The following is a 72,089-nucleotide window of genomic DNA, read 5'->3' on the forward strand; positions in this document are numbered from 1 at the left end:
TCAGAGAAACAACTCCTGAAGAAGCGTGAATGGGTTGCGTCAACTTTTACGAGTGGTGCTCATAGATATGTCTAAAGTTCGTAAAATTCTCAATCCACTGGACGTTCCAAAACCACCGTTTGACATGCTGTCCCCACATCCTCCACTGACATCGAAAAAATTGCTTTCCTCCCTCAGTGACATTTCACGTCACATGAACTCTTCTGTTCGAATTTTTCATTCATTTTCAGATCGAATGCAGTCATCGGAGCAGATTAGTTTCTTAAACCCTTTAATAGCCAGAATTTCTTCAATACAATTGCGGTACGAGTTAATATATATATTTAAAGTAGTCGTATTTAGCATGTTATAAGAACAACGCCATCTATTGGTCAACCTTTGAATTATTATTATTTTTTCCCCCTTCCTAAAGCAAATTCCCACTGCTTCACTTATACTCAAATATTTAGATACATGAGTATAGGTAAGTATATTCAAATCATTCTGACCAGCTGTTTTTTGTTGTTGTTGTTGTTTTTGTTTATTTGCAGCCTTTTGAAAGTATTATGAAAGTAAGTAATGACCTTATATTTAACTGTAAATGTAATTTAAGTATGTTAATGAATGATTAATATTTAAATTAGGAGTTAATAAAAATAATTAAAAATCTTTTTCACTATTTCATACAGTTTAAACATTGTTCTGTTAATTATAAAGATATTCAATTTTTTAATATATTTTTTTTTTATTTGACCATGCATGCGAGCACCGATATCGATTTGTGGCTTTATTTACCTCGACCTTGCACCAGTTCTGAACAAATACCATTGACTAGTTAATTTTGAAATAAATTGCTCTGTGTTGCTTGCTAAGAGATAATCGGCATTTTCAGTTGTAATACCCATACAAAACGATAGAATAGACTCGAAATCTCTCTTGAGATGTAATTTATAATGAAAAAAGGATAGCAGATTACAGGCAGAAATAGGGAAATATTTATATACCCTAGACTAGGAGAAATGCTCAGAAAAAAATGCAATGCCCACGCTATATTTGTGGGAACTTTGAAGGAAAGTGCATTTATGGAAATTGAAATGTGATAGAGACAGACCTTTCCCATTTTTAACACTCTTTCAAACTTATCAGATACAATCTCTAACGACGTTATTAATATTTTTATAAAAAGGTGGTTCATTTTTAGTTTGGGTAAGTTCACCTTATTATGTTAGAATATTACAAAAGGAATAGTTCTTCCGTTTAAGTATAGTAAAAATCAAACTCGACCCCCCACCCTCCAAAAAAACGGCTATTTCATACTTGAATGCTTCATGAGTTAATGATATTCACAATTTTATCTTATTTTGCTCATACCACAATTTTAAAATCATTCTAAATATATGATATAGCTTCATAATAAACATAAAAATATTAACACATTGGCTGCCGCTGAGTCCATTTGACTCACTCCTGTAATTCTTACCTTCTACCTAATTAAATGACTTCTTCTCTACTACAATAATAAAAAAAAAAAAAAAAAAAAGCAGAAAATGGGTCATCTCAATAAATTCAAAACGTGAATCAGAAGAGTGAGTCATGGTAGCTATCACATTAAGTAAAACATTTGGAATATGTTTAAGTGTCATCTTACGCTCTCTGGGGCATTTATTAAAATATCATAAATAATTTTCAAATAAAGGATTAACATTAATTTTGCTTAAATTTTCTATAGGAGACTCGTGAAAAAATCGAGGCAGCTTAAATCGCAACGATTACACGAGATACTCGATACAAAAGCTTAAAAAAAAATTCTGTTGGTACTGGGCACTCTATTCAAAACTTGTTCATGTGAACCCTCTTTTAAGACGCAAGCTCTGATTTCTTTACGGCAATGTGTTTTTTCATTTCTAAAAAAAGGCGTCTGCTTTGTGAATGGCTTACTCTTTCCTTTGTGTTTATTTGTAATCTTCAATACCATGCTGAAGATTTTTTTTTTATAATGAAACAAAGCAGCGCGTGTTGCATAGAGAATCCCTCCGGTTTTGTTTTTCGCTCAATCAAAAGGCGTCTTAGTTTTGAATTGACCCTTCATTTTATAACAATATGTCCTTTTAAAAAGTATCAAACTCTCCTCAGAGCGATCTATTTTCTGAAGGATGAATGAATAAAGAAAAGATTTCTGTACAAAAGATCGTAAATTCTATTTCAGTTAATCAAGCATTTTTTTTTTTTTTTTTTTTTTTTTTTTTTTTTTTTTTTTTTACGATTTCTAAACTGTAAATCCTGATCCCTTAAAAGCTTCGTAAATAGAATCCTTTCATTTATTCTTAAAATCTAGCAATCTAAAACACCTCAAAAACACCTTTTCGTAAATACTTTTAGAAAAATTTATTATTATTATTTTTTTAAGTATATCATTAAGTAATTCGGTTTTTTTTTCTTCTTTTTTTTCTTTCTGATGCTTAGAGTCAGGAGATATATTTTTTTTTTTATCAAAAAATTGAACATTTTCAGAACATAAAAATACCTCCTCAGCTACTTTTTTTTTTTTTTTCAATAAACCGAAGAACATTTTAAAAAGGGGGAGGGGGGGTGAAATGAAAAGAAAGTAATTCCTTTTACAAAATGTTCCTGTTTGAAGAGACCTCTCCTTTATGACAAAAAAGGAGCCCCTGTTTTCAAAACTTTAATACCTCCAAGGATTTTTGCTGATCTATTTAATGTGCACCTAACCAATAATGACGATGGATCTTCGATGGAATCGAAGTTATACATTATGTAAGGCACATTAAGATCGAAAATTAGTTGCTGCAATATATTAATGTGATTTTAGAAAATATTTTGAAAAACAGAGATGGCGAATTAAAGATTTCAAATGAGAAGGCAATTGAAAAAAATATTTCATTTTAACGATTACAACATAAAAGACATTCTCCCTCGTCGACACGAAAGCTAAACATTTTCAAGGACGTGAGAAAATTTCGGTCAGAAATAAAAGAAGAACGAGAAAAATAATCTACGGCTGAAGTAATGTTTAGATTAATTTCTGATGTCCACTGCCTAATGCATAATTCAAATTAAGATTGAATGACAATACATGTAAAAGTACCCCATATTTTTATTTATTTATTTTTTTTACAAACCAACTTATCTGACGTGTGGTGAACATCGGTAACTTTATCTTCCCACCCATGAATATTCAATTTGTTTATCCTCTCTTAACCAAGAAAAGCTTTTTTCTTCATCTGGATCCACGCCAATTTTTTCTCATTTTTGTTTCTTATCTTCGGTTTTATAAATGTCATCATTTCAACAAATCTTGAATATTATCAGCGCTTCCATCGCAAAAATGACATCAAAAATTCATTGCGCAATGTAGAATAATCGCCTCAATATATAATTTTGCTTGTAATTTCTGCCACTTATCAAATAAGATCAATAGCAAAATAAAATCAAGGAGACTAAAATTTTCGCATTGTATCAGAAATGTCCATATTTTTAATCATTTTTTATGAACATTTTGTAGGAAGTAAGAATTACAATAATGATTGTGTCGTGATCAAATCCGTATGAGCCAAAGGCACATATATCAACTGTTTCGGATGAAGCCTTATTAGGGCCCCTTCCGGTTGAAGCCTTATTAAGTAATGCAGGTTTTGGGGTTCCTTTCCTACTCCGCAACTTCTAAAAAAAGATTTTTTTATTGATTTTATTTAATATGCATATAATCTGTTTTCAAGCCCCAAAAGTTATCACAAAACATTTAATGACGTATCACCTTCGAGGCAATTTATTCCAATATCTCACAAGTAAATAAGTTAAATTAAAAAGCATAATAATTTAATTTAATTATTACCTTAAATTTAAAATTCAACAAAATGATAACTAAATTATGACGATTTATGGTTTCAACCTAAATATTTTTATAAGAAGTTTGTTGGAGTTGTTGTTATATATGTAAAAAAACACACACTAATAAACTGTTTTAAAATTTAACCGATTGTTCATTATAATTTGAGTAATTTCGAAAACATAGGTCTTGTAAATAGAACGGTGGCATTGAAATAAATTATCTTGAAAATAATGTAAAAAATCTTTTGATGCCTATCTCTCCAAAAGTTGAAGAGGGCTTAGGTAGTTACCCACTTTTTTTATTTGATTATTCATCCCAGTATATCAAAGTAAAATTCGAAATATCACAAAGTAATTTTACAATTTATAAAAATTTAATACTTTTATGTTTCCAATTTTTAAAAAAATGTAAATTATCAATTTATTTTATAATAATACTCTATTATCATTCAATCTAAAAACATTATTATTATTATTATTATTTTGGTAAATTATGTTTAGTTGATTAGTTAGTTTAGTTTCCTCAAATAAAGAACGTGGAAGGCAAAAAGAATATCATTTACAGAAATCTATAGAAAAATTAGGAAATTACTGCTGAAAACATAAAATAGACATTTGTAGATAATAATTCTTTGATAATAGCAAAAAATAGCAGTTTGATAATTCCATGTTTTATTATTTCCAAGTTAGTTTATAAATCGTTTATTAGTCCATAAATAGCATCTGAAATAAGGAACACGAGATAAAAAAAAAAGTGATTAAGCGAATTCTTACAAACATATCTGATGGAAAAACAAGAATTCAAATGGAAAGAAGGAGTGAAAAATGGAAAGAAGAATTATATATATATATATATATATATATATATATATATATATATATATATATATATATATATATATATATATATATATATATATATATATATATATATATATATATATATGAAGGTAGGTGGTGAAAGGTAGCACTGAGATTCATTAAAAGTTAACTTTAGTATTTAAAGCAATGGAAATGAGAATTTTCTGTGAAAGTTGTTTGGGAATACTTTGTTTATTTACAAAGCAATAATTTTTAAAAACAGCAATGAAGATATTTTTTACTTATATATAAATGCATCCATACATTTTGTAGAATTACAAATCATTTTTTAAAATCAATATTTTTTTTATTATATTTACATTTTTGCACATAATAAATTCGATCAAAATATAAGAAATGAATGCAAAAAAAAATTTTTTTTCGACGAAATAATTTGCACCCAGAATAAAGAAGTCAGGCCTGAATGAGTCATATAAGCATATTGTCAACAGAGTAGAAACCTCTGGAAATGATTTTCATAAATATTACGATTACTGACTTCTCTGCTATCTAATTCTCTTTCTGCTGTGATGAAATGATAAAATAAACGGATTGAATTTAAATATGACTGCAGAACCCGGTATTTTAATTATCAATAATATGGCAAAAGTAAAATTTATAATAAGTTATATTTTTATAATAATCTTTTATTCAGAAATTCTCGGGAAACTTTTTTTTTAATCTTGTTTCCTCTTTAATTTCTCTAATCATTAGATTTTTTTTATAAATCTGAAAGTGAGCTGACTGACATTTATTAAATTGCCAGCTTATATATGCTTACATAAGCAAACAAAACAGACGATATAAAATTTGTGCTTATGAAAGTTACATCGCAGCTATTAAATGTAACTTTTTATAGAAGGGTTCTTTCGGATAAATTATTTCATTAATTAAACTATCCTTTTTTCCAAAAAAAAAACAAAAAAAAAACTCAAATATTAGTTCAAATGAGAAATAATCTATTATATAAAAATGAATTTTTGTTCGTATTTTATGCGCCGAAGTACCTTTCATCAATAGAGATAAAACTTTGCCAACTTATTGCTTGCACTTGCACGAAGATTATAGACATAGTACAATTATATCTACTAAATAAAAATGAGTTTTTGTTTGTTCGTATTTTACGCACTGCCGTACTGTCCATCCGATGGCGATGAAACTTTGCCAACTTTTTGCTTTGAACCTATAAAATCCATGTTTTTCACATGGTCAGTTGTATGTTGGATGCTCACGAGTCGGACAGCTAAGATATTTATTTGTTTTTGCGGAAGATGGGAAACAAACAAAAAAAAAAAAAAAATGTCTACCCTAAAGTATACTTGAAAAATAAAATAAAAAAAATAGAATAAATATTATTTATACTCGTCCTTTATATATCATTCAATTTCATTGAATGTATTCATTGTTGACAAGAAAATAAATATCCTTCTTTCTATCATTCCTAATTAAACAATATAGCTATTTCAAATTTCAAACGAAATTTCCAAAATTATTTCTTCTGTGGCAGCTACCCACCGGGTACAATCTAGTATTTGATAAATTTTACACGATCAACGTAGTATAAAATATATCAAGCTTTAAAAACCACTAACAATTAAGAAAGCAGAGGATTAGTTAGAAAGCATTACAAATCATATAATTATTTTTCATTCGAATCATATCACGGGATAATTAACTGCAACTAAATGGAATGATCTCTCCTATTTCCTAAATTTTGGGTTCGAACCTAAGTAGGAAAAGAACATTTCTGTTAACATTAAATAGCTGAACTAATAAGAAAAAAGAAATATGATTGGCTCACTTTCTTTTTAGCATTCTTCTTTTTGTAATTTAAATAATGCTAATTCTTCATCACAGGTTTTTAGAAACAAGGGATATATTTTGTAAGCCTTTGTATTAATAATTCAGTATGTAAGCCCAGCATTGTAATTTCTGTAATTCAGTTATCACACGAATAAATAAAGATCAAAATTAAGAGCTAATAGCTTACATTCCTGAGTCTTTCATCTTGAAAATAAATGTGAAACAATATTCTCAATTTTATTTATTTAATCATTTTGAAAACAAGTGTATCCGAATTCGAAGGTGAAACAATTAAATTGATCTGCCCGAATGTTATAAATGCATAGAATAATTATACTTTTAAATTTATAAACTAAAGTCTATCATACAACACAAAAAATTACTCGGAATGCATACACACTTCAAATCATTCTATGGACTTTTAAATGAATTGAAAAAGATCACACTGATCACAAAGATCAGACTGATAGTATAATCTAATTAGACAGTAGGAAGAACAAAGCGTAAGTGATTAAAATGATTTGGAATTCATGTTTGCTTCAATGCAGTTCTCCCTCCGTTCAGTTCTTGCATTTGATTGAATGTTTGAAGAAATGGAGATATGGAGCTTTTAAATTCTAAGATTTTGATACTTGCGCTTACTTTGGCTAATAGTACTACAGTGGTGACATCTCTCGGTGAATAAAACCTCCAGAAACTCAATGGGAATTTTAGCGTACTGATATTTGCAGAGCAGTGAATGACATTACGCTCTGAAAACACTGCCTTTGACTGATATAGATATTGTCAGGGAAAACTTCTAACCGAGGGAATTTATTTAGTATTCACTCTTAACATTAAGAATGGATAAATCCTCCAAATTAAAGTGTGTCTGGATTTCGACCCAATCTAAAAACTGTCAGATTTCAGACTAAGCAGCTGTATCCAAATGGATTCAAAATTGCTATTAGCCTGATTGCTAAATAAATAAATATGTAAAAAAATAAAAATCATAAAATATTAGGAATATTAAATACGTCTACAGTGAATATAATTCATTAATTAAATCATTCAATAAAGATTCATCATTACATAAAGTAAAAAATTACTAATAATTTACATTTTAATAATAATTTATTTCTCTTGTCTACAAAACAAATTTTTTTCTTTCAAAACAAGGGAAACGCAGTGTAGCATTAGAAAACAAATGAAAAAAAAACAAAAAAAACTGAAGAGTTTTGTTTATTTTATCATTATTTATAATAATAATTATTATTATTATTATAATTTGAAATTGAAACTTTGAACAGTTTTCATTGACACAATTTTTTTGCTATAACTATTTTATTTGTATTGGAAAGAAGGAACAGAAGCGTTTAATAACATGCTTTCTTATTATAAATTCTTATTAATTTACCATAGAAAACTATTATAATTGAGATGATACACTAATTTTAGACTAAGTAAAACATGAAACATTCCCTAAATGCAATTGTAATAAATGTTATTTATTAAAAAGGATTTCAAGAAATCCCGGTTTTAAGACATGTTTATTTTAAGACATATATTTATTGTTTTCTTCAACTTACCAGTTAAAGTTACAACTATATTTTTAAATTTATTGCAATTCATTCATGACATTTCTCTTTTTTTCTTTAGAAAGATTAAATATTTTTGACAGTTTTGCAAAAATCCATTTAATATAAATATGCTTAAAGGTAAGAATTAATAATTTTTTTAATCCAATGCAATACAAGTACTCAAAAGGACTGGGACACAATAAAAGTTAGCAGGATTTTATGATAATATATAATTTAAATATACAAATGAAAGATAAAACAAAAGTATATCACATTTTGATAAATGCAAATCATAGTAATCTAAACAAAATCCATATATTAATGCAATTATGGGTTAATTTAAAATAAATGAAATCAAGTCAAAAATCTGTCTAAAAATATAACTGTTTAACAAATTAAAAATATATATATACTTGACAATTAGTATCTTGTTGGCAGCCTTTACAATTTATGACATCTTACAGCTGATCTGACATGGATTTGATCAATTTTGTGTAAATTAATCAGTTGACTTTTGATCCACTCTTTTTCTTTCTTTTATTCTGCTTGCTATCCTACTGATATTTTCTTAAATCCTGTCTGTTAGATATATTGTGTTCATTGATTTTTGCTGCAAATAATCCCATACATGTTCAATGGCATTAAGATCTGGACTCTGGGATGGTTCTTAATCATGCCAAGATAGTGACAGAGGGCCCATAATTTGTAAGCAGCATGTTTTAGGTCTCCTGGTACAATTTAAAATTTCTTGAGATTCCCCAGTTGATCGCACTTTGCTGTAAATTTCGCTTAATGTCAAGGTACTCTATTTATTCAGTGTATCAACTGTAAAATCAAAGTTACCCACACCAGAGCTAACCATGCAATCGAAGACTAATTAGTTGCCACCTTCATATTTTCCAGTAGGCTACAATTTTTCAAAATGCAGTGCTCTATTTGGTAAGTACGCCATTTTTTTGTTTGTTTGTTTGTCATAAGATCCGAAAATGCTATATTTGCTTTCATTCGCAAAAATGACATTATTCCAAAAATTCTATTGGCTGCTCTACGTACATTTTAGCAAACACCGATCGAGTTTTTCAATTTGCTTTGCTGATGTAGGGCTTTCTCCGAGGTACTTTCCCATGATAATTAAGTTTTTTGTCAGTTTCGGCATTTACAGATTTCTGGAATCTACTTTTACATTACAGGGTCAATTTTACTGCGCTAGAACTTGTCTCACAATCTAATTCTTCTCACGTTCACTTAATGTCCTGATATTTACTTGTTCTCAACACTATTTGGTTCCTTGAGCTTTCGAATAATATTAAAAACAGCAGACTTATTAAGTTGTAAGATTTGTCCTATACAAAGAACAGATTTTCTATTTTTTCAATGACTTGTTACCAGATTTCGCATATCAACCGAAATATCTTTGTTTCTCGCCATTGTTTTACTTGTTGGAAAACGTTTCTGCTGATGTTTTATGTCTAAAAAGAGTGCTAATAAAATAAATTTTACTGATATGCTACATATTTCTTCAATTTCTTATTTCAAAAGTGTCCCAATACTTTTTTTTATAACTGTTTGTGTTTAAATTAGTTAAAAGGCTAGATCAAATTGTAATTTCTAAAATAGTAAGAAAAGTGTTCTTATATAATGTACACCAAATATTAAAGCATTTTTTTATTAATTTTATTTTTGTTTTAATGTTCATAATATTTTTATAAATAATTTTAAATGTTATGCATGCTAAGTGTCCCAATATTTTCTTGGGTGACTGTATATACAGTTAAAATTCATAGTCAAAAATCTAATGCATCAAGCAATTTTTTCTAACACTAGTTCCAATGGTGATACTTTCAGATTTAGGTGTATTTCTGTATTCCATCAAAGCTTCATAAGGATCTTTTCCATTTTTGTAATATCTTCGATACTATTCAAATGCCATTTCGCTTTTTCTGCAGCCTCGCCACTTCAATATCTGATTGACAAATTGATCCGTCAAAATATATACAAACCCTGGATAAGGATCTAATCATCGCATCTTAAAACCAAGACCTTCTGTTGTCTCGGAAAAATGGCATTTGACAAAGTATGTAATTTTGGTTTATGCACGAAACGGTCTTTATATTAAAATTTATACTAACTAGATTGTTTTTCAAAGGACAACAACAATTTGAAATGTAAAATCAAATTCTGAAGCTTAAATTAGTAAGAATACATTTTAAAAATTCAACATTTCAAAGAAGCGGATGCTAAATTATGGACAGTTGGAATTTAGGACATTTGATGTTAAATAAAAGTTATCAGCTTTTTTATTTAAAGGTATGATGGACCAATTGCAATAATTCTTGCTTTACATTTAAATGATACATAAGGCAAAAATATAAATTAATTCAAAATAAAAATTTCTTATTTTAATTAATTATTAAAATTTTATCTTAAAAATTACTGATAAGGAACAAACATAAATTTTGATGCCAACCGAAAGAGTAACAATTGAAATACTTGTGTATCAAATGTTAGCCATTTCGGTTCAGTGGTTTCGAAGATATATAAAAAAAATTCCAAAGCGCTCAAAATACCACCATTTTTATTCTTTTCAGGGAAGGGAAGATTGTCGCTTTGTACCAAATGGATTGGCTTCAAAAAAAAAAAAAAAAAAATCGTTAAAATGAAACAGAAATAAAGCAAATTGCTGAATATCACTCCAGAGTAACAATTCTATGCTAATATAGTTTAATTTTTAAAAATAATTATAATGCCAAAGGCAGAGTTAAAGTGAGCAAACGTATTTGATTCGGCTAATATTTGAGATTACCGAGTTTACGTATACCATATCAGAAAGAATGATAATTGATCTCAGAGAATTCTCAGACACTTTTGATTTATAAAATACTACTAATAATAACAAAGCTTTTTTTTTTTTTTTGAAAAGTTGGTTTAACTAAGTATGAAAGAATTCAGATGTTACAGTAGAAAAGTTGGTGAAGAGCTCTCTTACGTCCTTGTCCTTTCGAGAAGCTGAACGGAGAGATTACCGGCGAAAAGCTAGCCCCCATACGTCCCCACTCTTGAGATTTATGTCTAAGTTTGTTTATTATTTCTAGGGGGAGAGAAAGCATATATCAGCGAATTTTAATCAAAAGAGCATATTGATGCCTCAAATAATGCTGCAAAGTATGATCCATAATATCGACTAGTGTGTTTGTGCGATTTATTCAAATTGTGTTTCTTTTCTTCAATATTGTTACAAAATTTCCGGGGTTTGTTTGGATAGTGGGAGTTATTTGGTGTAGAGAACACTCAATCAGCAGTAGAAAATGAAACAACGACGTTTATTTACACGAACACACACAGGACAGCACAAAGACAACAACTATATACAGCACAGAAGACGATTATCTTCAGCCGAGACGTGCAGCATACAACAAGACTCTACTGCAGACAGTAGCGCACAGCTTAGTTCAGCACTAGCTTGACTCCGTCTCTGCTCCTATTATCCCTGGAAGACCAGTTCTGCACCGTCGATTCCGACTACTCTTCACCGTCGATTCCGACTACTCTCCTACTCTGTCGCTTCCGATTATGACTACACCGTCGATTCCGACCACTCTTCACCGTCGATCCCGCTTCTCTGTCGCTTCTGACTATTCTTGCACTACTCCTACAGCTGCAGGCTGCTCCTTTTATAGGTCTCAGGAGGCGGGGCTAGAAGCCTCTCAACCAATCAGGAACGTTCGAGGCGTATCTCGGTCCTACTGAACGGATCGGGAAAATTCCCGATGTTTCGGGTATAATCTATTTTGGCGCCAAAGTCGCCAAGTTTGTCTTCAAGCTCTGGGACCTTCTATGGAACCAACTATGCTGGGAAGCCGCATCACAGATTCGTAACAATATACATCATCATAAAGTGTGGAATGAGCTGCATTGCGAAAATGTCTGACTAAGCTCCACAAGACAAAAGGGGAAAGAGTACTCCTGCTACTATGATTTAATAATGCTCTTTCTGCTTTGCAAGCTTATATACATAGTATGATTTCTTTTTTTACTTTTGTGTATTTTTAATGAATTTTTAAATATTTGTATTTACCATATATGAGACTGGTTGATACTTTTCTACCATCATTTATATCTGTCCTCATAAACTCAATTAAAAAAAAAAGGAAAAAATATTCTTGAATTTTTAAATGGCTGATAGCGGATAAAAAAAATTAAGTTGAATTCACACTTAACTCACTTTACAAATTCTAATAGCACCAATTTACATTTTTTATAGAGAAAATTTGCAAGTGATTTGCAACCGTATATTGTAATTTTCATTGCAGTCTCACAATACAGCGAATTTTAATGATTTTAAAAAAATATTTACCTAAAAAGCAACCTTCGTTAAATTTTCCCTCGACTAGGGGATTTTGACATTATAAATAAGGTTCTGCTGTTTCATAATCTGAGATAGAATTTTATAGATCGCATTCTTTTAAATCCAATTATAATTTCAAATTAACTGTTTGTTCTTTTTCACACAAATTAAAATGATTTTATCTATCAGAATATGTTTTTATTTGGTTAATTAGAAGCTGTATTATATTTTACAGAAGAGATTAGATCATTGTTAATTGTTGTATTTCTTGTGAACAGAGATGGAATAGAGAAAACAAATAAAAATTGTGTATTATTAGCTTTAACACTAAATTTTACTTAAAAGCGTATGATTTTAGAAAGTTTTAAAAAATGAATTTTCAACTTTACTGATACAAAGAGGTGTCAAAATACTATTCAAATTCTCTTCATTTTAGTACAAATATATACAATCCACTACTCTTCCTCCCCTCATGATGTGAATCTACCATAAAGTTCTTATATACGCAATTACCTTTCTAAAGCAACTTATACATATTGAAATGCGTTGGAATTTTAAAAGCATAAAGCTAAACGTCAAAATTTGGGAAGCCATAAAGTAGTAATATTAATAATACCCCCTCCCCCCCATATACTGATTATTAAATTTTCCATCCAAAACATTTACCCAAGAAGCCTTTCTTATACTCTTATGCTATTTTAAAAGGTTCAAGGTTTATTTTTTAAACACATTTAGTGTTTTTTTTTGCATTAAAAAGGTGCCTTTAACAGAGCAGAAGTCCCTTGATGGAATTCCTCAAGGGCTAGTTTAACTCAACCAACTCACTTTTTCTTATGTTTTAATTAAAAATTTCTGATAGAACAACAACTTTCTACCTCAACTGGTTAAAAAAAATAATAGACAATTTCAAAAAAATAATGGGGGGGGGGAGCATCCATGTGCCACTTTTGGTAGTTTTTTAAAAACATAAAATGTGAATAAAAAATTGGGAAAAAAATCTATTGAGCAAAATTACTTTAAGTTTTTGTAGATTATATTTCTATTTGACATGTAATAGGAATTTTGTTCTGATCTTTTTAAATTGCAAGGATCTATTACTTCTAAATCTAGCTAGTGCTTTAGTACAGAAACATGATTTTGTTGTAGTTAGTTATTAATTTTCCTACTTGGTAATTAGCCACTTTAATCTTCAAACAGAACAGAAAAATTATTTTTAAGTGACAGAGTCTCACATTCCGAGCTCCATAAGAGATCTACAAAATGTCTACCTTCATCCAGTTCTAATCCCCTTTCAATGGATTGTGACCTCTATAACCCATCCCGTTTCCTGTCTGTCGAATCCCCATTATCGTAAATTCCAAACAATTCTAGCTGGAAAATCTTTCAAGGTCTGCCCCCACCCCACATCGGTGATTTTCCCGTCCTGACCTCTAACCTTCGGAATCAAAGCGACCCTTAAAACTGTCTGTAAATTCCCCTCTTTTGTATTCTTGTTACTCTCTGGCCAGTTTAGCTATATATTACAGTGTAGTAAATTTGCCGTCAAGAACGTTTAGACATACGTTTGTTTATATTCTGTTTTCTGTCTGGTTGTTAAAACCAAAAGACTTCACCGCATACTTTCATTTGCATTTTTCACATCCTCATGATCAGCTAATTGATTTTATTAGGTGATTAATTGTTACAAATTATGCATGAACCAAATTTTTGACTTTCAAGGGGAATACGTATATACAAAAAAAAGGGGAAGGGAAAAGAAAGGATTTTTTTTTTTTTTTTGAAACAGCGTTTATTAACCGGTATTTTTGTCTCTTTCTATTCACTACTGATTTATTACACTTATGAGACTCATGCAGACTATTACTACAAGCAACTGTAGTGTTTAACAATAGAACAAAGGTACTTTTCCATTATACTGGCGCAAATCTCGCCAAGCAGACTTTTTGGCGACAGCACACAGTCGCCGGAACAAATCATTCCAGCGTTACCAGGTTACCAGAAGCGATATTACGTTTGGCGTTGGTTGCCTGCACCGGTATAATGAAAAATTTAAGCTTTATTAGCCAATATCGGACCTACTATGCGCTCTGTATCATTTTTTAATTCATTTATTTGCTCTCATAGAATTTATTAGTAAAAACTGAAAAGAAATGAAAAGTGAATTTCAATGCCACATTAAAAATTTTAAGCCAGACAGAGGAGATAGCAAGAGAGTAATTAGGAACTAAAACAGATTGTAAGAGAACAACCCGAAGTCAGGGGAGATATCTTATGTTTTCTGCTAGCGAATCAGTATCAGATTCACGTTAGATTGACATACAAGTTGTGTAGCCAGAACATTTCTTAGATTTGAGCTCATAAGTGGCTGCAATAACTCCAATTAAAAGTGAATGTTTCTAATCTGATTTCATCGCGTTTCGATGCCTCAGTATTTATTCTGTAAAATAGGCTATGATCTTGCGCGTTAGCATTATTATTTCACAAGCTTTATACACATCTCAATAATTGTAATGGTTATGGTCACGGGGATATGAGCTCTATTTTTCGCTCTCCTGAATGTTAATGGCGTTCATTAACATTAAGGCCGAGAAAGAACTCAGTATTGCATGTATACACGCATGTTATTTAATATTCAGAAAACTTGTAACTAAATGAAGCATCTTTTTATACTTCAGAATGACTTAGTTTTGTAGATTTGAAATTGTAGAATTCACTTTCGATGAGAGAATAGAAAGAAGTGATAATTTTAACTGTTCAGATTTTTTTATCAAAAGAAAAAATAAGTTTAATTATTTCAATACATAAGGTCTTCTAGTAATATAGTAAATATAATATCAGCAAATACAGACTTTACAAAAGTTCAATAACTTAAAAGTTCAAAGTAAAGAATTGTTACAAAGTTTAATAACCAAAAACACAGCATTGTTCGTAGAGTCATGAGAAAAGTTATTGGAATAGTTGCTCGAATTCAGTTTTCCTGGAGATGAGAGCTAAGCTTTCGCTTGCATTTAGATGTCCAAGAAGATCAGGGGCGATAAGTTTCTTTAAGTATCTGAAAAGAGAACATTATCAGGAAGAAATAAAGAATTTTTAACAGAACATCTCAAAAACAGATTCTGATATTACAAAATTCAGTTAGAATTTTTATTTAACAACAGCAGTAGAGAATTTTGATACTTATTTTTCTTATAAAATTTGTATGTAGAAGATCTTCCACGTACACATTTTTCGCAACTTCCTTAGTCTTTTCAAATAAGCGATTAAATGAATTCGCAAGCCACAGTTTGAAGAATCCCATTTCCGAGGATGTAAAATCTTATCCGATTGCGTTTAGTTGTTAATGTAACGCCCACAAAAATGTCACGATGTTGAATGTAACAATGTGCAAAAATATGTCGTAGGCAAGACATATAATAAATCTCGGTATTAATACTAATATGAAATGAATATCAAAATACAAAAATTTAAAAATAAAGATTTAAATATCTAGATTCTTATAGTAAATTGTTATTTCTATTGTGTATTATTAGTTAAGAAAATCAGCGGTTATGATCTCTGTTATTATTGAATGATATTTGCTCTGAAAGAAATATTCAAAGACAATAAGTTGAAGAAGCAAAACATTTTTATAGATAATATATGCTACAAATACTAAATTCCATTAAGAATGTCATTTACGTAAATCCACATATTTTTGCGTATAGTTCTACATTATTTTTAATTTGGTTTAAAATATTTCTAAACCAAAGTTTGGTTATGAATTTTCTGCATCAAAGTCATACTGGAAGGTACTGTCAAACTATCTCCGACGATGGAATCTCATTATGTTTGGGACGCTATATGGCCTAACAATGGTTCTTGCGCTAATAAATCCTTCATACCTACCCTCCATATTATGTGAGATTTTGAAACCAAAGTAGTGTGTTAATGCCTATTCTATAGATAGATTGAATGGCATCTGGGGACGCAATGCATTCATTTCATATTTATATATAAATTTAATTTGGATTTTTCAAATCTATCTTTCTTATTTAATTTAGTAAAACTTTCACAAAATCATTAAGGGATGAAATAATAGTCTAAATTTATTTGAAGAACGCGTAAAAATCGCTAGTAAGAGCTAAAAAACTTTAAACAAACTGGCTTTACTCGCATCGTGTATAGTTTTATTCAATTTACTATTACCAACATCAATTCATCGATTCTATTAATGTGTCTGAAAAGTGATTACTTCTGAAACTAAAAGTTAAAATTTATAAACCTTTTTTACTCTCTCATATACGAAGTATAGAGAACATATTGTAATATACAAAAAATTTGAACTCGAGATTTTGAAGAATTTGCATGTTATAGACCTCCATGAGTTCGAAAAACACATTTTTAGAAAATGTCTGTCTCTTTTTCTGAGACAAAAATTCAGAAACGCTTTAAACTAGATCGATGAAATTTGGTCTTTACACCAAATTTGCAATTTCTATCAAATCTATTCGCAGAAAGTCTGTTGACCCGGTTGTTTAAATATAAGTTAACACGATAACTACAAAACAAATAGAACTAGCTAGGTAAAAAGCGGTACATAGATTTAACATCTATATCGTAGACGTCTATGAAATTTTGAACGAAATTCAACGAGGAATTGAACGTTTGTCGATGTGTTTATTCAGAAACATGTAAAGGCGATAACTCAAAAATGAAATGACTTAAATATATCAAATTTGATATGTAGTTTTATGATGGTAATTGTAGTTAGTTTTGCGTCAAATTTTGGTTTCGATCGGTTGGGAAAAAACACAAATTCACCTTTATTACAGAATATGCGAGAAAGTTTTGGGGAGACCACTTTCTCTGGCTTCACTAGTGAAATGAATTTCATTTTCAGCACTGGAAAAATTATTTCAACAAGCTTCTAAAAAATTAGCTGAAAATTGTAAATAAGCAAGCAATAAATAACGCATTTTTGAATTGTATGAAATGTAATCTGTTTTTATAATAATACAATTGTCCCTTAAGGCATGCCAAACAGGAGGCTAAATAAGATATTTATTTCAATCTGGTACTTTTTGGCGTCTAGTTTTGAATTTATGCATTATTTATGCGTTTGGTATTTTCAATTCAATACCACCGGATGAGATCTTTGAAAGTGAAATTCCATTTGGCAGAGCTTTTAAGGGGCATTTATACACATTCAACGTTTAGAATCAAAAATAATTAATAAATTTTTTTATCTCTATTTCAAATACACTAAAACATCGTTTCTAAATTAGTTATCATTGATTGATGTTTCATTTTTATATTTTTTCACGCACTTTGGCGGCGTAGCGAAATTTTTTTTCTCACCCGCAAAGGAATTTTAGAATGAAGACTAACTCTGGAACTATTCTACTTAAAATTGTTAGAAGAGAATCATTGTATCAGAGGAAATTTCCCATCAGCCAAAATTGAACAAAGCATTCGGCAGCTTACTATAGGTGGTTAGAAAAACCAAACAAGAATACTTCGTATATTTTGTATTACTGGAGCTTAATCAAAATCAAATGCCATTCTGTTCCGGCATTTGATTAATTATCTAATTGTTAATTTTAATGATGTGACCATTATCTAGCTGTTAATTTTAATGATATGGCCATTATCTAGTTGTTAATTTTAATGATGCAAGAGTGTTCTGCACAGCTAAGCAATTCAGTTTTCGTAATTGCTTTTTTCAAGCACTTGTCTTGCATGTTCAGTTATTTTAGATTCGCAAAATAAGCATGATAGTTTTTCTTTTTAAAAAAAAACTACATTTAAGAATTTTTTGTGTTTTATTTGTTGGTTCTGAACTTTTCAAATAATTTTTTCAAACATGTCAAAATTAACAAATATAACATTTTTTTAAAAATTTACTTTAAATGATTTTAAAAAAATGCCTAATGGTTTAAGGTTCAGCAACATCCATTCCAGATAATTCATCTGTAGGCACTTTCTACATTAACATTATTTTGAAAATTGGTACACATTTTTATGCGAACGGGAAAGTTGCATGACTTCATCTTGTGCAATAATGACTTCATCTTGTGCAATAATGACTCCATCTTGTGCAATAATCTAATTTATTAAATATGCTAAATGTAGACAGAATCCACTGAATGTAGAAAATACCATGCCATGTATCCTCTAAGATCTGTAAAATATTTGTGCGTTGCAACCATATTGACCTGTTAAGACACTCTCTTCACATTTTCTTTCAAGCAAGGTGGTTCATTTCCTAAACCTTTTATATCGAAGAATTGATTAAACTTTTAACCAAAACTTTTTAAAATTTTGAAACCACTTCTTAAAGAAATTATATTTTTAAAGTTTAAAAATATAATTTTATTATTAAGTAGCTTTAAAATGAACCACAAAATATTAAATACTCGGATATAGGCGATTCAAGAATTGAATCACCATGTATGAATGGTTAAAAGATTCTCCGATTTTTGAATTCTACCCGTATAATATCAAAACTTACATGAAGAAGAGCATTCCAAAAGTTGCAAATCCAAAAGATAAGAGAAACGTTACTTGCGGTATGCCCGCTTCTGTACAAATTTCATACAAAGCTCGATAGGATGGAATGGACATTAATTGACTCACAAGCATCAGAAAACCAATTCCAGCGTACATGCTTCCTGTAAGTAGATAACGTAGTTGTTACAGATTGCAAGGGTTTCAGAGTTGTGAGAAATTTTATCTTTTTCTAAAGGAAAGTTTTCATCTTTAGGTTTTCTTTAATGTTTAGAATATACGAATAAAATTTAGAATATATGAATAAAATTTAAGTTATGTTATGAAATCCTTGATAGAACTAATGTTTGTTTTTTACTCAAAAGACTGAACGTTTTGAACGTTACAAGATTCTTTTTTTAGCATAGTTATTGTACTGCATTATAAGTGTTTTAAGATGCACCACAAAAACAATGCAAATCGATAATTATTTAATTGTTGATTATACACACATAGGAATTTTTAATTAATTTACTGTAAATGAGTTCTTTAAAAATTTTAACCATTTATTTATATTAAATTATATCATTCCAAATTAGCCTTGCAGCCAATTTCTGAAAATAGATCCTTGCATCTGTTATGACTCGAAAAGCATCACGGTTTAGAAGAAGTCCTTCATTTTTCAGTTGCCTGAAAAATGAGACTATCTGAAATGGGACGCCACAGCATTCGAAATATTTTGATAGTGTTCGAATCTGAGTGAAAAATATAATCCATATTTTTGTTATCATCTAATATTTCTAAATTTTATAAAGTTCCCTGCCACCCATTTATGGAGATGTATTTCTCCATTCATTAATAATTATACTAATTCAAGTTGTAAAGATTTAGCTTCCACTAAATTATCTTACTGATGTAATTTAAAGTTACATCAGTAATTTAAAGTTACATCAGTAAGAAATGTTGTAGACGCTTCGGAAAATTCGCTTTTCCCATCCTCAGCTAATGTCTAGCGCTCATTTAGCTAAAACTAGAGCCGATATTCTATACAAAACAGTTCGTAGTCTTTAAATCTTCATAGGAATTAATTGACTGGGCTTGCATAAAATTCTTTTCAAGTCTCTGTCTTAAACATCAGCCAAAATCTTCCGATACATTTTCCTTATATCTTGAGTGAATGCAATTGATATGTTTAAATCTTTAAATGATTTAAAATAATTCTTGTTGGATGGCAAACTCGGTACACACATCATCCGATTTCTGCCGAAGGAGCCATTAACGGCCAAATGGTGGATAAATGATATGCAGTTAGAAGTTTATTGATAGAAGTTGGGCACTGCACGTAAACTTTCCATATCGAAAAGTCGGACAAATTATTTTCTCAGAATTTTCCCTTGATTTCAAAACAAAATCAGAGATAATACTAAAATATATGCCAATTCCCCAACTGCTATCAATATACATCATTCCGCTAATCGCTTCTTCGGCATTATGTCGATATGTCTCCTCAGACGCAAATCGGATTGTGTACCGAATATCTAAGAGTGATAACAATAGATGTCTGGATATCCCGATAAGGCACCTATATTTCATTTTTTAATTGATTTGAATATTGCTTATCACGGAATTTGTGACATTCAATCACTAAATCCATCCATCTATCATTCAATCAAATTTCATAAATTGAGCAATTGGACTTACCCGTTTCATTACGCTCGATGAGTTTCGAAAGGACGGATAGGATAGATGTTGGAATGAGTAAAGATGCAATACTTATTAGAGCACCTAAATATTGATTCAAACATATTGGTTAAGGTTTTGACACATTGAATATTTCATTTTGATGAAAAATACTTTCCAATCTTACCCATGACAGCTAACCAGCAATTTCTTATAAAAGTTAAAGTAATGCATGATGCAGCAAGCGAAACTGTTCCATAGATGCCAAGTTCTATGTCCAAAACTCGGCACTTTAGAGCTGAATAGATAGAGATCCACAATATGAGAGTTTGACAGCTAGCATAAGTACCAGAGAAAATCATAACGTTTTTGAGTGACATATGAAAAAATTTCCAAAAATGTTGAGTCCACACTGTAATGTTTCCTAAAGTGGGAATAACAGAATTAATAATAATAAAGAGATGGAAACATTTATTTCACTTCAACAAAAAATTAAAATTATTAGAGACAAACAAATGTAAAGTTAAAAAAACATTAAATTGAGTGTTGTATTTGAGCAAGTTGATTTTTAATAAAATGAACGTTTTTAAATTGATTAATCAAAAATCAAACGTTGAGCAATATGCAAATAATAATGACATATGTAAGCATGGAATATTTCGATAAAATAGTATCAAAGCTGTATACAGCATGATATGTTATCTTTTAGATACACATTCAAAAGTAAAAAGTAGGATTCCCAAATATTGTCAGCATTCCTAATATCGCCTACCAAGACTGTTTCTTGCTTTGAGCTGGAGACTGATAACCAACCTCTAAGCTTACCCCTTCTGAAGCCAGGCACATCTGTGTTAATTTGACTTTTCTCTGGGAATTTTCTCTGACTTTAGAATGTGTGAATTAATATACATATTCTATTACATTAGATAAGTTTCAAAAGCTGCTGCTGTAACATTTGAAGCAGCGATAGTAACTGTAATATGCCTCTTTTTTTTTGCGATCCGATTTTGAAGCCAAAGGCCGCCATGTTTGAAAATTAGTCTGTTCCCAATAATGCCTACTTGAGGGCTGTTATAGCCTTAAGAGGTATTATGAACACTTTTTAAATGTTGCCATCGTGACTTGCATGCCATCTTCTGATAATTTTGTGCCACTAATGAATATTTTCTCCAGAAAAAAGATGAACTCGTGGATAAATCTCCTCTTGGAAGTAGTTTAGGATACAATATCTCCGAGTAGGTTTAATCAGATCTCTTTGCCAAATGGATGAATAATTTTGTTTCTTTCCTAAAATTCATGAAAGAGGATCCTATATCCTAAATGTCATACACGCACATACGCAGCATTGATATGAGGGATCATTCTCGCGGAAATTCTGTTTCTCTGATGTATTTACTCCCTCATTCTTCAAATCATATACTAAATTAGACTAACCGTTTATGAAGGTCATCAATACGTACTACACTGAAGATACTGAAAAATTTATGTCCTGCATTCTTTCCTGGCTGCAACAGTTTACCAAATAGCAGAATTGGTAGGATAGATCAACGTAAGAAAGCTAAAATGGGAGGAAATATGCAAGGTTTCAAAGCGACTGGAATTCTGTCTTTTAATCCTAAACTTTTATCACATCAATTATAACACCACTAAGAGATTAATTCTTCACTAGTAGAGCCGAATTCTAATCCATAGCAATCTCTCAATCCATCATTTAAAATATCTTCTAAAAGCAATGGTCCATTGCCCACCCTCACACTTTCCCTCCACAGCAAGTATTCGAGCAAAATCTGTTGCTCTTGTCAGTGATCCTTTCAAAACCCCTCAAGCATTTTATCCTAAGGTTTCGTTAACTTTTGGAAAACACCAAGCAAAGCCTCTAGAAAAATCAAGGAAAAAAAGTGAAAGTTTCTTTCTCTTTAAAAGATTATAAAAAAAATTCCATATGTGTCGGTTGATGACAACGACAGTAGTTATGACGTAAAAAATAATGACGTCCAATGTTCAATTTATAGATGACTTTATTCAAATGATTATCATTGAGAAACTTGGTTAAAATACTCAACAGCTGAAAATGGTCTCTCGAAAAATTCAATCAGAGAAAAGTAAAGAAAACAAAAATTTATGACTGTGTAGAATGCCCCTGATTGTATTTATAATTATTTTTATAATGATGCCGTTTTAAGGAAAAGTGATGAAATGGTAAGTTAAATATATTCCAAAAAATATTAAAAGTTGTCTTGTATTACTTTCGTTTTGTTACGTCTTTATTTTTATGTTAATATAAAGAAAATATAATCTTAAATTAGACGTTACTTCAACACACTTTAGACCTAGGCGGTATTAATATCATATATTGGGTGATATTAGGAACACTATTTTTCATAGGAAAAAATGCAGTCATGAAAAAGCATTTTAGTGTGTGTGTTAAAACCATATGTTGGAATTTTAATTCAGTTTATATCTAGATAACAATCTAGATAGTAAATTAGAAATACCTTTAGACAAATGGTACATGAATGGTTAAAATAATGATTAAAGTGAGCAGTATTTGGACCTCCTACTTAATGTATTCAAATGTTTTATTGAAAAGATAATCCTCACTTTCAGAATTAATTTAATAAGAATCTCCTCATATAAGGATGCATAAAATGATTGACTTTAGTAGAAAATTTAATTTCCCCAGCTAATTCAAGATTTTATATTCATTAAGTCAAATGGCTATTTATGAAAAGTCCTTGTCAAATGTAAACAATTTTAATTAAATGTATGAGAACTACATATCTTCAATTGAATATAAAAAAACAAATGCTTATTTTATCAAGCAAAAGGCTTATAATATTAATAATGCTTATTATATAAATGCTTATAATACAAATGCAAAACAAATAACAAAATTCTTATTTTCTCCAAAACTTTTCAATTAGAAAATTTTCATTGCTCGAACTTAATAAACCTCTGGTTTTAAACTGATTTAAAAAACTATCTGATAACAAAATCGCAGCATTTTTAATCACCAAATTAATGAATATTAATGTGGAAAATTCAGTATTTTTTTCTCATGAATATTTTAATAATGTAGTTTTAAATCATAGCATTCTGTAAAGGTTCAAATCATCAATTAAAAAAGTATAAAGATTGATAATATTAGTAATTCTTTAAATTTTAATGACATGCTCCTGATTTTCTATTACATGCTCTGCAATAAAAATAGGCTTTTCACTGAATATAAGTTTCATGGGGATGATAAACTATTCAAATATTTTTTGTACTTTTCTTTATTGAGAGCAGCACAATGTGGCAATAATTTTACCATGTTATTATTCATGTTTTTTTTTTTTTTTTTTTTTTTTTTTTTTTTTTTTTTTTTTTTTTGCTGAATGGCTAGAAAAATGCATCTTGATCATTGTTAGTTGGAGCTATTAAATATTTAGATGGATGATCAACTCATCTAAGTAATCAATTAACCAAATTCAAAGTAAAATCAATTTATATAAAGGATATAATTTTCAGTTTCCAAGAATTTCAGGATTTTTCTTGCATTTTATACATTAATTTAAGTGCTCAATGTCTGCTCTAATATTATTTTTTGCTCTTAATTGATATTTCTGCATCATATTTCAAAAGACTTTACGTGGATTTACCTGATTATAGAAATTTCTGTTTCTCTGAAAATGAAGATAAAGTGTAGATATTTATTAAAGACTAATGATAATAGCTTAATTTTACGTACACTTCCGTTTTACATTTGAATACGTAAATTTAAATAAGTACAAAAGTTATTGAAATATAAAATCTCTACATTCCGCATTGATGAGCATAAAAAGCTTACCGTACAAGACGAAGCTGTAAAAGATGAAAACTGTACACAAAGCGATAATAAAAAATCTCATATTATCTAGTCTTCTTTTAAAAACACAGTTCACAGTATCTGATACGTTGATCGGAGTCAAAAGATTTGCCCAAGGATTTCCCTGGTAACTCCCCAACACAAAAACTGATTCCACCACGAATATTTTAATATATATTAAAAAGTACACCGTGAGAAACATTCGAATGGAAATGCCAATTAGGATGAGCGTCCGGAAATCAAGAGAAATTTTTATCGGATTGAAGAAGTATTGAAAAGCCATTTCAATCACTGGTAAGAAGTTTATCATTCCAAGGAGTAGTCCGATGAACCATGTACGCAGGCGATGATCTGTGGAGTCAGTGAGGTAGCACAAACAACCGAGTCCAATCAAGACGGTACCACCGCAAAATCCATGAACAGCTTCCGAAAGCAATAACATGTTTTTAGAGGCAATGGGGACATATAAAAGAACCAGCATAAGAATATCCCCAATGATAGATCCCACGAAGGGAAGAGATAAAAGAACTTTCCTGCCATGTTTGTCACTCCAAGCTGCTAGGAAAATGCATGGAAAAATTGAAACTGTGTTGTTCACGATTAAACACTTGAATATGTAATCTGACACATTTTCATCTTGGAAGTAAATGTCTGTGGTATTCAGTAAATCCGTTGAATTGTCACATGTATTGGTTCTCCGACAAGTGTCATACACTATAAAAAGTCGAAAAAGCTGGAATTTCAACTTCTGAAGAACAGCAAATACTAAAGTTGTTCCAATAACTCCAAATTTTTGATAAACTACCATTTTACAGCACTTACCTGAAAAAGAAATGCTTTAATTTGAAAAGGAAATTAGTATATATTAATAAAAGTGCATAGTCTGAAAATGTTCCTGAAATCTTCATTAAAACTATATAAAAATTAAATTATAAGCATGATACAGATATAATAGTTTCATCTATTCAGATAATTTTGTGAAATTACTTCCAATTGAAGATATTTAGAATTTTAATAATTTATTAATATTACTTTAATTTTCTAACTTTTATTTACTATGCAATCAAAATGGACAAATATGTTTCTTTGTTCGACTGATAAGCAAATTTTACTTCTTGCTATCTTTAAGTTCTTACAATTGAGGAAGAGGTTGGATGGCCTAAGCTTTCGATTATGAAAGACGATGATTTATTATCTGTCTCTTTCGAAGTCTATTACTAAATAAACAAGCCTTCAAAATATCTCTTACGGTTATGGATTTATACATTTCTTGCCAAATTAGTTGAAAATCCCATCGCATTTAAAATAAAGCTCGAGTTACTTGGGAATATTACTTTGGTAAACCTAAGCTGGAGACTTATGCGACAACCAATGACATTTAATAGCTGTAAACCTTCTTTTCTGATTTTTCTGTTCTTTTATTTATTTGTTTATATTGGGTTTATCTTTTTATCATATGTTCGAACTTGTGAGTTTTATTTTGGGCATAAATTTGGGACTTCGTGTATTTAATCGGTTTCCTTGCTTTCAAGACCAGACGCTCGCAAACTTACAAATCCCCCAAAAGACAACAAATATATAAATAATAGAGTTTTCTATTTTCAGTTATCCAGAGGAATAAGAAAGAAAAATTGAAATAACTACAATTTAATAAATTTCCGTTAGTGAATAACTGGAGAAATAAAACAGGCTTGATCTCATCTAAATGTTATCAAGATGGAAAAGGGATAAATTTATCTCTTATTTATGCTTTTGATAATTTTCATTGTCATGAATGTTTTTAGTTCACACTATTCCCTAGATATTTTTAAAGTGTAACTTCATAATTTCAATAGATAATTTCCTCAAGGTCAAATAGAATTCTAGAGTTATCATTTTAAAGATAGATAAGTTATTATTTGTATAAATGAAAAATAGAAATTATACTTCCTGGTATTTTCTTTTTGAAACATTTTTCTTTCAAAAACTCTTTTTACCAGATGTAGCAATATTAGTGACCATCAAGAAAAATGTTAAAGGTTTTAATTTCTAACATTTATAACTGCTAATAAACCTTTCTATATTTTTAACATTACGTTAATTTTCATTCGTTTCAAACTTTTAAGGGTTTTTTAAGCATTTGAAATCCCTTGTATGTATTATCTTTTCTGAAAATAGAATGCTATCTTTTTTTTATTGAAAAAATACTTAGTTGTAAATATTAATAGCTATATTCTGGTTAAAGAAACTGAGAGTTTCTTCTTTCTTGTTTGGTGCTTTATGGCCAAAAAACCATAGATAGTCTAACATTTTCAAGAAAATAGATTTATATTAACCCTTCTCAAGAATAATTTATATAAACATTAATATTACAGGAGAATAGCAGGCCAGAGATCTTAAATGGACGTCTAGGACTAAAAAGTTAAGAGATGCCCACTTTTTAAAAAAAATTGTGACTTCATGAAAACTTTAGTCAATTATTTTTTCAAGCATTTTGAGCTTCGAAATGAAATTCCAAGCTTTAAGCGAAACATGTAATGAATAATAATAATAATAATTGAAATTATAATATTTACGGAGAAGCTAATAAAAGAAAAGAAATGTTGTTCACAAATTCGAGTGTAAAACTTGAAACCATTTGTCCAAAAAGAATCCAGAGCTTTCTAGCAAGTTTTTAAAATCTCTAAGCTGAGCACTCATACTTCCAATTCTTATCCTTATTAAATTATCGCTAAGAGTAAAAAAATACAAACCATTTATTCATTCATTGAAATGAAGAAATTTGATACACAGCAAGGATTATATCCGACTGAATTTTCAGGTGCAAGACCCTGAAATAGAATAAGTTGCGATTCAAAATTTATTCAATAGTAATTAAATGGTAGAAAGTTGAACTGATAATACGTTTACGAATGAGATGCATATAAAAAATTATTTTACAATAAAACTTAAAATATTGAAAAAAAAAATTTCCAAGAGATATCTCTTTAAGATGCAAGAAAAACTCCGTATATAAAACCATTTCCCTAATAAGAAATTCTAAATTAATATTCTTGGAGTGAAAATATTTTAAAAGAACTTCTAAAATATTTTCTTAATATAATAATATTGTATAATGTAAAATATTTTAATTCTTCTATAACATTTAAGAAATTTTTATCATTTTTCTTCCATATGCATTTGTTTTTACTTTTTCAGCATCAGGTATTTTGAAAACACACCGATTACTTTATAAAAATTTCATCTTTGGAAAGAAAGGTTAAATGCCATTAAATAACTATATATATATATATTTTAATCATTGTGCCAAAATTTATGACATTTTAACTCTAAATATATATATATATCGCTCTGACTTTTGATTCATCCTCCAAAGTAAAATATGCGCATTCTGCAAATAACATTTTGATCACTATGTTCAAGCATTGACCGTGAGCCATTGAGATAACTAAAGCATTTTTTTTCACTGGATACATTTACCAGGTGTTTCTGATTTGGTGAAGAGAGAATTAGAGAGAGATGAATTAAAGAGCTAAAACTGAACCTACTTTCAAAGAAGTGCTGCTCATTGCTTTATTTTCTTAAGCTGATTTTTTTTGTGCATTATTTTTTTTCCCAGAAAGTTAGTAAAGCGAGAAGAATACATTGCTAAAATGCTAATAACCTTAAATTGATACAAAATGCTATGTTTTTCAATAATATTATTTAAAATTTAGAGAGAGTTTATTAGGTTACTTAAATTGTATGTCTTAAAATGTCTACCATTTGCTATATTTATAAATATATCTTACAAATTATTGTCTAAATAGCAAGTTGATGCATTTTATTAGTTTTCCTCTAGTATAAAGACGATATTAACAATCTATTTTGTAATAATTTTTTTTTGAATTGATAGCTGTAGAACTTTGCATAATTATGTAAGCGGATTAATCAAATCTTTACGTAATAATCTCAATATTTCTGTATTGTTCCACTCATAAATCTTTATGAATATGCGTAGTCTTTTTTTCTCTTTTGTTTCATAAATTAGTTTTTACTAGTGTTAACATTCCAACATTCTATTATGCTTCTCTCTTTACTTTCTGACTAATTACATTTGTTGTCAGTTTTGATAATGGGTCATAAAGTACTAGCTATAAAGGTAAAGAATATATTTCTTTTCTGTTTCTGGTGGGAAGATTTGTAGTGAAATAAAAAGTGGCAACACAAAAAATGAAAACGGTTTTATTCGATTATTAAAAATGGCGATAACGAGAACTAATATGGGCATTATCGTTTTTTAGGTATATTTTTTGCAAAGCATTACATGCAGAATTGTGTGTGATTAATATTTTTCACATCAGAAAATTTGTTTCAAAAATCATGATAGTTCAGAAAACAAAGGAACCATAAAAAATAAGAAATAATTACAAACACATTATATATATATGTAATAATTTCAATTACCTAAATAATTTTCTAATCATTTGAACTCCGGTTCATTGTCACTTTAACGTTGCGCGAACTATTCATTTTCCCACGAGATCAAAATGCTGAATCAGCAAATTTCTTTCTAAAATTATACAAACACAGAATGTTTTCTCACGGTCGCTTTTTCATGCCTTCTGCCTTCCTAATCGGTTTGCTGCACTACTCTCTGTATCGCCTCTATAAAGAAATCATGACAAAGACTGAAAATTGGATAATTTCCTTCAACTCATGAAGAATGAAAATGGTTAAGAACTTCCACGACTGTTTCTTCAATTCCTGTATATATAAATATATATATATATTTCGCTTCCAGCCATTCGTACTAAGTCCAGAATTCGATTGAAAAAAAAAAAAAAAAATGCCGCAGTAAAATGACATTATAACGGATTAGAAACACTTCAAATAACCCCGGCGTAGCGATAGAGGACGGAGAAAATAATTTAAATAAACTTTTTGAACTAGTAGAGTAAACAAAGTACATAAAAATTAATTATTTTCTTTAAATTTATTGAAAGCTGAAGATTCTAATTAATCACAGTCAAATTCGTTATTTAAAATGGCTACATGAGTTTTGCATCTGTATTTCTATTGGTCATTAGGTCAATAGCTATGGTCTCATCTAGCCGGTGATTTTAACTAGACTTTATGTTGTTTATATTCAATAAATCTCTGCATGGTTCTTGAAGACACCACATTTATTAAACATAGGAAAGAAAAAAACACAGGTCGATTTCGCACACAGTATCACGTTAGGTAGTTCGCGGGAGTAATGAACCGGAATGAAGCCAGAAGCGTATTCGCACAGATATTCTTACGCGAGGAAAAATTGTTCACTCGCTTCATTCCAACATACACACCTCCTGCGAGTGATATTTTTCAAGCATTTATAATAATATACATAAAAATTATTAGGTACACACAACAGTACAAAAAAAAAAAAAAAAAGAAATTAAAGAAATATTTTTCACAGAATATTTTAACTTTTCTTCCCTTACAGCTTTCATAAGAAAATTTGTAATCAACCATTTTGTTTGAACATATTCTAATTTAATTACATTGTTTTCCAACAAATCTTTCACAAAATGAAAACGTAAGTTTATATGTTTTGCTTTATTTGAAGACCTGGTGCATTTAATCAATTGAATTGCTGCTTGACTATCTAAGGTTGCAACATCACTTATAAATTGTTTACAATTTAACTCAGTTAATAAGTTTACAGTCCAAATAATGTCTTTACATATTTCAGAAATGGCAAATATTTCATCTTCACATGTTGAGAGACTGACGCTTTTTTGTTTATGACATTTCCATGAAATTAATGAATTACCTAATAGAATTACACCAACAGAGAATGATTTGCCATTTTCTGCATTCCCCCAACAAGCATCAGATCTTAAATTAAGAAAACCAAATTTACTGTTATGAAACAATTTTTAATACTTCGAACTTATTAAATATCTTAGTACTCTTTTAGAGAAATTATTGTGCCTTTTTTTTCTGGTTTATGATTAAATTGTTGAAAAATATGTTGTTACAAATGATAAATCAGGCCGCGTTCTATTAACTAAATATAAAAGTTCACCAATTAATTCTTGATACATCGTGATGTCAATCAATTCATTTGTAGAAAGAAAACTCTTATCTTCTCCTTTTACAATTGGAGTTTTAACACTTTTACATTTTTCTAGATTATGTTTAACCAATAATGAATGAATAAATATATTCAGACTGACACAAACTATTGCCACTTTTATGTTTAACAATTTCCATACCTAAAAACTTACCGGTTTTTTTTTCATGCACTTCAAATACACTTCTGATGCTATTTATAATCTTTTGATACATTTCATCATTATTAAAAATTGGCTAAATCGTCTACATACTACATACATAATATAAAAATATTTTTACCAACAGTTTAATGAACGCACAATTGTCAGAAGCCAGTTGCATCAATCAAAATTTTTCTAATTCACCTTTTATAGTCATATATCAGTTTCTACCAGATTGTGGTAAGCCATAAATACTCTTCCGCAACTTACAAACTTTTTTTTTATCTCCAATTAATTTTTCATAACCATGTGGAGGCAACATATAAACAATTTCTTCAATATCACTATATAAATATGCAGTTTTAACATAAAAGAAAAATAATAAATTTAATTTAGATGCAAGTGCAATTAACATTCCGAAAGATTCAATGTTTACAACGGCTAAATAGGATTCTGAATAATCTTTGTTTTTTATATGATTAAAATTTGCTGCTACAAGTCCCGCTTTGTATTTTGTTTCACCAGAGTTATCTTGTTTTAAAGAGTATACCTATTTGCTTTTTATTAATTTTCCCAAACGAATCAAATTCATTTTTCACTGCTATTTCCAAGTTCTTCCGATCGGCATTATTTTTTGCTTCTAAGTATCTAAGTAAGTATTTGGAATGTTATGAGTGGCATTAGCTGACATTTGTTTAGATTTGAGACTTTCCGAATGTCTGCCTGGGATCTGATTTACGATATTATTATTACTTGACTCAACATCTGGTATTTCGTTTCATCGCCCATGGCGGGGTCTGTCTGGTACGAAGTTCTGCTATGGTATAGAATGGATGAGTCACTATTCTCATCCTCTGTCGATTCGGCAGGGATTTCTAAACTAGATTTCACTTTTATTATTATTATTTTTTTTTTTATTTATCTCACTTGTTGCTAGAGAAGTTTCTACTTTCGTTTTCCCCAAATAAGTACTACCTTTTAAAGATTCATTGAATTTAACTGGTCCCTCTTCTATTATTTTTAGGATTTTAATGTCATAAATTCTATAACCCCTTCTTACTTTAGCGTATCCTAGCATTATATCACGTTTTCCTGAAACTTCAAATTTATTTCTCATTACTTTCGGAATTTGAAAATAAGTCACACAGCCATCGAATTTTTTAAGATAATTTAATTTCCGTTTTCTACCTGTCCAAATTTCAAGGGTTATTTTTTCTTTTCTTTTACGTGGAGTTACATAAGACACTTGGATGCTACAATTAATGGCTTCAGTCCAAAATTTTAATGGAAGCTCACTTTCATATAATAAAGATCTAGCCCTTTCTAAAAGGATGTGGTTCGCTCTTTCAGCTTTACCATTACTTTCACTCTTGTATGGAATAGTTTTTTCATGACATATCCCTGAATTAGCAAGATAAGTATCAAGTTGTTTATTTACAAATTCTAAGTCATTATCAGTTCTTAATTTTTTAATTCTTTTATCAGTTAGATTTTCATATCTGGCTTTAAATTGCCAAAATATATTAAGTACCTCATTTTTATTTTTTAAGAAATAAGTAAAATACAAGTAAAAAAAATCCTCCACCAATATCATAAAATATTTTGTACCACCAAATGATTCAGGTTGAATAGGACCATGCAGATCAGCATGAATTAACTCAAGAATTTCAGAACTTTGATTTACGTCAACATTAGGATATGAATTTTTCTAGTTATCTTACTTATATCACAAGTTTCACATCTAAAATCATTTATATCATTAATATCAATATAATCTTTCATTTTAAGCATATACTTAGGATTTAAATAACATAATCTGTCATGCCAAATCTCATAATTACTAGTGGATTGCTTAGAAAAGTAACATTCCAAATATAATTCTAATCTTTTGTTATTTTTAAATGCTTTAATAACTAGATTATTATCTTTATCAAAAATCAACACACAATTATTATTTGATTTAATTTTACAACCCTTATCCATCAAACAAGTTACTGACAATAAATTATATCTTAGTTCAGGAATATAACTAACATTACTAATAGTTAAATTTGTAGGATTATTACTCATAGTTTTTGCTTTGTTTCACACGTAATTTTAGAGTTTTTACCTGATAAATAAATATCCTTTGTTTCAGGGATTATTTCTTCAAACCATATACTGTCTTTGGTCATGTGACAAGAAGCTCCACTGTCCAGCAAGCATATTTTATCACTTAGGCTTTCTTAATGATATGTAGTAAACACATTATCACTAACACTTCGTTGTTTTGTTGATTGTTTGACATGATGTAGCCTATTTCGCCTTTGATTATTTTCATTACATGGAGCACTTCTCGTATTTTTATTTTTGTAAAAGCAGTCCTTAAGGATATGATTTGGACGTCTGCAGATGGAGCAGAGTCTTACACCTGAACTTTTGTTTTTTTCTTGAGTAAAACACTTCCGCATTGATTCCTTCAGAGCGAGAACTCGCCGGCGAATAACAGGTATTTTCTTCTCGTAAAATTTCTAGTACTTCATCCATTGACTTGTTACTTTGGGTTTTGAGAATTTCTCGTACTTTAGAGAATTTTCCTTTCAGCCCGCGCACTGTATTATAAACGAGCTCCCTAGGTATGACATCCTATCCTAAAGAATGACACTTCATAGCCATTTTTCTTGCTTTGGCAACATAATCGTTTCCCGATTCGCTATTTTTCATTTGAAGATTTTTCATTTCATTGCCGGCATCATTTACGATCATTTCATTTTGCGGTCTTTTGCTTGACCAATGAATGTTGACTTTATTTTATCCCAAAAAATTTTTGCATTTTCCTCTGCTGCGAATTGTAGGGCCTGTTCGTCTGACAATAATAACTTAATAAAAGTAACGGCGCCAGAATTTTTCTGATTTCATTCTGCTGCATCTTTTTCATTTAGATTGTCTGGTTTCACCGCGGATATCACAGAGTCCAACTTTTCAAACTCAGTGCTGTCTGTATTTTCAATCCCTAAATAAAGTAATTAGTTCCATTAAGTTCAATGACATTTAATTTCTCCATGCTGACAATTTTGTTTCAGACAGTTTCGTTTTAGTTCACACAGTTCACTTAGAATTTTATCGAACCAGAATCACGCTGTGGTACAAATTTGTTATTAATTTTCAATAAATCTCTGCATGATTCTTGAAGATAGCACATTTATTAAATATAGTAGAAAAAAAAAGAACACAGGTATTGTCGGTTTCGCACACAGTATCGTGTTAGGCAATTCGCTTGAAGAATGCACCGGAACGAAGCCAGAAGCGTCATCACACAGATATTTTTACACGAGGAAAAATAGTTCACTCGTTTCATCCCAATACTTTATTTTGGGAATAAGGCTTATATTGCGAACATTCTAAATGATAATGCTATTAGTTGTTTTTTTATTCAGCCCTATTTTCGAAGAAAAACTAGCTACTCTTTTCCTAACTGAAAAAGTAGAATTGCAAAGGCATACAATTATCATCAATTGATTTACATTAATAATTTGCAATAAATAATTTTGTGTGTGCGGAACATAGCATAATTTTCCCTTCAAGCAAAATATAGTAGGCAACTTATATAAATATTCCAATAGTATATATTAAATATTGTTTAGATTCAGAAAGATATTGATATTTCAGTAAGTTGAATTTCCGCTGACTTTTCAGAGAGGTTAACTGATGAAAGATTTTAGACAGACAAAAAATATACTAAACGCCCCTTCGTACTTATTAACTAAATACTTACCTAAATACCTTACAAATGAAATTGTTGTAAATAAGGTATCATAAATAATAATAATTTTATTACGTCATTTCCTTTATTTGCGCAAACATCGCTGACCTTGCAGATGTGGCAATAATTAATATGAAGTGTAAGCTATTAATATGAACTGAATACCAAAAACATTAATGGGATTAATTAAAACTACAACGCCTCTCTTTAGTGATGGATCTGAGTTCAGTTTCCTTTTACAAAAATAGCATGTAATTCCTTCAGAATCCAAAGTAGTGGAATGAACTTCCAAAACTAGGGGATAATCTTCTTCAAAGAGTAACACAGGTTTGTGAAGCAAAAAATACCCAATTTCTTATTATTAATTGTCACATCTGCTGGGTAAGCAAAACATAAAAATACTATAAATTTATTTTATTCTGATATGTTATTGCAAAATTCTCATCGAATCAACAGAGCATCGTAAATTTGACTCCTTTTCTTTATGCTTAAAATTGTCTGGATTCTTTATACTATATAAAGTATATCAAGTTATTCATAGTATTAAAATTTTAATATCATAATTTGAATAATGTTATAAAATTTACTGTCATTTATGATACCTAAATGACTACAATCTAAATTTTTTATTTGATTTATAGTAGGAATGGATATTTAGCCTGTTTCTAACCTGCAGAAAATTCAACTTAACAACTCGAAGATCAAATTAAAAAAAAAAGATCACTTTATGAAAATCTATCATCTTTTAACTTTTCTTAAGCCGCGTTCCGACAATCTGTGAGCGCCTTGAGACAGAGGCATTTTGTCCTCGTTCCCCTCTCTTGTGGTTTTCTGGGGTTCTTTGATGTCTGTTCATTTTAACTACAATTTGAAGGAAGCTCCGGACCTACGTTCACAGACGGGGTGATTCAACAGTGGGTCATTTGGCAGATTTACAGCCATATCCGCAAAGGTCACAGGTCGTAGGAACGCGGTTTTAGAGAGTAACCGAAACTCAGGTCTGACTGAAGACAGAAAAGACACTTTGAATTTTTAACTTCGTTTTATTCCATCCCAGGAAGCATGATTTATGTACAAACAGCAGCGACGAGCACACCAACACAGAACGACACAGAACGAAATGAGGAAAAGCTCATGAAGGATTTATCCCTCTGAGATTTTGATAGAGATTTCTCTACACGTGTCGAATTAGGTAAGGGAATTATAGGGATCTTTTAGAAGAATTTGTTTAGGCCAGCAATTTTTTATCCCTTCACTCGGAGCGCGTGAACCGCCGACCTAAGCATTTTTACAAAGTTTATGTTGAATTAATTAAATAGAAAAAGTAGAATGGGATCAGGAAATAAGAGAGTATTTTAGAATGAAGTTGATATGGGCTAAATTAAACTGAAAGTTATGAAATTAATTAAGTTTAAATTAGATTTTAAAATATTACTATATATATATATTTAATATAATATACTAATAATATATTGTCAGATTATCTAAAAGTTTCCTGTGAATTATTTGAAATTATAAATGTTATAAATATGTAAGGGAACATTGGAGGCCTTCTAATACATCCTCTATATTCTCTTGAGTATACATGTTATTTTCACAAAAATGCATGCAAGTTTTATTCTCAGCAAAGCTAACTACGATGAAAGTTGCAAATCATTATTAGCTTCCTACGGAACGAAGTGATCCTAAGTCATTTCATTCTTCATCAATTTCTTACTGGTTATTTTTCCCCGAATCTTCACTGTAAGATTTGAATTCATGCATATTCTTTGCCTAGTCTAACCATAGGGCAATTTACCAAAACTTTCCGGAGAAATTTTAAAAAATGGGTAAAAAAGAAAATGTCCAGACATTTTTTATCAAACAGTGTAGAATCGAGTAGAGATTTTTGATCGCTTCCAGCTAAAGAATTAGATCCAAAAATAGTGTACAAATCTAGAATTTTTATATCAAGACCACTTATAGAAATTCATTTTTCTAGCTTGAAAGATTTTGAATTCGCATGGATATGAATAGACAGTCAAGCAATTGAAAACTGGTAGAAAATTTAGACGTACAATTCTAGAGATAAAATTATACGTGAAATTTCATCCCTTTAGTTTGTTGTGCTTTAAAGTTATCATGTTCACATGTGTAGACAGTTAAACATTTACATTATGGTGCAAAGATCACATGTCAAATTTCATTCTTTCCTTTTTTGCTTTCCTGTTGTTGTTTTTTCCCCTTGAGATATTGTGTTTACAGATAAACAGATATAATTTCAAAATTATTATTTTGAGCTGGTAAAGGTCAGGAACATGGAAAATCTTGAGGTTAAATTTTATGACGATTATAAACTTTCGATTTGTGTACTTCGTATGGACAAAGAAATAAGTAAAATATGCAATAACATCGGAATTTTGCATGATGTTTTGAGTCCACAAAATTTTGTTATATAAACAAAAGAATAATTAAAAATATAACTGTCTTATTTCTGAAACTTTCATAATATGACTATACTTTAGGTGATTATTTGCTAAAAAATCCTTAATTACAAAAGTCTCAGGGAAACCTACTTTTATCACCCTGTGATTTCTGAAATGCTACGAGCAGGAAATTTTTATTGGGGCCAAAAGAATATTTTAATCCTGGTAAAAATTATACTGTTTAATGCGGCTCGTCAAATAACGTTATTAATGTGTTGGTATATTGTGAGCTTTCCGAATACTTTTCATTAGGAAATAAATCGGTATATTAAAATCATATTTGTACAGGATATTTAATATTCAGAAGGCTTTTTTGATAATACACATGTCACGTTATTAAATATAAAAAATTTTCATTCTGCTCTTAAGAATGAAATGGAATAATAATTTTTTGTATTGAATTTGCAAAAAAGTAATCTGTTTATGTAGAAATGACATGTTAGAAAGCTGTAAACAGATGATTATAGTATTTTGTAGCTTTCATAAGAATTAGAATATCAAAATAAATGTTTTTAGTACTTATTTCATTAAAAAAATATTTTTAGCTTTAATGAATAAAAATCATTTTGAAGGATATCAATTTCCATTTTTTCTCATAATTAATTTAAACTTTAGTCACCGTCCCTATGTATAGAATAGGAAGATTGTTTTGGAATTAAATCAACTCAATGTTTCGTTTGTCGTGCAATAAATGGCATGATAATGAATTCATCACTTCATAAATTATATGTCGAAAGATAAAAAGTAAAATATTTAAAAATTTAAAGCAAAGTATTCTAGAAATTTTTATAAACAGCAAAAATTAGAAGACTCACCTTTAGAAATTGATAAAAATAAACTCAACTTTTAGTTCTGAAATATCATCATCTTCAGATTAACTAACTAACAATTATCACAAAATATCATTCGAAATGAAAACGTAGAGCGATTTGCTTGGAAAGTATCATCAATTGAATCTGACATGAATAATACACATACCACCATTTGTTATCATAAACAGTTTTGACGAACTTTACCTTTTGTATGCTGCTGTTGACAGAATCGTTGTGAAGTGCAAGTAATCACTAAAACATTCTTTGACGATTATTTATCAGGCTAAAGTGAATAAATCTCGACTCTTAGATAACAATAGATGATAGTATTTCCGGAATGATCGTAAAATGATGCTAGAAGTCAAAGATTAAGTTTCACTTTGTTAGACAAAAAAAAACTAGTATATTGTCCGAGGGACACAGTCAAACTCAGTTGGGGAAAACATCATCGCAGAATATTTTGTATAGTTTTTCTTTTGTTTGGTGGCTTTTGTAAAATCGGAGTTTTTTGAAAATGAAAAATGTCTCTGTGATTGTAAAGAAATAACTACGTCCTTTCATTTTTTTTTTTTTTTGAACGCGTAATTTTCCGCATTTTTTGCTTAAAACTCCTTGCATTCAGTTGCAATTTTAATAATATTTATAATTAATTTAACCTGAATGACTATCTGATTGGCTAAAATATCTTTTAAACAGCATGTAATTATTTTTATGTCGTTTTTACATGAATTTTGTTTTAATGTGTAAAGCATATATATGATTGTTATTTACTCCAAATAACAACGATCGAAGCAGAATTTTCCAATCAAATTTAGTTTCTGATCCATTCCTTGTTAATTCAGCTGGTATTAACTCTAAGAACCTGCCATTCTATCATTTCAACTATTTACTAAGTAATAAAAGTACTCAACTATTCAGTTTCTTGCGTTTACGGTAATTCAGTAAACGCAATTCAGCTTCTTGCATTGTTTTGGAAAAGAAGTGTGGCATGTAATGAATTTCCATTCGTTACATCTAATTTTTTAAGACTACTTTTTTAATTTTTTTTTTCAAGTTTTAATTAACTACTTTTTGTTTGCGTTTAGATGCCGATGTATTTAAAATTTCAAGAATTTGAAAACTTCAAAATTTTGATTAAAAAAAAGCGGCTCGATTCATTTTCCTTTCATTTTTCACACCTAACTCCTTGGATATGTTTTGTTGACTAACTTTAATAGACTTCAACAATTAAAATACAGACAACTCCCGATTACTAGAAATTTAATTCAAGTTCCAACCTTTTTACTGTACTTCTTCCTTCCTCCCTTCCTATTGTATGTATTTCTTTATAAGAAATTCAATTTTCATTCTAAATGAACTTTTAATAACTGTAGCGTTTTGGACATAACTTTTCAAAATTTTATTTATGTATAAATTGTCACATAGCATTTCTCCTCTCATTTGTGTTTTCAGATATGGCTTTCATTTCGAAATATTTGCCAATTCCTTGATTGTTCAATGAAGCCTAAAATTTTGACAATTTCGAAATAACAAAAGCATAACCCTCACATTCAAATAAGCAATAACCACTTACTTCTAAGATTAAAGAATGTATAGATTAAAGTTTTCAAAGTCATAATGTGATGAATTATTTGACAGACAATGTTTACAACTAACAATTTTAACCACAATAATTTACTTCCTCTGAAGTAAAATCAATAAGAATCAAGAAGATGCTAAGAGCACCATTCCCATTTTGTTGCCCACTCGAGATGTTGAAGCTTGGAGAGGGCCTGCTTGCTCGCATTTTTTCATCCCTGCTCTACCAAAGTCACAGCAATATCATTGTTTCATGTTGAGGAGGGAGGTTGGTCCTGTTAAATGCAGGTCCAAATCTGTTCAAATTTCTGCTACTTCGATTACAAAATTTCAGCATTACGATCCTATTTTGAGATTTTCTTTAAGAGAGTTATTGTTTTTTCTTTCTTAACCCTGATGGCAAATTTAACGATTGCAGTAAGTCAAAAAAGTATCCGAATTCCTCTTAGTGCTTCTAATCTTTAAAAGTTAAATTCAAAGAAAATATATCATACAATTTGAAAGTAAGTTCTCTTTAAAAATATATAAACTACATTCGCTTAAGATGTCATTTAAATATTTATATTTACATCATCTACAAATTACCCAATTACGACCCCCCCCCCTCATTTTCGTATTTTAAATAACTCTCCATTATGAAAAAAATTACAGATACAAAATTCTAGACAAATTGTTTTTAAATAATCGGCAATATACAAGAAAATATATTTAGGGACTGTTTTAACATATATAAACGTAGCAAATGGACCACTCTATTATTCGGCCAATTTATTCAGTTTTTACCAGAAATTTATTCAGGTTTTTATTTCAGTCATTAATACAGTAATTTTGCTCTAAGGAAGAGAAAAGTTTTTTTAATTGCATTGTTAGGAGCGATAAAAGCATGAATAAATAGGAATTCGAAATTAATGCTTTTATTTGCATTTATTTATCGCAAAAATATTTAATTACAAATAAATAAATAAATAATAGTATTTGAATTTAAAATTAATATTAAATAAAACAAGCTTAAACTATAAAATATCTGGAAAAACTAAAAAATGAAACGTATGCTTATTTTCTGAATTTTGCGCGTGCTAATAGCGTAGTGCTGTTGATTTACATGCTCAAATTTCCAATAAACGGTACATTATTTTTAAGAATTTTTATATTTAATCGCATTTGAATAGAAGGAGTATTAAACAACAATAACAATTAATTTATTGAAATACTTTTATGCTTTGATTTCGTTTCTAACAAAGATATTTTGTCAAAGTCTAGTGACCTTGAGTTAAGAAATTGCTATTTTACTTTATTCAATAAAAGCTTATTCATCCATGCTTTTAACACTATTTATTACCGTTATATAATTTCGTACTTCGTAAAGAATTTTGCTTCTGCGCATATTTATTTATTAAAAATTTCACAAAACATTTCTGCACTATACGTTGCCTCCATTTGTCCTTTTAATGATTAAAACGCAATTTTGTTTAAAATGTAACTGAAGTAGAATATGTAAGAAATACCATTTTTTTTCTCCACATCTTTACATTTATTTGCAAAAAAAAAAAAAAAAAAAAAAATCTTAATCTAAAGCAGCGTTGAAAGATTTGTATTGTTTCCCTTTTAGTCATTTTTTTTTTAATTCTTGCGAGAGAATCCCTTTGTAGAGATTGAGATGCTATTCCTCTCACCGAAAGAAGTTTGTGTAAATCTAAATATGAATATGATTCCCTACTTGAAAAAGTTTTTTATGCACTTATGGCACACAAACTTTTACAAAGATAGAATTTTACAATTTTATTCTATAATAATTAATTTCGGAATAACGAGCAATATTGGGATTTTTTTTTCTTTTTTTTTGGATTGTGTCACCGCGCATTTTCGTTAATATCTGGTCTCGAATCCACGATTCTCCGATCCCAGAACCAAGACTTTCCAACTAGGTCAGTGTGGTCTTTACAACCGTGCACGAAAGAAGTACACACACCGGAGAATATCAGATAAGGATGTACTGAACTGATTAAAAAACTGGAACAAGAATTGGCAGCTACTCAAATGATGAGTTTCAATTATCCAAGACAGATAGATGCATAGAAGATAAATTGTGTTTTATATCTGTCTATTCAGATTTAAACATTGACAAAATCTTAAATAATTTTTACATTTTTTTTGTCCAGCTTTGACAACATATATTCAGGCATTCATTATATATTGCAAGAAGCTGTGTAAATAAAATATTTTATGCTACTTATTTAAAAAATTTTGTGCAAGCGTATTATTTTATAATTTTTTCCTTCTTTCCCGGATTCACTCACGTTAAGAACTATTAAATGTGAAAGATTTCTTGAAATTAAATGCAATTCATTTAATTCATAAATTTTGTTAAATTGCATTCTTTTTTTTTTTCACATAAGGGCATTAAAACCTTTTTCAGGATAGAGTTGTGACAGAACTCTTTTAGTGTATAGAACTTGAGGAATGTATATTTATTTTGTCTAAGAATTCCTGTCTTTGTAAAAGTTACATACCAACTGAAAACATTGAAAAATTATTTTAATTAGACGGATTAGAATCATTCCAGAGATCTGGCCAATATTGTTTTTTTGGCATTGAGGTTTAGTTATACAAAGATTATAAAGGATTTATGACCAAACAATATCTATTGAATTTATAAAGGTGTCTTTAGACATTAAATTAAAATGAAGCCTTTAGATCTAACTTTAAATGGTATGTCGATTATCACACCATTTAAAATATAGGACATAAATTTGAATTGCAGCTAAACAGTGAATTTCTATCACAGGATTCGAAAAGAAATGCTATTATGTCTAGGGATCATTCTTTAGTAGCATTATTTTTTAACATTTAATAGCACTACGTATGGTATTATTTTTTCGAAAATGATTGCCTTGATTTCTACCATTTTTTAAATGGTTATGAAGTGAAATGAGGCTTTTACGTTAAAAAAAAATTAGATCATGTATAAAAAGCAATTTTAGAAGTCTTATATGATTCTCATTTTATTGTGAATAAAGATATATTATGTGCTTAAGAACACTTGTTTTCGTTCTGTTGATTAATTATGTTGTATCTGAACAAGTACCATTTGTTCCTTGTAAAGGTTAGCAAATTCTTTTATCTAATTATAAAATTCTGATTTTTGTTTTGGTTGGCTGATTTTCTCTTTTATATTCTAGGAAAATCTACGGTTCTAAGCGTTGTGATCACTCCTTGCAACTCTAGGGAGATTGAAGGATGGAAGACATGTATTCTTCCACATGAATTTACAGTAAGAGTAGAGGCTGCAGTTCTTGCACGTAAGTAATAGTGAATAATTCATATAAATTGATGTAGCATGATTTTTGAATTTTATTTCCTTTAAGAGTTTAAATGGTGCGTTTTCTGCTGAAGTTGTGTTCTTTTTAGTTGAATGTTGTTGTTGTTGTTGTTTTCTGAGAATTTTGGATCTTCATTTCATTTATCCATGCAAATATAAAATCGTGCAGGATTACCGATTCGTTTAAGGTAATAAACATTTTTAATTCTTTAACACTACTATTTAACAAGTAGTGCATCTCGTAACAGGATAACTGGTTTGAGATGATTATATCCGTCTCATTCTCTTTTGGTTAAAGCAATGTATATTGAAGTCTGCAAAGCATTTAAATTATTCTTAATTTGAAATTTCAAAACTTCAACCTAGATAAAAAAAAAAATCGTAGTATTTTTTTTTCGCTGTATATAGTTTCGAAATGGAAGATATCTGTCGTAGGTATCGTATTCATTTTGTAAAATGTGGTTAAGAAGAAATTATGGGTAGGGTTTAAGTGGTTATAAAATCCGATATGAATTTTTTCGTTATTTTTCAAAAGTTATTCCTGTAGATTTTTAATCATTCTGTACGATTATTATGAATATAATTCAACTTCAACTTATTATTTTAAAATGTACTTTCTTGGTAGATTTGCAATATAGCTGGTAATATCCACTAAAACTGGACTCGTGTTGCATGAGATGCGTTATCGGCGATTATCATATTTTAAAGTTAAAACTTCAGTTTCTCGTAACTACTTGAATAATTTTTCTCGTCGCTTGCAATTTCGCATATACCCGTGTAACGTCTGAAATGTCCTTACTGCATCTTTCATCATATTTCTTTCTCTGGAAATTAAGTTAATCAACATTGCTTTCAGTGCGTTTAAATCTCCAGAGATTTTCTTTGCTTCATAAATATTTTTACAAGTTCAGTAACAAATTATTAGCATGACCGAATTCACTCGACTCTTCCGTATACAATTAAAAGTTTGTCTCGCGCATAAAATTGCTGAATTTTTAATTCCGCAATTAAGTGGAAGTATGAAGTCATTTTAAAGCGTAATAAAAATCACTTTAAAACGCTAAGATATTTCATATGCCCTTATATTTGAAATATTAGAGTAATAAAATGTCCCAAATGGGATATGTCAATTAATTTGGAAGCAAAATCGTAGATCAAGGGATTAAAGTATGTCTTCAAAATTTGCTATTAAAATTCTGAATTTGCTCTTTCTGTATGAATTTTTAGGTAATCTAGGACAAGATCTTTCTTCGCAATGTAGCTTAATGGGAAATTTCTTGCCATTATCTTGCGTAACCTTTACCTTTCAACTAAAAATCTATTAAATTCAGTTATATTAGATCTATATTTTGCATAAGTCTGTTTAGCTTAAAAACGGGACAAAAGCGAATATAAAGTCATTCTTGCATGATAAAAGCAATTATCGGTTCATTTGGAAGTGAGAATTTCTCCTGATTAATCTCTATCACCGATAAATTCACATTACTCTTCTAACAAAATATATAATACATTGCATCAAAATCTGCAAGATTGCACTTTAATGTATTAATTGAAATCGATTTTAAGGTAAAATTTTTCATTCAAAGAAACTATCGGGAGAAAATCAAATTGGATAAAAATGTTGCAGTTTAAAATAACAAAGGGGTTAGTGTATTTTGTCCAAGAGTGCTATGGAATTTCAGATTGGATTTCGACGTAATCCGACGTGTAAGTTTGAAGTGCAGTATGCAGATCTCGCTCCTTCAAAATATGAAGGCTGGCTTGTGACTTAAAATTATGGAATCTTCCCTTTTAGTAGTTTTAAACGGAAGGTAATCTACAAAATAAAAGTAATTGTATAACGAATGTTCAAAATCTAAGTATGACTGAAAGCATTCCAGCACATACTGGTATGTATCCTGTTACGCAATGCTAATAATAACATGAGGATCTTTGAATTTTCACAATGACGCACGGAACTTTTACAAAATAAACATTCATGTTGCACAAATTTTAGTTTTTAAAAAATGAACGAAGATGTTTATTAATAAAAATATATCATAACTGAATTATTTTTATATTGTTATAGGGTGCGACTCGAATGGTCCCACCGTGCTACATGCGTTCAACAAAATATCGCAATATGCATATTTATGCATCACAAAAAGTGGGACTTTAAAGAGTTTATTCTTCCATCGTGAGGAGGAACTTAGTTTATTTAATAATATTGGTACCAATCGCGCAATAAGTAGCCTAAACTTTTTGGAAAACGACTTCCATATTATAATTGTGAAGATGATTCTGGGTTTGAGTCTAAATCATAAATGAATAGAAGCAACTGTAGAATTAATCTTCACAAAACCATTATCCTTTCCATAACTCAAATATTTTGCATCTGTAGTTAAATTTGTTTTTCCTCTAGCTTTCAGTGCATCTCAGTTGGAAACGGTAGCAACTGCCACTCTAAATGGCCATACGATTCCTCTTCCCAATTCTGGAAGCAATCCGTGCTTAGAAAACATAACGCCCGGGTGTCCTGTGAAGGAAGACAGAATGTACATATTTACATTCCACTTCGATGTGCTAAAATATTATCCATCGGTAAGTACACATCGGTAACACACTTTTTTTTTTTTTTTTTTTTTTTTTTTAGATGAGAGTTGCTGTAAAATCTTTCACTACTGTCAAAATTTAAGCGAGGCTGCGAGCCTCAAATAATAACTTTTATTTTCCCTGCATATTTGACAGTTTTTTTTTTTCCTTCCCCCTAAGCTTTTGTAAAAAAGCTGCCTGCACACTTCGATTAATTAGTACTTAAAATTGAATTTTTTAAGTTTATATCTTAAAATTAAATCGAATTGCAAAGAACGTTTCTAAGTTTCTAAAGCAAACTTAGAGCTGAATCTTCTCGGTCATTTAGAATGTTAGAGGGAGGGGTAGAAGGGAAGCGGCTACTTTCTAAATCTTGATTTATTTGCATAAGTTAAAATTTACTCGCCAAGCTTTCGCACCGCATATTTTTAGGTAGTGTACAGACTTTCGATTGTAACAAACTCCTTTTGTTTGTAGAAGACGGTTACTGACTTTAGGATTAATTTCATTAGTTGTGTATTTTCTTTGACTTCAAATCCGGAATGAGCAATAAATCTTTATCCCCAAACTGATACGACTTCTTCCCGTAGCTCTTAACCCTTTTGTCTCGAACAATATTCATTTGCAACACTTGCAAAATGTGTCCAATATAGCGTTGTGTTGCGTAGCCATCATTATGCGATGGTTACTAACTCTTTAACGAATATACACATTCAGAATTTTTTTTCTCCCTTTATTTCGTAATGATTTTTAATCTTGTCAATATCCTTAAGCTTTTTATGAGCTTTCGCAAATCCTGGCCAATTCGTCCGCATTACTCAAATGGTATAACGCTTTCCTTCGGCACTAAAAGGGTTAAACTAGTTGCTAAATTAGTGTAGCTAATGAATTCTCATGGCGTTATTTAACTTTTCAATGAATCTTCATTTTAAGCATTGATAACTCGTAAGACTTTCTGTTGGTGGAATTTGAATTTACAAGCGAGATTGGCGACTACTTAAAGCTTTCCGTGATATCTTGCTTTTAAATTGACTGAAAGATGTTTGAATAGTTTAAGATCTACTCTCTCAACCTCAAATTTTTTTATGTAAATTCTGTTGCAAAAGGTAGTGCATTTAACTTGTAATAGAATTTAACTTGACCATCTAAACGGAATATTTTTTGAATAGCCGTTCACTTTACACGCTCTCCAGCATTTATGTCGGATTCCGGTAAGCTAATTCAATAAACTGAATTTGAAGATTTAATAGTTTCTAGATTGGATCTCCTACAACAACTTAATGCCAACTATACCCAGTCGTGAAACAAACGTCTTCAATTTTATAATATAATTTGAAGAATCGAGAAATCAAACATCTTGTAAAGTAATTTTTAACCTTTCTTCTTGAAAGACCATTTGTGTTCATTAAAATTTGAAGATATTTAGGGGTTAATTAGGAGTCTATCGGGTAACTTATGCCAACGTTTAGGTGTGAAATTATTCTATGTAGTTTTAAAATGACAGCTTACTTTAGTCAATTTGTTTAATGGATATTTCTCAAGCAAGTAGGAAATTCGTGCATCTCGGTTCCACAAAGAATGTATTATAGCAATTGTCTATAATTTCTTGAATCGATCATTTAAATGAACACAAGCCACTTCCCCCAAGTTTCATATGCAAATGTCATCCAACATTTCAGACAACTGAACTTCATATTGTAACTAGATTATAATTCGGGTGATTCTCATACAATCGTCTTGAAGCGTATTCAGGTCGAAGGAATTCCATGGTGATTTATCGCATATTAACAATACGATTGCGAGTCTACGGCAACCATATGGCATATCATATCGCTCAAATCGTGCATCACGATTCGACCTCTATCCACTATGTATTCTTTCCTTGAATTGAAAGCATTTAGAACTATTTAACGCATTCTTTGATCGATGATGAAATGTGTACCATCGTACTTTGTATCGAAATGTAAAAAGCGGGTCTTGAGGGCTGCTACAATTTTGCAAAATTGACTTTACCCGAGCAGCAAGTTTGCCATATTTAGTCGTAAAACGAGGGTTAATAAGCATCAATCAATAAATCTTAATTCTAAATTAATCTAATTAGTAAATCAAATTGGAAGTACTAAAATTATGGGGAAATTGTATCCAATTAAAGTTTTAACTTTTGAATTTTCTATACGTCGAGTTTGAATTTTAACTCTGAAAGACTTTTGAAAAATGCAGAATTGGAACTTCGATTTCATAATATGGTAATTGAGGTTCAAGATTTAAATTTCAAGGCAGAATTCAGTGCAATTCGAGTGACTTTTGCAAATATCTGTCCGAACTCGAAAATGTTTAAGAAAGTCCAGTAATTGGATTTTAAGATGAATTTATTTTCACCTTATGAAAGGAGTTTGTGTATTATGGCACAAAAGCTGCGCCGCACTCATGGTATTAAAACATCTGTATTTAAAATATCGAAACGTGGATTGGCTACAAAATCCAAATGTGCAAAAATGAGCCGTAAAGTGAATGATGCAAGGTATGAAACGGTACTAAAAAGCGTGGTTAATGTCTATATACGATTATAAAAACCTAGTTAAAAAAAAAAACTAAAGGTTAACATGGCGAGTTTTGCAAAGCAATTCGCCTAAATCAGGGCGAGATTTCTGAAGAAAGTAAGACATTGTGATGAAAATCGTGGACATTCCCCAAGGTTTTAAACGGACATAGGACTGTTATAAATTGAGCAAAATGATGTTGGTTCATATCAAATGTTGACGGGTTAATCGAGTGTGATCAATCCTCAACTTGGTTAATATGGTGTCCAGTTTTCTGCTGGGTAATGTGGGCCAGAGATCGATTGTAGGTTTAAATGTATAGAGTTAATTAAGAATCTGTGCGTCCCAATCCGTTTGCCACTGGTAATGCAAAATGTGACATGTATATTTCTTGTAATCAGAAGGAGGAATCTGTTGCAAGAAAGTAGTAGCCAATTTAGCTGCCGTATCAGCATCTTAATTTCCTGATATTTCCACATGTACGGGGACCCAACATAAAATAATTTAAAATCCCTTTCAGATTAGCTTGTCATACAAGTTTAAAATGTTGAAAAGGAAAAGATTGCCATTCATGAAAGGTTAAAGGCAAAGAAGCGGCGACAGCTTCCAATGGAGGGCGCCCTCGTCTACTCCAGGGGAAAGAAATTAGAAAGCAAAAACTAAGTGGAACGAAAAGCATACACTAGGGTACCTAGGGGTAGTGAAGCCCGTCACACCTGTAGATGTTAGGGGATTATGAAAGGAAGTAACTTCTATAAAACAGAGCTATTAGCATTCATTTTATGAAATGTAAATTACACACAATCGACTAAATTAGAAATATTTAAATAAAAAAAATTAATAGTTGAAGTCTCTAAAACGGACTTTAAAAATTAAAGTAGAAGATTCATAGCTTCATACAGATTTACCCTTCAGATCGTCCTTAAAATTTGAATTTTAAGTTTACTTTTAAAATTCAATTAAAAGTTGTACTTTTTAGTCGTTTAAAAACGTTTCTTCGTTAAACGTATAAGGTTTTTATTGAAATTTTCTGCTCATTAGTCTTGTGTGTGTAAAATCGATTTTAATCTTATTTCTTGACGACAATTTGAATCGAACAAACAAATATTGCGTTGTCATCCAGTTCTCAGCTTCATTTAAATTTTCTATTCACTCGGGAAGTTAGTTTAAAATCGACCGGAAAATTTGCACCAAACAAGAGAACTAGTTAATCAAAACGCGATTTAAAAAATGGCTGAGCAGACGTGTATCCGTAGAAAACAATTACCGATATTTTTATTCGGCACTTCTCGAAAACGCCCGAATTTGAACAAAAGCTTTCGAAGCCATTATTTAGCCTTGTTTCTTAAATCTGGAACACATGAAGACTTGAGTAATAAATGGGATCTTTTAGGTTGAGGGTACAAATTGTTTAGATTCGTGTTAGGCAACCTCTTGCATAAATCTAGGCAAATGCAATCTCTTATCTGAATTTACAGAACTTGAATAATATGGATTTGGCTTTAAAAAGATTGTTTGCATTGTTCATGTGGTACCCGATTTTAAATATCAAACAAATCAACCTGTTGGAGGAAAATAAAATTCCATCGCGAAACGGAATCGTAGATAAAATTAATGGATATCGTAAATTTATCATTCGTATGTTGTTGCACATCGCATGATCGCTTTATATAGATGATATTTTCATCCATGACTCAAACAGTTCTTTGTTAAAGCGACATTTGGATGAGTTACTGCAAACAACTGACGATTCAGTAAAGATGTAATAAAAGCATGCATGAATTTCGAGGTATATATTTCTTGTATCTGAAAGTAGATCTTAAGTTGAAATTGATGTTTTGACTTTTCCAGCGAATCTCGCTTTAAAAACGAAAGATTGCACAGAATTTCAGGCTCCGCGAGTTTTTCAAGGTATTGCTTTCCTTAAAGTAGCCCGATCTCATATATTTCTAGTATTCATGAAACATGATCCGGTTATCGAAATTGGCAAATGCCTTATAAAATAAAAGAATCAATGAAGTTATTTTTATCGTAAGTGGATGATGCCCCTTGCACTTATTGTGCGGAATTTAGATGCCATCAAATTCGTCCAGAGAATTTTAAGCTAGTTGTTTATTACTTCAGTATGGAATGTACAGTATGATGAAACATTCCTTGTACTCTAATTTCGCCGCCTTACTGGTCTTTGATTGCCTTCAGATGGGGACGTTTTTCTAGGCCTGTAAAAGTAGTGAAGTATATTTATCATGCTCGTTTAATTTCGAAGACTAAAATTGGTTCACAAAACGCTTTTTCCTTTTTGAGAGTAAATAACACTAGGCAGACAGCGTTTCATGCTAGTTTATAAGGTAAACGAAATGCAAAGTTGAATTGTTAATACCAAACCAAATGCCTTCTTGAATGCAAAAACTTCGTCTTCAAAAAGTTCAAAGCATCTTCCAATTTTTTTTGTAATTGGAAGATGTGACAAAATTGGCATGGGAATTCAGGTCCCAAATACTCGGGGGGGGGGGAGCCATTTAAGTTAGCAGTTCTCGAATGAGCACTTAAACCTGAAAGACGGCAATGTCCACAAGACGACTTTGTATTTATTCTTAATAGTTTAGTGCTCTCTTCAGCTGGGCACTTCATACGTCTCATGATATGAATTGTCATTAAATAAACTTGTTCAGTTTAAATTTCGTGGGTTTTGTTAATGCCCTTAGCAAATCAATTACCTTTGTCTTCTTTCAGGGAAGAATGCAAATTCTCTTTCTTGTTCGTGATAAGAAGACGAAGCGAAATGTTGGCTGTGTGAAACTCCCTGTTGTCATAAGTGGCCAGTAATGTGTCAAAGCTCTGTAAGCAAATGGTGCAATAAAAAGTCCAACTTGATCTCGAGTCCATTTATTCACAATCTAATTACGAGATATTGATAGCTACAGACTTCGCGAATAATCCTCCGTTCGTTACTTTTAAAAAGACGTTACTTTCCAGGTTCGTGAGGGTTTTCAATATAGTATGTCAGCAAACTTGTTCACCCAAGTTTAAAGCAAACTAAATTTACCTGATAAGGCTTGTACAGTTGCATTGCAATGAAGTCTTATACAAATCTATTTTGGTAAAAAAAATATATATATATATTCGGTATGGAGACGAGTTCCCTCCAATGTATACATAGGAGAACAATTGATTAGTCTATTTAGTTCATATTAGCAGAAACGCGAGAAAATAAATGGCATCTTTGAATATAGGTGGCATAAAGTTCTTGAAAGCTGCCTGAGACATGGAACAACCGATATACCAGGTGTTAAAGTGGATCAGCCGGGTTTTTTTTTCCAAATAATGCCCTTGCAAATGTATTTTGTAACAATTTCACTAAATAAAAGGCGAGCATTTGTATGAAAGCTTTCTGCAGAGAATAAAAAGCTTTTAAATTATATTATGGAGGCTATAAAAAAAATTAAATTGCGGCTGATAAAATGTTCTTCTTGCTGATCTACAGTTTGACGCTTCATCTACAGTATTTGAAGAGATATCGAATGGCATGTCTATTGTGTTGGACTACTTATTTGTACCCGATAAATGTGTGATCGTCTTTAGATATGCAATTCAGTGGTAATGCACAACGTTTTCCCAGTTTAAAAAAATTTTTGTTGGAGAGATTCGACTATTTTATGCTATTGGCTAGTCAGGAATGCTATTGGCTACAGGAATCTACTTATTGCAATGGTTCTCATGACACGACTTGGGGGAATATTTTCAGTTCTTCACCAATCATGGTCCCTAAAATCCAAAACCGCTCTTCATTCAAAAATTATATGCATGCGTATAACGCGTTTCCCATGTTGTGAACAGGAAAGCCAGTGTAATTTTGTTCATATTTTAACTGCCTTGGAATACGTTAGAAATATAAAAAAATTCGGGTTGGTAAATGGGCCAACTAGATCAAAGGGGGTGGAAATGGTGGGATATGAAATCTTAATTTCGTTACTTTCTTAATACTGACGATAGAAAAATTCAATTAGGCAAATTAAAGCCTCATTAAGACGAAAAAAATTTAAATACAAAAATCTTTTTTTCCCTTGACTGTTTCTAACATTAATAATTTATTACCAGTTTGGGAAAAAAATAACTTTTCTTTCATTTCCATACTTTTAAATTGTTTAAATGCGCATGGTGTAAAGATTAAACGCTTGAATTATGCTAATTAAATAGAAAAATCTATGTAAAAACAATCGGCTTAAAAATTTCCAGAAGCTTCGTGTTTTTCAGTTTATTCGTTTCTTTTTTTTTTTATTAACCTTGTTGTGAATTTGATGGTCCCTTGACTTGATGCTGCCATATTGCTAAGTGTATACTGGATTAAAAATATTGTAATAATAAAAGGCAATCTTTATGGCTTTAACCCAAATATGGGTACTTTTATTAATAGACCAATGCCAATTAATATCGCCAAAAAATATCGGCAAAGATATCTTGTCAGTCTATTGATTATGTTCGCCAATCACATGCATTTAATCCTAAACTTGGTTCTTGGCATGCAGTTAATAATAAATACAATAGTGCGGAAAATTATAAAAAAAACTGACAAATATCCTTTTAATTCCAATTAATAGTTGAAATAATTAAATTCATACCAACAAGATCTTAATCCCAATATTAAGTAAGGCAGAGGATTTTTTTCCTCCATTCTGAATGAAAAATCAAACGATAAATTCTTACTTTCTACCATAAAAAGTTTTTTTACATTTAATCGAAAGAACAATATTTGAAAAGGGCTAATTTCTTCAAATATATTTAAAACGCAGACTTTGTTCTTGCCGATTAATACACACTTGTTAAAAAAAAAATTCAGTCTTATAATATAAACTTTATAACAAGCCTAGATCTGCGTATTTTTAATATTTTTCAATAAATACTAAATTATAAGATAGCAATATTAATATTACCTATGGTTGCTTCAATATTTTATTTTACTTCAACGAAAACGAAGTATAGAGAAGGTATTGTACTCGTCAAAAAAAAAAAAAAAAAAAATCTCAAGATTTTGATGAAGTTCTTCGTTTTGGATCTCCAAGAGTCCGGAAAACATATCTTTGTTACAGACAGCCATAATACCAAAAATAACTCAAACGCTTTGAGATAGATAAATGAAATCTCGTATGGTCTTCCCACCAAATTTGTAGATTTCTATCAAATGTTAAGCAAAATCTATTCAGAGGAAGTCTGTGTGGCTGTTTGAGTATTAATGGACACAATATTAGAAAACTAAAAGCACTATCTAAATAAAATGTGGCACACAAATTTAGCATCTCAAATAGATTGGTGTCAAATATCGAACCAAATTTGCCAAGCTGTTGATCTTCTGTCGATCCATACTTTTTATGCATATAAATGCAATAATTTAAAAAACGCAGTGATTTCAACTAGTGAAATTCGTTGCATTGTCCTGCGACTATGAATTATAGCTTTGTGTGAAATTTGATATGAATTGTTCTGCAAGAAGGCGTCCAAAACACGTATTCTGAAAATAGATTCAGTAAAAATGGTAGATTCATGCCAAAAATCTGTAATTTGTAACTACTTTTCATGACGTTAGCGAACGCCATTCAAAGTATTCGTGACCTTATCGAAGGTCCACAATTTTATGCTGGAAAGGGAGAAAGTCATTCCCGTGAGGTTTTGTCTAAGGATTTAAGGAATATAAAAATAATAAGTTAGGTGTAAAAGAATCTGCCTTTGCTTTCCAGCTTGCCAATAGGAATTTTTTTTAATATGTAAATATTTAAACTATCGTGTTTCCATAAAAGATAAGACTAGTAATTGAGACTTAAGATGTGTGATTGTTTTGAAATATTTAATTTTTGAATTTGTACTGAAATATAATTTTCAGTTTAATACATATATCATCTTCATTTCTTGCTTCATTTATTTAGCGAAGCTAAACAGAATACAAAAAAAATAAGCATTTTTAAATCAAGTTTAAATGGATATCAATAATATTTAGCTGCCCTACTTGTTCTCAACATTCTTCAACAATACAAAATCTTGCTAAGTGACACACTGTTAAGAAATATTACATCAATTGTAAAATCGGTTAAAACTGTCAGATAAAGACTATTCCATGTCATCATCAGTGGCGGTTTTCCACACAGACGGTCGCCTCGTGCCTCGAGATCTACTGGGGCTTCAAAATCCATTTCAACGTATATCATAAGGCCAAGCAATCGGATTTTTTTTTTGTCCACAGTTTGCCCTTCTGTCTGGTTTATAGAATTTTCTCCCTTTACTTTTCCTTAAAAAATAATAAATGTATAAAAACGGCCAAATGAAATGTTGGAGGGAATAAACACGGACGGAAATATGGAGTACAAAAAGATTTTTTAATTTTGAAAGCCGTGATATTCAGGGAATTTCTAAGATATGTATATAATATATATGATAAAAAAACGACATTATTAAATCAACAATCAATAGTTAAAATAATAATGAAAAAAACTGACCAGTCACCCATGCTCAACCATCAGTTATATTTCGCCAATTTCTATTTCATAGGAAGCTCATGATCTTCAGATTAAGTCATCAATGATCGCCTGGCCACCTAACCACTCCTTTTTGAGAATTAACGCAAAATAAAACTATAACATGATAACCAGGCAGACTATGTCAGTTTAATTCGCCAATTAATTTCGCCTCTTTGCAGGTGCAGCTAATCTGTCAGTGCGCTCAATGTTTATTGTGCAAGAATGCTTAAAAATATTATTTCATTTGTCTTGGTAAAATGCAGTTGCTCAAAGATAGTTGAAATGGCTGAATTACTACTTTTTATATGAAGAGCGAGCAGCTGGCCACCAAAGGTAGTTAATATTTTTTAAGCTAAAAGCATAAAATGTCTATCTATCAGTCTTTTGTTTATCCGATGAAAAGGATTAATTTTGAATAGTAATCATTTACATCATCTGAATCGTCGAATTTTCTTTTCTGCTTGAATCAGTTGCCAGTAATTAAGGGTAATAATAATTATTGAAAATTAGGGGATTTTATTTTATTTTTTCCCCTCAGAAGTGCTATCGTCGCTCAAATCAAGTACTTCCATTTTCAACAACGTCACATCACTTAAATTAATGAGAATAATATTACTACATTTCTTTTCTAAATTAATGGAAACATTCTAAGTTCAGTAAGTTATAAAAGGTGATTAATTATTTAAGTAAATTTTTTTTTATTGCTTTTTGTTTATTAATTTTCTCCAAATTGAAATCTAATGAAGAGCCGAATACGTAATGCAAGTTGACAGAGGCCGTTTTTTCTCTTCTAAAATAGTCGAGGATTATTTGCGGAATAGTAAGAGCCAATTGTCTCATTTATTTATTAAATATGATATTATCAAACCATTATAGCCAAGGTTTCTTAATTAAAAACAAGAAAAGCGACATTTTGATGTCTCTCAATATCTTTTTTTTTTTTCGTTTATTTCATTACTATTTCAAAAATATAAATCTAATATTACTCACTATGCACTTTTGTACTCCCCTCTAAAATTCAGTTTAATTCTTTTTGATATTTGAAATTAAAATTTCTTTATCAGAAAATATTTTAGATTATAGAATATGCTATTCGGGTTATAGAAAGCTGGAAATGTTTATTTCAGTTCGAAGTTCAGAAAGAATAAAAATTTTTCCTATGATAGTCATCTGTTTATAATAAAAATTATAATAAATTCATTAAAAAAAATTAGTGATTTAAGAACTTAAGTCAATTTTTACTTACTAGTAAAACGAAATATTCAAAGAGAAAGTATTGTATTCGTCACAAAATTTTACTCGAGATTTTGACTAATCTTAACATTTCAGACTTTCCTAAGTCCATAAACTGCGGTTTGAGAATTATGTCTGTTTATAAGTCTGTGAACATAATAGTTCAAAAACGTTTTGAACTAATCAAACTGAAATTTAGTCGCATGGTCTTTGCAACAAGTTTGCAGATTTGTTAAATTTTGAACGAAATCCAACAACATGAAGTCTATCTGTTTCGTTGTTCGAGTGTAAATGAGCATGCTAGACAGTAAATAGCTATACGAATAAAATCGATATACAAATTTAGTATCTAAAGTGAGATATTTACCGAATTTTGATTTAATCCGTCTGTACTTTTGCATACATGTAAACGAGATCATTTAAAAACACAGTAACTTAGATTAATGAAATTTGATACGTGATCTTAATAATAAAACTGTTGTTCTGTGTTAAATTTTGATTTCAATCGGTTGAAAAAAAAAAAAGGGCATTCACATTGCTTATTTGGTTTTCTTCACCCTACTATGAAGCACAAAACTCATGTACATAGTTGCTACATATATATATATGTAATGATATTTTAAAATATAATTTATACTTAATTAATTTCCTAATTCTTACCTTAATTTAGCCCATATTAACTTCATTCTAAAATGTTCTCTTATTCTCTGATCAAATTCCACTTTTTATTTAATTAATGCAACAGAAGCTCTGTAAAATTGCTTTCGTCAGATGTTCCCACGCTCCAAGTGAAGGGATTAAAAATTGCTGATCTAAACAAATTCTTCTAAAAGATCCCTATGATTCCCTTGCCTGTAGTCGACACGCGTAGGAAATCCATATCAAAATCTCACAGTATAACAGCACTCGAAAGGTATTTTCCTCATATCGCTTTGTGTCGTTCTGTGTTTTGATCGTCGCTTCTGCTTGTTCAAAAATCATAGATCAGCTATATTTTATCCCTTCACACGGAGGATGGGAATCGCTGACGAAAGCATTCTTACAAAGCTTCTTTTGAATTAATTAAATAGAAAAAATGGAGTGGGATCAGGAAATAAGAGAATATTTTAGAATGAAGTTGATATGGGTTAAATTAAACTGAAAGGAAATTAATTAAGTTTAAATTAGATGTTAAAATATCACACACACACACACACACACACACACACACAATATATATATATATATATATATATATACATACATACTACTGTTTAAAATCTAAAATTTATCATTTCATTTTATTTGAAATAGAAAAATTTATTGAATCGCATCAGCGCATATTTTATTTTTTTCTGATTCATTTGTCGTCATATTTAAATATATCATTCTATGTACAGTCGTCAACTAAAAAAATGGGACATCGCTGTAACTTTGTTATTTATTATTACATCTTCACAAAATTGGTTTAGATGAAAATGACTTAAAGGGACAGATTTGTCGAGATAGATAGACTGATTAACCGGGTTAATTAACATGGTTGATTAAATACTATTTCGAAATTTTTCTGATTACGACTATCGAGATTTTTCGCTGAATCGATTTGTCATCATGAAATTAATTTCTCAATAAAATTTTTAGAATCTGATGATAATTTCGAGAGATATAGGGTTTTGAAAAATGGCGCTACCCGTATTAAATGACTTCTATGAACGTTCGACAATATCTCGGAAACTGTTGTATATTTCTAAAAAAAAAAAAAAAATCACTAACCTAAAAATAATTATCTTATTTCAAAAAATCACGATATAAATGTATAAATAATACAAATTTAATATTCTTTTATGAATTTTTAAAGATGAATGTGGAAAACAGTAAATTGTAACATAGTAAAATTTTTGCATGGGATCAAAGTTGACATGCTGAAATGCCGGAATCCAAAAAATTGTGCGCATGTCTGAAATGGTTTCCGAAATATTCACAAAAATTGTAAAATACCCATGGTCGATTTGCAGGGCCCACTTTTTGAGGGACTGTCTATTAAATTTTGTTTGTATTTATAGATCTACATTTTATTAAGTACGAGTTTTAATTGTCATTATAATTTCGCAGTTAGTTAAATATTAAATTGATTTTCAGATTAGACGATTTTACTTAAACATAAATTTTGCTTTCTTTAAAAAAATGATTTTTTTTTTCACTCAGACGATATAAAGTTTGATTGCTGGATAGGGTGATTGTTGGAATGTTTAATTAATTTTTATTCTATGTCAGTAGTTATTGTTTACAAGTAAATGAAATAGAGATCCAAGGAAATATGTATGATTTCTTACCATTCAGTAAATTAATCAACACTAAAATAAGGAAATTAATTAGCACGTATTATTTATATACTTAATAGCTTAATATTGAGAATTCATACATAAATTTCTTTAAATAGGTGGAGAATATTTTTAAAATATCCTTAAAATGATTCTTTCAGAGTTATTAAATAACCCCCATTTTGCAATTCCGTTTATGAAAAAATATTGTTCTTGAACCTCTAGTTCATGATATTGTAGCACAATAATGTGTTTGGCTTAATTCTTCTTGATTACACCAGCCAATGCATAACAGAAAGAATGTCCATCAATCTGCCATTCTTATAGTAATAAACTTAATAAATCTTCTATCAGAGAACAATTGTTTCCGCCAAAAAATAATCCTAAAAGTCCATCCTAACACCGGTAATTTCATTGACTTAAAATGTCTTTATGGTATTTGCATCTCACCAATCAGCGACTTTTTTAGGGGAAAAAAATGGATTAAACAACGTTCTTTATTCGTCATAAAAATTGCGATGTTAATTTATTATGGCGGGATCGACTAAAAAAGATTAAATGATGAATTGATTTTTAAAGTAATGGAAATGCTTCAATATTTAAACAAAATGTAAAAAAATTATATTTTGAAAATTCATACTCATATTAAAGATAAATATGAGTCGTGTTGTTTGCTTCCCTGAAATTTCTGGCATAAAAAAAAGCAAAAAAAGCAACAAAAAAAAAGTATAGCAAATAGTCATATTTTGCTATTAACAATCTGAGATTTACTTAATATAAGGGCCCTGGTGGGTCGGCTCTTTTTGGGCGGAGTTTTCAGCAAACAAAACTAAGTATATCTCAAAAACTATTTCGAATTTTGGAGCGAATTTGATACACATACATAAAAATATCTGCTGAATCGAATTACTAAAAAAAATCTCTATTTTTGTAATGAAAAATTTCGAGATAATATTTAATTAACTATGCTGATTGAGACGATTAATCATTTTGTCGATTTCAGAAGACTTGTTTCTTTAATCCATTTCCATCGACACCAATTTTGTAAAGATGTGATAATAAATATCAAAATAATAGAGATGTTCCTTTTTTTTTTTTTTTTTTTTTTTTGTTGATGACTGTATGTGTAATCAACTAGTAAATGCTACGTCTACATATAACGCTCGATTCTCATATATAATATCAAGAGTTAATGTATTGTTAGCAGATACAGTACTAGCAAATTGTTGCCTATTTTCTTAAAAGCATTGTAAGTAGGGATTGCAATATCGGACCAAAAGTTCAATACCGGTATTCGGTATTTTTAGATTTTGATGCCAGTTTTAATACCGGTAGTAGAAATTTTAGAAAAAGAAAGAAAACACAGGTGTTTTTTTGTTTTATTAGAGAGTGTAAATATCACAAAAAATAATTTGTAACTTATAAATTATAACAGTATATAAAGAATCACAAAAAAGTAAAGGAACATCTTATTTATTTAAATCACAAAAAGTGTAAATATCACTATTCAGTCTGTGGTACTATTTCAAATTTTTGAAATGTGTCTTAAAAAACATAATGCATCAATTGTACTGTCATTAAGTCTGGAACGTAATTTTGTGCAAAAATTACCAGCTGTCAAAAACACTCTTTCGGCATGTACGCTAGTTGGTGGTACTGTGGTGGTATACTTTTTCCAAGAATTTACCTCTAAATCCCTCATCTTCAAATATATCGATTTCTCATCGGATGGTTTGGGGTATAGCTGATTTCTGTATTGTATTTTGGTTTGTTGAAATTTTTTTTTTTTATTTATCGCTAATTCTAATTTTTGTTCAAGAGACAATTCCTTTTCACTGTCGACATTAGTGTTATCGTAATCTTCGATAACTGTACCGAATTCTTCTAAATGTGGATAGGTTTGTGGGTAAAAAAATTTAAGAAAATTTACTGTAAACTTGCTCAGATTTGAATTGGTTAGACTCTTTTCTACTTTTTCATTTTTATTTTTAAAATTATTATAATTGTTTAAATACCGTAAGGCATTTTCTATTTCGGTAAGCCTTTCTTCTGTGCGATTTCTCAATGTAATAGATAATTCTTCAGATAGTGATGTGTGCTGTACTTTCAGTGACTGCAACATGAAATTTATTGTTGCTTTAGCTGTTAATAAATTGGAATCACTCCTACAAAATGCCTCAACAGAGAGTTTTATTGGAAGTAGAGTCGCTACAGTTCTGTATATTAAGTCAAATTCACTATCTGAAAAATTAATTTGCAGATTTAAGTAGATTATTGCTTTTTGGATTGGATTTCACAGTTTCAAAAATCGCTCCATCATTAGGAGTAAAAAAAAATGTCTAGTAAATACCGAAAAAACGGTATTTAAACTTGTGAATACCGGTATCACAAAATTGTACAAATGGCTCAAAATACCGGTATTCGGTATCCCGGTATACCGGTATTGCAATTCCTAATTGTAAGCGACTCCAAACTAAGTTTCCATTTGCTCTAAATGTATGCAAGTGTAATCTAGAAAATCACGTATAATTTTATTTTGCATTGGAAATATTCTATTTCTTTGCTTAGTTTCTTGTTAAAAAGGGAAAGTTAATTTGACAGCAGCCAAGATAAGACTCATATCGTAACCTCAACACCATTAAATATTTAGGCCGTATAATAAGCACTTCTGTCGCAATAATTCACGTAGTTTGCGAGATTATTTTTTAAATATAATATCATGTAACTTAAGCTCGAAATAAGGGCTTATATATAAGATATCGTAAATCATATATTTAAAAAAAAAGATTTATAGTTCTTGCCTGTTTGAAAGAAATACAAAACTATTTAAAGAAGATTCACAATCAAAGTTAGCATTAATTACTAAATTACAAAAGAAAAAAAACCAGTATAATGATAAATTGTATAAAATACCCAGGGTAAAAAAAGCTAACATTAAAATTTTTTTGCATGCTGATTTAAAACTTTTTTCCAAAAATAAAATCGTGCAATTATGAATTGGAAAAGAGAGTTTTCTTGATCATAGTAAAGTGTAATGATTACAAATAAAATTGTTTTACTCAGCTTAATTGCTTGATTATGATTTTAATTAAATTGGGATTTTCTATTAAAATCTTAACCACTTAGTAAAGAATTGTTGTTTTTACTTATCCCTCTTGGATTGAACACCAATTCAAACCAAGAGATCGGAGAGAGAGGGGTGCAGTAGCTTCTGAGAGTAAGGACCCCTGAGCACCAGAGGGCAGAAGTCTGACTTTAGGTCATATGAAGATGACACTCACGCACAACCTCGCTTGAACAACCTCTTTTTACAGGGGGACTCTTTCACACACCTCACAGATAGAACACAGGGTAGAAAACAACCATGCCAGAACCGGGACGCCCAGATCACGGGGAAGACGCTCTACCCCTAGGCCAGGATGCTGTCAGTACAGAATTAAATAGATATTGATAGTTGCAGAAATGGGATAGTAAAATTTTCTATTTTCAAAATATTCTTAAGTCATAACATTAAAAAAAAAAACACCTCTAATTTAAATTCTTTTTACGACATTCAAAATTAGAAGATATCATTGACAAAATATTATACCTTAAATAAATCCTGGTTGAAAAAGTTCTGTACAATTCCAAATAATTAAAACTAAAAATTTATCCATTCTAAAAAGAAATTTTAATTTGATACTGATATAACGCGAAATGCTTGTTTATTTTCTAACGTAACTCTCTCGGATAGCGAAAAAGACTTTCATGAAGGTATCATGCACGAGAATTAAATGAAAAGCATGTTATTAAAACTAAGTTTCATCGGTAGAAGCTCTTTTTATCTCAGTAAATAAAACGTACATTCATAAAAATAAAATAAAATTTTGCTTAAATTTATTTATAAATCTATAACAATTTAATAATCTGCAGCGAAAAATATACATTTTGTAACTACAAATCAACGCATAAAATATAAACATAAAAATTTGTGGACTACAGACCTATTCTCAACTCATTTCCCGATGGAAACTCAGAAAAACTTCACACTCATTGATGACATATGACTTTTAGGTCACATAAATATGACCCCATTGTTAATGTTCTAATACTTTTGGTTAGAATATCAAATGATTCTTGAGTTTCGTCCTTACTTTCATATGTAAGAGCATTTTCACTCTTGCCATTAGTACTTCATTGTATTATTTCTAACTCTGCTTTAATTCGCTTTAACTGAATCTTCGCTCGTTCAATTTCAAAATCATTTTCAGATTTTTTTTTTCTTACACACTTGTTCAATAATATTTTTCATTAATTCGGTATCATTTAAAAAAAAATATCACTCTTCTCAATTAATTGTTTTCAATGAACAATTTTAGTCCCTTCTGGCACTATTAACGCAATTTCCATAACAGTGTGTCATAATTTGCAATTTTTTAGTTTTGCCATAATCGACATACTCCAAAACCTCACATAAAAATGTAACAGAAGAAAATTATTCTCAACTCAAATGAAACTAGTTCTCTAACTCTGAAAACGAAATTAATTTTGTAACTCGCAAAACAAATTTATTCTCAAAAAAATCCAAATTAACACAAAGAAAATAAAATTTTCTCTAATCTTAAAACGTTCTAGGATCGTTATCTCAAAATATTTTTCATTTTTAAAACAAACTATATACATTAGCACAATTAACACTAAGTCATTAATCTTTTTCGTTTCCACCGAAGCTAAAATTCACACAGTCTGCAAGAACTCTCTACTCCGAACTTAAGGAACAATTCTTTTGTCCATACATAAATCGCTGGAATTCATACTCATTTCATAACTCTATATGATACTTCAATATCATAAATAAAAACACACTCAAGTTTTACTGATTTTTTTCATCGCAATACGGAGATCACATTCCTCAAGACTCGCTTCCTCTTCACAAATACTGCTACAGCAGCAGAGGCGGATATAGACTAAAATTTTGTAGAGGGTCATGCTCAAAAATGCAGACTTGAGTATGGAAATTTACTCAAGGGACTTAGGGGTTAATAAAATCACTAATTCGATTGGTAGTAAGACGTCTAGGACTAAAGTGTGCCCTTTTAAGCCGTTTGGTTTTATTTTAAATGCAAAATTAGAACTGATATTTTCGAACTTAATCAGTTTCGCATGAAAAAGAAAGTAAGTATAAATACAAATCGTTATTGAAATCTTCCAAGTTTGCTAAACGTCAATATTATTTTTCCCCATGTTTCGACCATACTGTACTCTATATATAATGTAGAGAGTACATATATAATATATGGAGTATTTTACAACTCCTTTGATAATTACAATATATAAACCTCTTTTAGAGATATTATATCTTTAATCAACTGTATAGAATGTATTATAACCATAACAGCGACTTTACATCAATTTTCCCGATGACGAGTCGCCTGCTCATCAACTGTATTTGTATTATTTTTTAAGAATATAGGATAATTAATGGAATGAAAAGATAGGTTACAAAAATATATCAAATATTTAATTCCTTTACCTTACCGGTATCGATGAAAGCTTCTTTAATCAAACAATTATATATAATTCGATCATCTGTTCAAATGCCATAAACCATGCATCTCCTCCAGATTACAAAATGTTGTTTAAGATTTGGGAAGGGCCATAAACCACAACACATCTCCCTTATATTCGGACCGGTCCGTCGGCGACAGCAGTGCCATTTTAATACAAGAGTCAGCATTCCATCTAACAGCTCATTCCAGCTGTTCAGATTGTACTGCTGATCCATCAGACTTCTCTAATTTTAAAACTGTTCAAAATAGGAAAAAACTGAAAAAAGATTCTAACATTAATAGGAATTATTTGTCCAAAAGTGTGGGCAAAACCTCAAAGTCTTATAAAACTGTACATAGTGCAGCAGCATCCAAACTAAATTCAGATAATAATCACAGTTCTAAGTTTTGTAAAACATCACCCAAACAATTTTCAAACACCATTTCAAAAGAGGCCAACTCTTCCTCTAATTCTCCAAAAAACAAAATCATAGTTACTGATGAAGATACCTCTCATGTTCATAACTATCCTGCATCTAAGAAAGTTGAAGTTTTGGCAACGGATGAGGAAATGAGTACTTCGAGTGCTCCGGAGGACATTCTGGAATACAACATTAGTGAGGAGTTAGAGGAGACATCTTCAGATGTTAGTACACCCTCTCCCCCACCTCCTAAAGCAACAAAACAAAAGCTAAAATATATTATTCCAACGAAGTACAAAAATGTATAATTGTTTGCTTGTTTGTGCCTACTTCATTTTTTCCATTTATTCTAACAAATTATTTAGTAATGTTCGAAATATAAATTTCTTTGCCTTCTTGGAAAATTTTAGTCTTTGCATTTTAATTCTAGGCTAAAATTAACTCCTGTTTTAAACAATTCTTCGTGTTTCATTGGGCAATTTTATTCACTGGGACTCTGTTTTTTACTTTTGTGCTAATTATGTTTTAAAACTTTTATATCCATGTTTTTATTCAATTGCTGAAACTTTAAAATTAAATTACATTTCAATTTCAAGTTTTATATAATACCATATGCTTGGCGCAGTATGGCCAAATCTGGCTTTTGCGCCAGAAAACCTCAACTACCTACCTACCTACTACCTACCTCCATCTAACAACAGTTTTGCAGAATATTTTGAAAAATACTAAACAGCATTGTGAACTCCGAATACCTTATCAACATTATTGCACAATATGTAAAAATATTCAAAAGGCACTTAAATTTTCAGAAGTATTCATACAATAAGATTCTAAGAAACATATTTGCTTTAGCTCATTTGTTAACGCCGTTTTATTCTAAAAAATTGAATAATTTTTCGTTAAATACCAAATTTTGTATAATATTGTACAATATTTTGTAAACAATATTGAAAATTCTACGTTGAACAACTTCAAACAATTATGGGAAAACTATATTGTAAATTTTATATTTATCAATTTGATTAAGGTTGTGATACATACTATAAATTATGCATTTAACAATACGATGTAACGATTTATTATTCACTTTTATGTGTGTTTTTCTGAAGTTATCAGATAATTTAAATACGTTTTTTGATAATTTGATTTCGATTCTTTGTGTTGATTTAAAAAAAAAAAAAAAACATCTGATTTTCAATAAAATTTTCTAGTTCGTCTTTATTTACTTAAAGTAAAATAAAAAATATAAAAGTGAATAATGAAAACTAATAGAAGTAAGACATTGTCAAAATAGATATTCGATGCATCGATATTGTTCAGAAAAGTTATTAAATTTAGAGGATAATTTCATGAGGATATTAGATGCATGAATACATGATATTCCTTTCGAGCAAAACACAATTATCGTAATCAACATCCGCATTGACAGGTCTCACTAATCCAGTAGTTAGGACAAGGTTAACAATTTGTGATCGAATCTCAATGTAAGAAGGAAACAGAAATGTAACAAATTTAGGTTAAAAAGTAATTAAGAGATTTAATAAAAATTTAACTTTTTTTCATATTCTAATAGGTAATTATAATTAATTTTGGACACATTCTAACACTGAGAACTAAATTTTTGTGTGAATATCAGGAAAATTAAATTGTAGAATATCGGAACCCAATATTGAACAATATAACAGAAGTCTTACAATTTTCACTGTTTTAATAACTTAAAAAAATATGTTTTTTTCGAATTTTACAATATAGTGTGATATTTGAGAGCACTTAGTTTTCAGTTGAGGATTTCTTAATATTTTATTTCAAATAGAAGTCATTTTATATTCCAGTCTAATGACGTCCCGGTCCTCTGATCCTACTGATTTAGGTGTTCACAGTAAACTGCTGGACACTGCCGTATAGCATTACTCATAACATTAACATTAGAATCAGAAATCATAGGCAAATGACTCTCCAGATGGCAAAAAACAAGAAAAATGGTCCAATTCAGTTGGAAGTGGTGGATAGTGAGTATTTTAACCACCTTCAACAACGATCAAAATGGCGCTTTGTGAAAAATGATTTTTAAAGCCTGGATCTCTTAAAGGAAGACAGCCTTTCTCCTTTAAAATGAGCCATGGATAGAGTTCAGGATGTTAATCCAAGATCAAATCGGAAATACGAGTTCTTAATATTAAAACTCAATTAGAATTATACCGACGGAGAATTTCAAAAATGTTTGTTTTACCAATGAAATATAATTAAATTCCTTAATTTAGTATATATAACGTAATGCTTATATTTATTCATGTTATATTTAAATTTGATTTATATAAATTTAGAATGTGAAACTTTACATTGATATTAATATTCATTTGTATATCGAAATATAATATATCAAACTGGAAAAATATTTTGCTCTAGTTTACATTGCTAAAGTTGAAATTGTCTGTTCCCTGGCAACATCTTTTTGCACGCATGAGCAGCAATCTCCATGGTGAGATTCCAGATGGATGTTAGATAGATTAGCTCCTGTCATTGTTTTTGTGGTGAGTGTGAATTCTGATATTTTCGATAAATACAACCTTATAATTTAATATATTTCAATTTTTTTTTTTTTGTGCTTTCGATATAACACAATCATTTGTAAAAGAAAACTTGTGGGAAGATCCTATACTCCTATAGTCAGTAGAGAGAAATGGCTTTGTTGAGAGAACTTAGTAACTCAATAAATCGAAAGCATATGTTGATGGCATTATTCAAGAGCCCTTTTTTTGTTAATTTTTTATGTGATTGTAATCAGCGATTTATTTTGATAGAATGAAGGTGTATAGTTTTGAATATGAATGTTGAAAATCCTGATATTCAAGAAAGGTCCAAAGAGAGAAAACATTCTGGCCGAACTCATTATTATAATGGAGCAAATGCAAGGAGATTGAATCTAACTGAACATTTTACAGAAAATCAGCAACACATCGGGAGATTCTTGATTTAAAATCTGAAGCAAGCTGATAATTAAAGTTAGTTTCTATTTATTTTTAACTAAGTTTTGATACAAAGTCATTTGGCGCCTTGCGAAGCTGGCAATTTTTCGTCTTGTTTGTCTCTTTGTTTAGGGTTACATTGCCGCCATTTTCTTTTTTTTACTACTGTTGCTACGTTTTCGCGTTTATCCGATTTCGATATATTTTCAAATATTTATATCTGTTTCTTCTAAAATGAAATCTTTAAAGGATATTATTGCCAAATATCAGTTCCTGCTGCCTGAGAATACAGAGTTGCCGAAAACACAACACAGCGTGTTAGGTAAAGACGGTAATCCTACAAGGATGTTCTTTGGCATTTTGTCTGCCAAGAAAGCTTTTTTTGCTGGATTTTTTTACAAGAAAGCGGTCTCATTAAAAGGAATATGATTTGCGAACGAAGTATGCATCTACTTCTGATGGGAGTTCGTTGGTATTGCGATAAGAAACGCAATGATCACATGTGTTATGCTTCGAAATCCTGCCATTTCGCCAAAAATTTGGCGATAAACAATTTTTTTGGCGAAAAATGACTATATATCAAAGCTGTTCCGAGAATGCAATAATGCTTCTCTATTTCTTTGTTTATATGCACCAGCCCTGTATCGGTAAGGTTTCATTACTCTATTGGATGCACAGCTTTTCTTGTAATATTGATTGCAGTATGGAAAATTAAATTCTGATGAATAAAACCTTGTGACCAGTACCATTCATTATACCAATATCAAATAGATAATAGGAGAAGTTAGATTGATCTACATGGCAATTTCATGAACAAAACAATGAAAAGTACCATAGTGTTGTATTTTGCATTTAATTATTTTAATAACTCACTGCACTTGGATAGTTTTAAAAATTCATTTTAACTGTTAAAATAAGTTTTCCATGGCTGTATATGACTTTATTTAAGTAATACAGAATTTTTATGATTTATATAAGCATAAAATATAAGAGCACAAAATCTGTTTAAATATTTATCAGCATTTCTTTCTTTTTTAAGTCAATCTATAGATTTTACCTTTGAATTTTTGTGGTTTAGTTAAAATTTGACATTTTTTACTCTCCCACATTCACTCAAGACTAGATCATAATACATTGTTTTCTGCAATTTTAGTACGAGGTCTTATTGTATTCAAGATGCACTGTGTCTTTTGATTCGATACTTGTGAAAATCATTGTTATAGTATGGTCAAATATTCTTATATTAATGTGAAAGTTTAGAGAAGTGGTCAAGTTTTAACCACACAATCAGATCATGGATCAAAATTGTGAAGTACTCAAAATTATTTTTGCATTTCTTCAAACAGCAGTAGAAATTGTTAAATGAAGCTTACCTCCACTCTGTGGTTGTTTAGTGTTTATCATTTAACATGATGAAATTCTTTTTTTTCTCCCCATTTTTTTTCTATTGTATTTGGTGTCCTATTGTTTCAGGAAAGAATTGCAATAATATTGGAAGATTTCTTGAGTAAAAGGGAAACCTTGGAGTGACTAGGTTGCAGGAACAAATATGAATGTGCCTGCATCTGTTTTATTTCCATCTCAAGCAATTCATTTTCCTAATATACATCTGGCTCTTATTTTTGAAATGTCTCCAGAGATGCTTTTACATCTTGTATTTCTTAAACTGGTAAATTTTTTTCATTAAAGATGAAATTAGTTAAATATATATACAATATAATGAATTTTTTGAATTTTTACCATCACGAAATGAAGGTTTTAGATCAGAATGCCATTTAAAAGTATTTTTTCTTAGAAATAGAACCTAATATAATTCCAAGAGAGTAAGGTAGGTTTTAAGCTGTAGTACAGTCAGTAATTATTACTTTATTTTTTGTCTTTATAAAAAGCTATTATGTTGTAAATTGGCCATAGATACCAAGTTTCTTTTCATGGTTTAATATTGAATTTCCTGTTTAGGTGATTTAGAGCAAATAAATTGCAAAATTGCTGAGGACATTGGTTTTAAGAATACAAACTGCACTAATGTTTGTTCACAATTCAAATATAAGTACTTTTTCTTTATTGAATCATGAATGCAAGTGTATATTAACTTATACTGCTACCAGTTTAACAAAAAAATTTGCTAAAAGTATGTGGAAAGAGCATGGAGAAACTGTATAAGCCAATAATGGAATATATCAAACCTAAACTTTGAACATTACATCAATTCGAGAATGTTATTAATTTAAAATATACCAACAGATTCTGGCATGATTTTATGCTAACCTGGCAGAGGATAAACTCATAGAAAGATAATTGCTGATTTTTTTTCTCTATTTATTGATAATTTGAATATTATTGTAATAACAAATTAGTGCTTGACAGAAGTTGCTCTTATAATAATGGTATACTGTGTTTTGAAAACTTCTTACCTGTTCCTTCAAAAGAGAGAGAACAATAATGTTTTAATTTTTTAACTCTGAAAGTTACAAAATAATATTAATAAACACAATTTATATTGATTCAGAATCAAATTGATTTGTTTATCTGATTGGATTAGATTTGTCTACAAATATCTATATTATTAACCCACATCCCAACCATATTGAATTAATTTAACTTCGTATTTATAATTATACTGCAGTATCTCAGGAAAATATAATTTATTTCTATTAGGATATTCTGCAAGTCTTTGAATTTTAGTGACTACATTGCTTGTTTTTATATTAAAATAATGCTTTAATGGAAATTTTCACTAAGCACTATATCACTCGTTTTGTATAAGTCATTTTGAAAAAGTTGTTTTCAGAAAATGAAAGATTTCATTTGGGTAAGAATCTAAAATTAAACCAAAGAAAATTATATGCCTTACTTTGTCATTTTTAAGACTATCATTTTTTGAGTATATACTATTTTCATTATAATAATTCATAAGTTTTTGCATGATGGCTAGGATATTAAATAGATTTTGATTTTGTTTCGAATGAGGATATTTTCTGCATAAGCTCTGCCTATTTAAAAGACAATTCTAGCTCAAGATTTTTTTTTTTAATTGAAAAGGCCAGTTTTATGCTTGTTTAATTATTTTAAATTAGTGTTGGCTACAATATATTTTGTATTTCAGTTTTCATGATTTAATTTAAATGGTTTGTTTCTTCAGCTTCATTTTACTTTAATATTAGATTAGAAATTCTAGCGATTAGGAATGAAAATAAATCCATCATGAGAACAAATATATATATATTTTCAGAGATTGATCTGCTAATTCCAAGAGACAAAATGAAGTTAAAATTTCTTGTTTCAATATATGTTTTAAATAGTTTTCTTCTAAATTTCAATATTATAATGTTATATATGATAGAAAGTAAAAACCAGATAACAAAAGCATCAGGGTTTTCTACTCTGTTCTAATTACTTTCCTTCCCAATTGAAATAAATTGTTTTTAATAGATATGGAGCAAAAAATCAAATAGTAATAATCTGTCAGACTCCTCAGAATAATCTGATGTTTTTGCAGAATTTGGACAAAATGAATGCACGTTATAAATTTGTAATACTGCATATGAAGGTATTTGCTCTAGAGATTATTTCAGCCTTTCGTTGTGTTTTGAATGATACAGTGATGGTAGATTGTTTTACTTGCGATTAATAATTTTTCTTTTTTTCTCCAGATGGTAGGATCTTCGTTTATTCTGATTGAAACAAATTGAACATTGAATGGCTTCTATCCCAGTTCATGGTTTCTCTAATTCAAATTATACTGATTACCCCTATTCAAGAAAGATCTAGAAAAAAATATACTCTGACAGAAAACATTATTTTGATGAGGGTAAATAGAAGCAGTTTGTTTTTAATTTTACATTCTATAGAATAACAGCAGCACACCAGGAGATTCTTATTTCTAAATTTGAAGCAAGCTGTTAATTACAGATATCCACTATTAATTTTTAATGAAATACTCCTTTATATTCTTTGATATTTCTGCTCTTGTTTATTGTCCTTCAATGTTTTCTATGATGTACACAATTTATACCAAATGTTCATTTAAATCATTCCATGTGGCATTATGTTGCACTATAATATTCATGAAACTTTAAAAGTACTCTGTCCTATCAAACATTGTTGATATTTTACTGAGAATTATCAGAAATGATCTGCAAATATTAAACCTTTCAAATGATGCAATTCTGATTGTCCTCGTTGATTAAATATGCCGTCGACTGTTTCTGTAAGATAAAATTTTTTTGTTTAAATTTTCATGATTTTAGGTAAATAATTTTTTTATTAAATGTGGTTTGATTTTAATGAGCATTATTTGTAATTATCAATAAAAATCAATCTCCCATGAACACTAGAAATTTGCAATTATTTATGCTTCTGAGATTTTTTTTTTTTTTTGTCGGCTCCAAAGGAATAAATTTAAATTTTCTACTCGAGTACGTCCATTTGTAATAGTTTTCATGTAAATTACAATGCTATAATATGGTGCTTGATAGAAAATAAAAATGAAGGCACTGAAAGCATTAGGATATTCTATTGCTTTGTACATTATCATAATATGGCTTATCCTTTACTATTTAAATTCATGTACAAGGTTACTATGTAGGTTTTATGTTTTTGTTGTGTTGTAAGAACAGTATGAATTTGTGAGGTCTTCCTTTTAATTGATTGGATTGTAAATTTGATAGATTTCCTAGATTGATTGATTTGATAGATTTCCTTTCAATTCCAACTGAAATAAATTGTTCTTTTTTAATTAATACTGGGACAAAAAATGAAATAGCTATATTCTGTCAGTTTTCTCAGAATAATCTGATGCTTTTGCAGAATTTGGATGAAATGAATGCACATTATAAATTTGTAAAACTGTAAATGAAAGCATATGCCTTAGAGATTCTTATTTCAGTCTTAGAGTGTTTTTTGATGATACATTGATACTATATCACTACTTTACTTTAGATTACTAATTTTTCTTTTTTAACCATAGGAAAAGCAGTCCTGAAGGGAGGATCGTTGTTTAATCTGATTGAAGCAATTTGAAATTTGAATGGCTTAAGAGAGATTGATTGTCTTTATTTCTAATTGGACAATCCATTTTTCTATGCCAGTGCAGGATTTCTCTAATACAAATACTATTGCACCGATTATCCCTATTCAAGAAAGATCCAGAAGAAAATGATATTCTGACAGAAAACAATATGCTGATGAAAACAGGACTTTGTTCTATATTCTATAGAATAACACGAGGAGATTCATATTTCAAAGTCTGAAACAAGCTGATAAGTACAGTTATACTGCTCATTTTTAATAAAATGCTTCACTATATTCTTTCATAATTTCTCTCTTGTTTATTGTAATTTAATGTTTTTCTATGGTCTACATAATTTATACCAAATTTTCATTTAAATTATTCCACGTGACATGATGTTGCACAATGATATACATGAAATTTTAAAAATACTCTGCCTTTTCAAACATTGTCCTTATTTAACTGAGAATTATGAGAAATGATCTGC

At 29.8% G+C, this 72,089-nt stretch overlaps 2 protein-coding genes across 4 annotated transcripts; one reads left to right on the forward strand and one right to left on the reverse strand.

The window, feature by feature from the left end:
- Window positions 1-15,159: 15,159 nt before the first annotated feature.
- LOC129960743 (uncharacterized) lies at window positions 15,160-37,863 on the reverse strand. 3 transcript variants are annotated; one of them, XM_056074356.1, is made up of 7 exons: window positions 37,833-37,863; window positions 27,121-27,198; window positions 24,371-25,210; window positions 20,729-20,965; window positions 20,563-20,646; window positions 18,887-19,046; window positions 15,160-15,448 (listed from the first exon to the last, which is right to left on the reverse strand). In XM_056074356.1, exons 3-7 carry the CDS (start codon window positions 25,194-25,196, stop codon window positions 15,343-15,345), a joined length of 1,413 nt encoding a protein of 470 aa, XP_055930331.1. In that variant the 5' UTR covers window positions 25,197-25,210; window positions 27,121-27,198; window positions 37,833-37,863; the 3' UTR covers window positions 15,160-15,342. The 3 variants fall into 3 exon arrangements, with proteins under 3 accessions (XP_055930331.1, XP_055930330.1, XP_055930332.1); XM_056074355.1 differs by having other exon boundaries at window positions 37,632-37,859; XM_056074357.1 differs by lacking the exon at window positions 37,833-37,863 and adding an exon at window positions 32,720-33,115.
- A 4,309-nt stretch (window positions 37,864-42,172) lies between these two features.
- On the forward strand, window positions 42,173-50,499 carry LOC129960952 (mite group 2 allergen-like Ixo r 2). The gene is made up of 4 exons (XM_056074715.1): window positions 42,173-42,309; window positions 42,386-42,505; window positions 44,927-45,105; window positions 50,370-50,499. The coding sequence occupies exons 1-4, from the start codon at window positions 42,231-42,233 to the stop codon at window positions 50,460-50,462; spliced, it is 471 nt and encodes a 156-aa protein (XP_055930690.1). The 5' UTR covers window positions 42,173-42,230; the 3' UTR covers window positions 50,463-50,499.
- Window positions 50,500-72,089: the final 21,590 nt, after the last annotated feature.

This window comes from Argiope bruennichi, chromosome X2, assembly GCF_947563725.1.
Source record: "Argiope bruennichi chromosome X2, qqArgBrue1.1, whole genome shotgun sequence".
In the NCBI taxonomy this organism is placed as follows: Eukaryota; Metazoa; Arthropoda; class Arachnida; order Araneae; family Araneidae; genus Argiope; species Argiope bruennichi.

Coding starts and splice junctions, on each gene's coding strand:
- LOC129960743 (XM_056074356.1), bottom strand. CDS start 25,196: ATGGTAGTTTATCAAAAATTTGGAGTTATTGGAACAACTTTAGTATTT. Junction 19,047..20,562: donor CATCGAGCGTAATGAAACGG/GTAAGTCCAATT, acceptor ATCTACTTACAG/GAAGCATGTACGCTGGAATT. Junction 15,449..18,886: donor TTTGGAATGCTCTTCTTCAT/GTAAGTTTTGAT, acceptor TTCTCTTTTCAG/ATACTTAAAGAAACTTATCG.
- LOC129960952 (XM_056074715.1), top strand. CDS start 42,231: ATGTGCTTAAGAACACTTGTTTTCGTTCTGTTGATTAATTATGTTGTA. Junction 42,506..44,926: donor AGAGGCTGCAGTTCTTGCAC/GTAAGTAATAGT, acceptor TTTTTCCTCTAG/CTTTCAGTGCATCTCAGTTG. Junction 45,106..50,369: donor TGCTAAAATATTATCCATCG/GTAAGTACACAT, acceptor GTCTTCTTTCAG/GGAAGAATGCAAATTCTCTT.